The 71694-nt window shown below is 45.2% G+C and overlaps 2 protein-coding genes and 1 pseudogene across 2 annotated transcripts; 1 reads left to right on the forward strand and 2 right to left on the reverse strand.

Moving 5' to 3' along the window:
- The first annotated feature begins 5270 nt into the window (after positions 1–5270).
- CASP14 (caspase 14) lies at positions 5271–29501 on the forward strand. The gene is made up of 7 exons (XM_034761017.1): positions 5271–5517; positions 7963–8060; positions 10944–11099; positions 16361–16589; positions 18366–18488; positions 24713–24822; positions 27518–29501. Exons 1-7 carry the CDS (start codon positions 5271–5273, stop codon positions 27623–27625), a joined length of 1071 nt encoding a protein of 356 aa, XP_034616908.1. The 3' UTR covers positions 27626–29501.
- Positions 29502–31375: 1874 nt separating this feature from the next.
- LOC117871715 lies at positions 31376–44329 on the reverse strand (annotated as a pseudogene).
- A 5034-nt stretch (positions 44330–49363) lies between these two features.
- Positions 49364–50435, reverse strand: LOC117872514 (C-C chemokine receptor type 8-like). Its single transcript, XM_034761018.1, has one exon. It carries the CDS (start codon positions 50429–50431, stop codon positions 49364–49366), a length of 1068 nt encoding a protein of 355 aa, XP_034616909.1. The 5' UTR covers positions 50432–50435.
- Between the last annotated feature and the right edge of the window lie 21259 nt (positions 50436–71694).

The raw sequence follows: 71694 nt of genomic DNA on the forward strand, positions 1-71694 counted from the left end.
TGACTGGGAGAGCTATGGACATATGCAATAAGATGCCTATTGCTGATGCTTCAAACTATGGTAAATTTAAGGAACTGGTTTTTAAACAGTTCCAGATTACACCTGAAACCTACAAAGTAAAATTCAGGAGTCTTAAGCGGGGATCTGGATTAAGTAATGTGGCTTATGTAAATGAAATGAGAGGTTTGTTAGACAAGTGGATGAGGGGAAAATGCATTACAAGCCTTGAAGAAATGTGTGATTTGGTTACTCAGGAACAGTTCCTGAATATGTGCAGTGATGATGTAAAACAGTATTTGTGGAACAAAAAAGGTGAATGCAGTGTGTGAATTAGCTGGGTTTGCAGACTCTTATGAGCAATCACAAGCTGCAATTAAAGATAAACCACTGGTAGAGGGGTACAGGGTTGGTGGAAAGCAGAATCATCGTTTTACCCCTGGGAAAAAGGAGGCTGGGCGTTCACCTCCCCGTTCCCGTTCCTCATCCCAAGTCTCCTGTACAAGCAGAGAAGCCCAGAAGGTGCTATCATTGTAAGTCCACTGAGCACCTGAGGAATAAATGTCCTTGGCTGAGTGGGAACAGGCACAGGTAACACATGAAGCTGCTGCATCTCAGAGCACAGGGGTATCCCAGACTACTGCCTCTGACCACACAGGATTTGTAAAAGTTGCTTCTACCCAACCAAGCAGTGAGCATATGCATGCTGTTAAGCTTCATGAAAAAGTCCTCCAATGTTGGAGGGATACTGGTGCAGAAATTTCTGTGTTCAAGAGGGACCTGATCCATGAGAAGGATTTGTTACCAGGAAAAATGGAAGAATTAGAATTGGTGGGAGGTTACAAAGCCCTTGCACCTTTAGCTAAGGTACACATGGAAACTGGTGATTTGCAGGCTCAACTAACTTATGCAGCAGTGGCACACAATTTTGCACTGTTTCTACTGGGGAATGATTTTTTTGATGTGGCAGAATCTGTCCCAGGGTTTGTCAGCAGCAAGACAGAATCTTATGCTGAAAGCCTCAGAGGGGAGGGTTAGGTCACATGTGCTGCTAGGGAAATAGGAGAGTGTCTCTTTAATTCCTTGGTAGCAGTGGAAAATTGGCCATTGGGGGCAGGGATGATCTTAACCAGATCCTGTAGCCTAGGACTCAGGGCAGGTCCTTGCTAGAAAGGCTGGATAAAGCCAGCTCCTGTCATGTGATCATCTCCCTGGGGGAGGGGGATGGTCCACCTTGTAACAGGGAGGCCTTCCCAGCTGCTGACTGCCAGGAAGTTGTAATTCAGCAGGGGACAGGCCCGGACCTAGGGTGCACAGAGACATGTATCCTGAAGTGGAAGTTGGGGTCCTGGTGACTGCTGCAGTGGGAACAGACCCCAAGGACTCTGAAGCTGGAAGCAAGCCCAATCTGAGTGAAGGGTCTGTCATAGCTGGTAGCTATGGGTCCACAGCTGGATCAGGGTCACCTTCCCTTTTGGGGAATTCAGGAGTGTCTGCCTCAGAGGGGAGCCCAGAAAGGAAAGTCCAGACGGAAGGTGAGGGGGAACAGGAGGGTCTCCCCAGGAGAAGGGTGAAGGATCTGCATCTGAAATGCAAGACCCCCTCACCTGTCGATCAGGTTTTAAGGGAAGACTGGGGGGTCAGATCTCCTGGAGGCAAGAGTCCACCCAGCTGACCTTTTGGGAACAGAGAGTGGAGTGACCGAAGGGATCTTACCAATCCAAAGCACTCCATTGAAAGATGTTGTTCCTGCTATGTTTGTAAGAGATAAAAACTGTCTCTTCAAGGCAGGAGGAAGAAACTTTGCATTTGGGAAACTTCACAAGCGGGTGGGGTCCAACACAAAGAGCTTCCAGAGGGAGGGGCTGAGGGCAGGCATGGTTACGGTCCACCCTTTCCTTGCCAAATCCTCAAACACGTACCTTAATTGAGAGCCTTCTCCAAAGAGACAGAAGAATCTGTGTCTAAACCCCTACCATGGTACACAAAGGGGTTGGGAAATGCAACAGATGCTGAACAAGCTGAACTGTGTGAACAGAGCCTGTCCACCATAGATTTGCTGCTTATCTCATGTCTTTTGCTACTTCATCTATGGGTCAAGACAAAGGAGTTGATGCTAATAACAAACACTGTGAAAATGTGTGACATACCTGATTTGTGGAAAAAGCTTTTGTACATGCTAGGGATGGTGACAAGACAGTCCCACAAACACGTTGCTTTTCAGCTTATGCCTGTAAACAGGTTGGAAGCTTGGCACAGCAGCAAAAACATAACAGGCCTAAACTACTGTGTGGAAGGGGAAACTGAGGCACACCGCCTCATGGATTGGTGGCTAAATGCCAAGACACCTACACTTTAACAGATATTGCTATCTGCATTCTGCTAGCAATAGTACACCCCAACATTTTTTCAGGCACCCAGGGACCAGGAACCCCAAACCTTGCTAGGACACCTATGAATGACATCAAAGGGTTTAAAGGTACTGGAAGGGGGTGTGACCAGAGACGAACAGGGATTTTACACATACTGCCTCCGCCATGGACAGTGTCCAGGACTCTGGCAGCAAGTTCGGGAGGAGGGTGTTACGTTGCATTCCATATGTTTTATGGAAATATGCTAATGAGTGTGAATATAATGTAACTAGAACATGCTTTATGCAAAAGATCTCTTGTAAGGTATCATTACAAAGCTTATAATCTACTGCATGTGTTCATCCTATTTGTATGAATGTATCATTATTCTATCTGAAACTAGGAATATGAAGTATAACTCTGGAGCCCTGTTGTAATTATGCAAAGTGTGGGCCATTAATGGTGGTTTGGAAGCTGGATGACTTGCATTAACTAGGACAATTGCCTGTAAATAGCTCTGTTTACTTGCAAATCCTCCTGGGTGCCTGTGGGCCAGCCCTGGAAGAATGGAGGCTGGGGTCTCACAGGACATGTGACCATGTACCTGGTAATGAAATCCATCTTACATCTGGTATCTTTCCATTTAGAAGGAGGGGTGGGGACCCAGAGAGACAAAAATTTCCCATCTTGTGCCAAAGCTATAAAAGGGGTGGAACAGAACACAGGGGATGCCAGTCATGAGAAAACCCCTAGTTACCACCTGAGCTGGAACTAACAAGGACTGTACGAGGGGCAAGGATTGGGCCCAGACTAGGAAGGAGTCTAGTCTGTGAAAGAAGCTTATTGGAACATCTCTGAGGGTGAGATATTACCTGTATCAGTTTCTTAATGTATTAGGCTTGGACTTGCATGTTTGTGCTTTATTTTGCTTGGTGACTTTCTTCTGTCGGTTATTACTTGAAACCACTTAAATCCTACTTTTTATGCTTAATAAAATCACTTTGGTTTATTAATTAACCCAGAGTAAGTGATTAATACCTGGGGGAGCAAACAGCTGTGCATCTCTCTCTATCAGTGTTATAGAGGGCAGACAATTTATGAGTTTACCCTGCATAAGCTTTATACAGAGGAAAACAGATTTTTTGGGGGGGTTGGATCCCATTGGGAACTGGGTGCTGGAGATAGGTGACCTGCTGAGCAGTTTTTGGTTAAAATCTGCAGCTTTGGAGGCATGAACCAGACCTGGGTCTGTGTTGCAGCAGGCTAGTGTGTCTGTCTCAACAAGGTAGGATTCTGGAAGACCCAAGCTGGCAGGGAAAACGGGCTCAGAGGCAATTCCAGCACATCAGGTAACAGTCCCAAGGGGGAGGTCTCTGTGACTGAACCCATTACAGCTACCTCCAACCCATCTATCAGGTACTGGTCAATGAAATCCATCTTCATTGGCACGCTGCGCGTTCTACCCTGCTTCACCCTCCAACGCGTGCACCGTAGCAGGCTTTGCTGCTAGATTGGTATAGTGAAAGTTACCTAAAACCATAAAAAATGGCCATAGAAGTCAGACCAATAGTCTATCTAGCTCAGTACCCTGTCTTGTGCCAGATGCGTCAGAGGGAATGACCAGAACAGGGCAATTTTCCAGAGATCCATCCACTGTCATCCAATCCTAGCTTCTGGCAGCCATAGGCAGAGACGCTGAAACTTGGGAAGCCAAGGGGCCATAGCCCTCCCATTTTTGAAAGTGGACGGGCCTGTCCTGTCCCTTTTTGCCCAGGGCCCTCCTCTTCATCCATGAGGTCCTATACCCCGGCCAGGCCAGAAGCTGGAGCCCAGCCTGGGTAAGAGTGGTCCAGGGAGCTGTGGGGAGCCATGGGGAGCTGTGGACCCTCTGTCCACCTAGGGTGAGTGGGGTGCCTGAGAGCGGCCCCTGGTGTTCCCAACCCCCTACCCAGGGCAGATGGAGGATCCCTGGATCCCAACACCTGCCTGCGCAGTTTTCCATGGCCTGGCTGTGGCTCTTTGGTCCCCAAGGCCCCATCCTCAGCCAGAAGCTGGAGTCTGATTGGGGTAAGTGCCAAGTGGGCAACTCATAGCAGAGGAGTAGCCGTGTTAGTCTGAATCTGTAAAAAGCAACAGAGGGTCCTGTGGCACCTTTAAGACTAACAGAAGTATTGGGAGCATAAGCTTTCGTGGGTAAGAACCTCACCTCTTCAGACGCAAGTGGGCAACTGTGGGGAGCCACAGACCCTCCATCTGCCCTGGGCGGGGGACCCATGGACACAAGCCAGGGGCTGCTTGCAGGCCACCCCCACCCTGGGGGGATGGAGGGGCCCAGGCTGCCCAGTCCAGCTCCGCCAGGGGGTAAAGCCTCGGGGGAAGAGAAGGGACAGGGGGCCCTCAGACCCCCCTCACTTTTAGGAAGAATTGGTGGCTCCTGCTCAGAGATTTAAGGACACTCAGGGTATGCATCCCTGACCATCTTGGCTAATAGCCACGGAGGGACCTCTCCTCCAGGACCGTCTCTCATTTTTTTTTTTTTTTTTTTAAGCCTGTTTTCGCTTTTGTCCTCTACACCACTCTTACACCGAAGGTTTGGCTGCATGAGCATCTCACGCGGTACCCACAGCGCCCATTGATTTCGATGGGACTTCTAAGCACACAGAGAAGCCAGGGTCCGACTCGCACCAAAAAGGGGACGTTGGAAACCAGCGAGGAAGCCGCCAGGCCGGAAGGGAGACGCGTGCATGGCGTGCCTGGAAAAAGCTGGTCAGGGTTTCGCTAGGGTGGGTGGATGGGTGGGGTGCGGTTGGGGCGCGGCTCTCGCCGGCTCTCCCGTGCCCACAAATACCTGCTTCGACACCCCGGCTTTTCACGCTGCTTGCCAGAGAGGCGCGGCAGAGCGGATCCCGGACCGAGCCAGGGATGGAGCGGCTCGTCCACGCCGCCTTGGCGCGGCTGAGCCAGGAGGAGCTGGCGCGCTGCGCGCTCTACCTGCGGAGCTCGGAGCCGGCGCGCGGCGCCCGGGCCGAGCTCCAAGGCGCAGCTGGGAGCCCGGCGCAGCTGGCGCAGCGCTACGCGGGCCGGGCCGCCGAGGTGCTGAGAGAGGCGCTCCGCGACACCAGCGAGGCGCTGGCCAGGCAGGAAACAGCGGGAGCAGCGGCAGCGCCAGGTAAAGGCAGCTGGCGAGGGCGGAGCGTGAAGGGGGTCGGGCTGCAACCGGAGCAGCGCCCCCGAGTGCGAGCGAGGCGCTGATCCGGGCTAGCTGGCACCCGCCACAGCCCCCTCCTCGGCTCACCTGCCGCAAGCCCCGATCCACGCCGCGGCGAAGGGCCTCTCGGAGCTAGAACGGAGCCGGGAATCCGCCCCCCTGCCCAGACAGCCCCCAACCTCGGGCTAGTGCGGGGGGCTGAAGGATTCCAGCCCACTGCCTATCAGCTCAGTGAGCAACCCCCCCTTTCAGTCCATGTCTGTCTCGGGGGGGGATAATATTAAATACCGAACAACAGCTTTCACCCCCCAGCCACAAAACAGGGGTCTGTGTTTAAACAGCCAGGGGAGCCATCCAGCTCCCCCTGCCCTGTCTGTTGGAGTGGGCAGCTCTCTAGTTTTGCTGAAGAATTAGACTAGACAGAGGGAAGCACGGGCAGGGCCGGCTTTAGGAAGTGCGGGGCCCAATTCGAACAGTTTCGACGGGGCCCCGACAGGGATGACTAAAAAAAAAAAAAACTACATAAAAAAACACGCGGGGCTTGTACTAACCCGGCCACGCTCCTAGTCTTTGGCGGCGGGTCCTTCACTCACTCCGGGTCTTCGACGGCACTGAAGGACCCGCCGCCAAAGTGCCGCCAAAGACCCGGAGTGCCTCCAGGTGAGTAAAAATTAAAAAGGTGCCTCTAGCCAGGGAAGGGATTCTCTGTCACTTGCCCCCCACTCTGGGCGGCCCTGCCACTGGTTGCGGGGCCCTCTTAGGCGCGGGGCCCGATTCGGGGAAATTGGTGGAATTGGCCTAAAGCCAGCCCTGAGCACGGGCCTGTGTTTCAAAGCACGAGAGAGGTGAGTGAAAACCCAAGAGATTTGTTAAAATAGGAAATCCAGGGGTGCGTGAGTAGGTACTGACAGTGCTGGAGATAAAGCTCCAATAGTACGTGGTCCCATTCTCACAGTCGCAACAGAATTATATTGTTCTGGCAAGCTAGCCCGCCGGGACTCTATTTCTTTCCTGTAGGCACAGCCCCGGTGCATTATCTCTGGATCACCGATTCAAAGCCAGTTCATACCTGCAGGCACTATCAACCATTCACACTGAAAACTAGGACATCTAACCAAGTGAATTATGTAATCCACAGGTTGAATCGGCTGCTAGTGAAAATGATGGCAAAACTCCCACTGACTCCAATAGGAGCAGGATTTCACACCACACCTGCAAAACTAAGCAAGGCTCATGAACAGACATTTGTTAATAAGAAATAAGAAAGACTGTGCCCAGGCTGGAGATTTACATGGCCAATCCCAGTATTATAGCTTTCCTTTTGTGTTTGAGAAAACAAACTGAAAACTTAAAAAGAGGATCCCAGAAATAGACTGTAAAGATGCACTTCAGGTGATTAAGACAGTAATTTAGAGAGACAGGGTGGGTGAGGTAATATTTCTTATTGGACCAATTTCTGTTGGTGAGAGAGTCAAGCTTACACAGAACTCTTCTTCAGGATATTACCTCACCTACCTTGTCTCTCTAATGTCCTGGGGCCAACACAGCTACAGGACCACTGCAAACTACAGCAATGACAGAAAATAGACACCAACCCAGGAGCTGGAATCAAAATGTTTTTCCAGTTTTGTTTATATAATCAAAGTTAATATCCTATAACTTGGCAGGTTGAGAGCTGATAGCCAATAAAAATAATTAATGTAAACAGGACATAAGCCTGCCATCCTCAATTTTTATATGTCTGACCCAAACAAAATCACTATTTCCTTCAATGAGAATTTTACATAAGTAAAGCTCATAAGCCACCAGATAAAGATTTAGAAGTTAGTTTCCAGTTGAGGTAAAGTTTAGCACAGCAAGTTTACAGTGTATGGGCCAGGGTGAGGCTCTATTTTGGGCTTCTCTCCCCAAGGCCTTTTTGGCCAGAGATTTTGTATTGGTGCCGCCTGCCACTGTTTCAATTTAAATGGTAGTAGCAACAGTAGGAGAGCTAGTGTAGATAAGGCACTGGCAGTATTTTAACCATGGTGTCAAGTAAAGTTTATCTGAGTAGTCTTAGATAACACTGTGTTTAATATACTGACAGCTGCCTTAACTCCTAGTCACTGTTGCCATGAGCGGTGGAGTTGGAGCAACACGGAGAACTTGACAAAAAAAGCTAGTTCAGACAGGCTTAACTCACCTGGTCAAACTGCAGAGCAGGAGAAGCTTATGCCTAGGCCTGCAGTGATGTGTGCGTTTAGCATCGGGGGAGAAGATTCTGAATCTGGTTTGTCTCTATAGCAATGTGTCAATTGTGACTTACAAAAAATTAGGAAAGAAAGATATTAAGAAGTCATACAAAAACAGCTTTACCTGTCATTTGAGCTGCACTTATAAATTACTTGTTTTTAAATATCCACACAGCTGCTGTACCGAGAACTGGTGAACAACAAACCGGGAATCAGACAAGTGATACAAGTTTTAAAGGAAGAAGAACTGAGCAAAGTGACTATGACGAATTGGTAATTGTACTTATTTTTCAGTTTTCTCAGAACAGTTCAATACCCATGAAGCCTCTGGGCCAAGTTCTCCTCCCAGTGCAACTTCCCTGGACTTTAGTGGAAGCTGCCCTTGTGTGACAGAAAGCAGAATTGGCCTGATATTTGTAAATAATTGAATTTTGCTGAATTATGCAGTTCTCTCAGGTTAATAAAGAGGACATTGAATAGTTTGCTTAATCCTGCTATACTGTGGGCTGGAGCCTGAGTACAGCCAGGTTAAGCAAAATTTCCAAAAGGGGATCTCCCTTGGGATTGAGGGATGGAAAGCTCCCCTTGGTATGCAGGTCATGGCCCATCCTATAAACATGGCCAGTTGTAGGGCTTACTACCATGTAACCCCATCAAAATTAATGGGCTTATTCACAGCAGTAATCCATATGTGAAGATATGTTTGCAGAATTAGGCCATTAGCTATTTCATGGCTGTAACTATAGCCCCTGGACGATAGTAGTAATTGCTTCCCCTACACTCCGTCTACAAGAGGGATTATGGGTAGTGAATTTGCATGATTATGGATCAAGTGGCCACTCTCCTCTCCTTCAACCCAGGATCAGGCATTGTCATGGAGAGTTGGCATGGAGCATTGCTCCTGGAGCAGGATAATATCCTGAGAGAATTTTGAAAAACAGGAAAAGCTTGGAAGCAAATCAGCATCATGTACAAAATTAAAGGAAGCTATACTTACACCTAAGATATGAATGCTGGAAATATGCCTGTCAACTTTAATAAATTCCCAAATAAAAATAATGAGAGAGGATACAATCCTGGAGCTCTCAGGCTCTGATCCATAAAGGTATTTAGGCTTCTAACCTCTTGACTTCAATGGAAGTTAGGAGCCTAGATATCTTTGTGGAACTGGGCCGTAGAGCTCAGGTATAGCTAGGGTGACCAGATGTCCCGATTTTATAGGGACAGTCCCGATACTGCAATTAAGAGCAATTTTTTTTTTTTTAATGGCACTGTTAAATAATAGAATACCAATTGAAATTTATTAAATATTTTGGATTTTTTCCCCCTACATTTTCATATATAGTGTTTGTGTTGTAATTGAAATCAAAGTATATATTTTTGTTTACAAATATTTGTACTGTAAAAATGACAAAGAAATAGTATTTTTCAATTCACCTCATAAAAGTACCGTAGTGCAATCTCCATCATGAAAGTTGAATTTACAGATGTAGAATTATGTAAAATAAACTTGCATCAAAAATAAAATGTAAAACTTCAGAGCCTACAAGTCCACTCAGTCCTACTTCTTGTTCAGCCAGTCGCTAAGGCAAACAAGTTTGTTTACATTGAAGGGAGATAATGCTGCCCTCTTCTTATTTACAATGTCACTAGAAAGTAGGGTGACCAGACAGCAAGTGTGAAAAATCGGGATGGGGGTGGGGGGATATATAAGGAAGAGACCCAAAAATCAGGACTGTCCCTATAAAAATCAGGACATCTGGTCACCCTACCAGAAAGTGAGAACAGGCATTTGCATGGCACTTTTGTAGCCAGCACTGCAAGGTATTTACGTGCCAGATATGCTAAAACATTCGTATGCCCCTTCATGCTTTGGCCACCATTCCAGAGGACATACTTCCATGCTGATGATGCTTATTTAAAAAAAAAAAAAAAAAAAAGCATTAATTAAATTTCTGACTGAACACCTTGGGGGAGAATTGTATGTCCCCTGCTCGGTTTTACCCGCATTCTGCCATATATTTCCTGTTATAGCAGTCTTGGATGTTGGCCCAGCACGTGTTGTTCATTTTAAGAACACTTTCACTGCAGATTTCACAAAACACAAAGAAGGTACCAATGTGAGATTTCTAAAGATAGCTACAGCACTCCAACCAAGGTTTAAGAATCTAAAGTGCCTTCCAAAATCTGAGGTACACAAGGTGTGGAGCTTGCTTTCAGAAGTCTTAAAAGAGCAACACTCCGATGTGGAAACTACAGAACCCAAACCACCAAAAAAGAAAGTCAACCTTCTGCTGTTGGGGTCTGAGTCAGATAATGCAAATGAATATGCATCAGTCTACCCTGCTTTGGATTGTTATTGAGCAGAACCCATCATCAGCATGGACGTATGTCCCCTGGAATGGTGGTTGAAGCATGAAGGGACATGTGAATCTTTAGTGCATCTGGCATGTAAATATCTTGCGACACCGGCTACAACAGTGCCATGAGAACACCTGTTCTCACTTTCAGGTGACATTGTAAACAAGAGTGCAGCATTATCTCCTGCAAATGAAAACAAACTTGTTTGAGCGATTGGCTGAACAAGAAGTAGAACTGAGTGGACTTGCAGTCTCTAAAATTTTAGATTTGAATGAAAAAACAAACCAGTTTTTTGTACATAATTCTACATTTGTAAGTTCAACTTTCATGATAAAGAGACTGCACTACAGTACTTGTATTAGGTGAATTGAAATAGTATTTCTTCTGGTTTTTTACAATGCAAATACTTGTAATCAAAAATAAATATTAAGTGAGCACTGTACACTTTGAATTCTGTGTTGTAATTGAAATCAGTATATTTGAAAATGTAGAAAACATCCAAAAATATTTAAATAAATGGAACTCTATTACTGTTTAACAGTGCGATTAATTGCAACTAATTTTTTTAATCGCTTGACAGCCCTATTTGCAACACATCAGTTTGATGTTCTAGACAAGGCTATAGAAGCCCAATCCTACAGAGGCTCCCCCAGTCAGTGGGATTTCTCTTAGTAGAGTAGTTGCAGGATTGGGCCCTCAATCGTGTGTTACGTGTAGAAAAACCATACTGTGTTAGAATGCTGTTGTTCAGTTAAACTACAGATCATTCATCAAACAAACATTTTGAATTAACAGGATACGTATGACATGAGCAAAACCCGTGTGGCTTTTATGATGTGTGTGACAACAGGCAGGCACGGTGCAGAAAAGGATATTGAAGTAATGAATAAGTGGTTTGACAAGTACCAGTTTGAAACGCCTTCTGGACAGTGCATAGATCCTAATGGGCAGGTAAGTCTTAAAAAATTATACCATACCAGGCAGATAGCTTCAAATGGAATGCCTTCCACACCCCTCGTAAGGGCTCACTTGGTGCTATTTGAAGTTGTACTGAAGCAGAAATCAGTACTGTAAAATGTTTAGAAAATATTTCCCCACCAGAGCCCAGAGGTATTGATTATCTTTTATAGACAGGGCTTGGGTTAATTGAAGTCCTGAAGCTATGGATGTGGATCCCTTGAAAGCTGATCTTCCTAGGGAAAGGGACAGCCTAATGCAGAAAATGTTTAAAACTTTAGCTCCCTGGGTGGCAATAGAACTTTGCAAATGAGCTCCCCTCCTCCAATACCCCACAAATCCAAATGCTTGGGACACTCAGTTGCCTTATCTGCAGCTGTGTGGCTATAGGCTGGCTCGAGTAACCTCTCTGAATGATTGATTCCAGGCTTGACTTGAGACTATCTGAGCCAAAAAAAATAGTAGTTAATTATTTAGAAGGTTTTTTCTTCCTTCCCCTTTTACCTCTTAATTGCCAATCTGCTGTACATTATTAGGCTATTGGGCTTTTTCCCTACCTTTGATTGCCCTTTTGTGGAAGGGCTAATCTTTAGGCCTCATGATCTTTGTAAGGGACTGAGGCATAGGCAGTGTGGCCTAGCAGTCACAGCTAGGCTGGTATCTATCAGGCAAGGGTGACCAAGAGGTGGTAATCAGTGAGCAGGGATCGGAGTAATTGCCAGAGTGAAGATCAGTAAGGAAGAGTCAGTCAAGGAGATCTTGATAATGCGGTCATTACAGCATTGCTGAAACTGGCCCTTTTTCTTCCATAATTCCTTTGTGTGTTTCCTAAGATTATAAAAATCAAGTACAATATTTGGGTCGGATTCTACCTTTGCTTACACTTGTGCAACACTATTGATTTAATGGCAGTTGTATCTGTGTAACGGAGTGCAAAATTTGGCCCAACAATGTTATTTCTGTGTGCCTGAGGTAATGTGAATAATTTCTAAAATACTGTTGCACCAACTTCCTGCAAAGTTTTTGTACCATATCATGTTGAAAAATCTATGAATTTAAGAAAACATGAATGTATTTGAATTTTAAAGGTGCCAGTATAGACTGCATTGAACACCCAAAATGTAGTACAGTATATGAAGTAAAGCGCTTGACAGCTTTCATATTTGCATTTACATGCTAAAGTTATCATTTCTCAGGTCGGTTTCCTTTGTGCTCAGATCCAGTGGTACAGCACCACAAAATCTGTATCTGCAAAAGGAAATGCTTGCATTTTAGAATTCAGGCTCATTCCTGGTATTAAAATGCAAGGCTGAAAAAGCTAATCTGTAACCCCTATTTACAAATGAACCCACCCAATCTTGGTCCCATTCCAGTCAATCTGAATTTTGCAATTGATTTCAGAGGGAATAGGATAAGACCTTAGGGATTTCAGTGGGAATTCTGGGGGCACAGCTGCAGAACTGACTTCTAAATACTCTCATGACTCTTCTTTTAAGGAGTTGAGTAAAGTTAGACTTTCCATCACCACATCCTCATTCTGGAGCATTTTTAAATTAAACAAAATACATGTTTTGAGGAATCAATTACCCTTCAAAACTCTTCCTTTGCCATTGCTCCCATCATTTCTTCAGTTGAGATAAATTAACTGGAACTTGAGAATATTTACCAGGAAAAAAAATACACATGCCCAGATCTTTGCCTTGTATCAAAACCTGTAATTCCTGGATATATTTTTGTAGCACAGCGGGCACTCACCGCCGTGACACCTCCTGCTGGTCATCCAGGAATTAGCTCAGTTCCAGTCTCAGAGCACTTCCTGCTGGCTGGTGTCTTCCTACCAGTGCCTGCTTCCTCCTGATCTCCACCACTTATAGCACTTCAGGTGCCGCATCCCTCCTAGACCCCAGTGTCCCTTACCTTTGGGTGCTGCCGCACAGCAGTGCTCCCATACTCTGGGTCTTCCCTCCTCGGGGAACCCCAATCCCCTAAATCCACCTCACCTCAGTAACCCTCTGCTAGTCCTCATCTAGTCCCTTCCCTCAGGAGCAAACTGCAGTCTGAAGTGGTCACTCATCATCGGCTAGGGGGTTTGGACCTGTTGCCTTTCAAGCCCCAGCTGCCTCCCTGCAACCCTAGTACCTACCCTGGCCTTTAGCAAGGCCTCAGCCTGGGGACTCACCAAGCCAGAGCTCCTCAGCTCTGCCTGCCTTTCCCCTGCCTTGCTCTGTCTCAGGTACCCCGCTTGCTTGTCCTAGCAGCCTGGTCCTCTCTGATCCTCAGCTGGAGCATGAGTCTTCTCTCATTCCCTCATCCTGCCCTTTTATCAGGGTCAGCTGGGCCCTAATTGGGTGTGGCTACACCTGTGGCTGTTTATCCAACCAGCCTCCCTTGGCTGCTTTTAACCCCTTCTTAACCGGAGCGGGGTGACCGCTGTGCTACAATTTTAGATGAATAATATCAAGTGTATTGCTCAACTACAGCAGTTTAAATCACAAATCCTTACAGGTCTGATTATGATCTCACTTTGCAAGCGTAAATGAGGATCAATTTTTATGAATTTGCTGAGGTGCCAATTAGATTTTAAAGATGAAATCTAACAAACTAAATTTGTCAATTTGATAAGTTTTATAGCTAATATAGGAATGGAATCTAGTTAGGATAACTCCTTTTTATTGAGTCCAGGGAGCGTAACTTACTAATTTTAATGCAAGGTTCTATTCACACCAGCTTTTATTTTGGACAGTATTTCTCAAATCAAGACACGTGATGCTCTTAACCAATCAAGATTTTGATAATTCACCTAGAACCACATATGTGTACAATCAACAGTTCATCAATCAAGTGTAGACCTAGCCAATGTTCTAGGCATGTACTGAACACAAAAATAAAGTCTTGCAAGCAACTGTCCTAGACGAAGATTGAGATTCTGCACTTATCTCATATACCAGTACAAATCATCAACATTCCTAATTACACTTACTTATGATCATCTGTCATCAATTTTTCAGTACCTCCAACACATTTACCGCTCTTCCCATATTTCTCCAAGTAGTAAGGATGCACTTGTCTTAAAGATACTTTTAAGAATCCCTGTTGTTTGAATGGGGTGGCATGGAGGGGACAAATTTAAATTTTAAGAACAATTATATAAATTATAGTTTTAAATCTCTTAGGCCAGTTTGCATGGGCTTACAAAGACGAGCATGCTTATAGCAATAGTTAGTTAATATGCAACATTATGCAAGACTTGAGGTCTCACTAAAGAGTGTAGGCTCAAGATAACTTTCAGTTATTTATATTCAAGATCAGAAAGAGACATACAAGCTGAGGTGAAATCTCACCATTTCTTTGTCCTGTAACCCAAGAGGAAGTGAGAGCTGTTCACCATGCTGCTCAGTGTCCAATAGCACATCTGGGTTCTGCAGCTAATCAGTAAGCTCTTCTTCCTGTAACCCTGGATGAAGGGAGAGGCTGTTTGAAGGGGATAAGCAAAACTCCATGGTCCCATAAGGTGACCCAGTTTATGTATCCTGTTGGAGAAGGGCAATCCTCTGATTTTCTATCTGATGTTGTCCAACTGAGGGCTCAGATTTCAGCTATTTCTCTTTTGTTTCCATTGGTATCCAGTAGATGGCATAAGCATATAACAAATTTCTTCAATCCTTTTCTTATCGGAAGCTTTTTATGTTGGATTGATTTCAAGGATTTTTATTTCAATTCTCCTCAGACTAACCTGTTTGCCCTGCAGCATGGGGTCACAGCGCTACTCAGGTTTGGCAGAGCCACCGGTTTCATGACAGAGGGGTGGCCGGACAAAATTTGAGTGAGTAGCGTTTTGACCTGGTGCACAGGGTCACACCACCATTCAAATTTGGCCAGTCCCCTGTCTGTCATGATGGAAGGGTGGCCAGACCAAATCTGCCATCCTAGTCAGCTGCCTAGTTTCCCTGTAGCTAGTGCAGCCGATGATGGGCATATATTGATTCTCATTATCTTTAGCTCCAAGAGGAATCTAAAGGTTTGGAATATGCATAAGGGCAATTGGTGTCAGTCTTAGGCTATGTCTACACTGCGCAGCTTACAGTGGCAGAGCCGTGCCGCTACAGCAGTGCTGCCGTAAGGTACGCAGTGTAGCCACTCTTTGTCGGCAGGAGAGAGCTCTCCTGCCGACAAAATAAAACCACCCCCAACGAGGGGCGGTAGCTTTGTTGATGGGAGAATGTGTCCCGCCAACAAAGTGCTGTCCAGCGCATTTTGTCGGTAAATTTTTGTTGGGCAAGGGTGTGGTTTTTTTCACACCGCTGACCGACAAAAGTTTTACCGACAAAAGTGTAGTGTAGACATAGCCTTAGTTGCTGCAGACAGAAGGGCAGAGTGAGAATTGTAGCTGTTAACAATGTTTTTCAGGGCATGTTTGATACCTCTGGCTTCTTACAACGTATAGTAGCTTTATATTAATATAACTCTAATGACCTTAGTGGGGTTACTCCTCATTTACAATTATGTGAGTAGTATCTGAAGCAGTCTCTAAGGCCCCAATTCAGCAAGGTACTACCTGGGACCTCACTGTCTACTTATTGGTTGGTTAGCACAGGCAGGCAGAGTCCCTGGAGTAATGACAGAGGCACACAGAACATCTCTTTATTAGTGGATGAGGGCACAGAGGCAGCTCCCCTCCTACCAGTAATGCTGCTGACCAAACACAGTTTTGTTTTCTCCCTACAGCAGGAAGCACATTCGCCCCTGAACTACCTCTCAGAGTTACTTTCTGTGTCAGGGGCCTTTCCCTGCTGGGAGGAACCACTCACTTAGGAGCAATCTGTTGGTGTGCTCAGAAACACCCACTCACCCACCAATACAATAACTGTTACTATGTTTAAGAAGAAAGTGACAGACTTTATGCATGTGATTAGTACCATTGATTTCAATAAGACTTTTTCACATGCCTAATTTTAGGCATATGCTTAGGTACCTTGCTGGTTTGGGCTCTAGATCAAGAAGGGAAGAAATCTAAATCACATAATACAGCTTTTTGTTAGCTATTATTATTTATTTGTATTATAGTAGCATCTAGGAGCCCAAGTCATGGACCCACTATGTACAGTTAATGATACTGCAAGGTGTAGTATGGCTTTAAAACTTTTTATGGCTAATTAAATTGATCTTTTAGCCTTATTATTTCATTTGTTAATAAATAATTTCTTTTGAGAATTAATTGTTTTGATCAGCGTATCTAACACAGCTGTTTGTGACAGGAAATATTGCCAGCACTGGAAGAGTTCCGGGATCAAATCAATCAATCTGAGGATGAAATTAGCTGCTGCCTCATTACTCTTATGAGTCATGGGAGGAGTCACGGCCTCATTCAGGGGAAAGATGGTGACACAGTTGACCTTGATGATATATTTGCGTTATTCAACAATATACAATGCCCAAAGCTCCAAGAAAAACCTAAAATCTTTATCATTCAGGCATGCAGAGGAGGTGAGCAGGACATTAAGTAGTGTTTGCAGGAGTAGTATTGAATTTCAGACTCTTTTTATGAAGGTTTCATTTCAGGTCTCTATAAAGGGCTTACAGTATGTATTATTAAATCTAGCCCAGTGACCTCAGCAGTTCTCTGTACTCTGGTGTTGGACAGCTGTATTCAGGCCCAGTTCTGGTCTCTCAATCTCGAAGCAGCCAGCACTGAAAATAACACAGAGAACACGTGTTCCACCCAGAGAGGGTGGCAATGCCTTGTGTTACTGCACAGTGACACCCTGGCCTGTAAAGAACACCCCATTACAAAACGCCAAAATGAATCTAACCTATCCTCCTAACCCAGCAGAATGGTGGAGGTGACAAGGGCCTCAAAGTTAGCAAAACTTATGTAATGGAAAATGGGATAGTCCTCAGGGCTCTGATGGGAAACTGAAGACAAACCCCTTCCTCACAAGAAAAGGTACATAAGGCCTGACTTCAATTAGTGCCTGCTCTTATTGGGCAACCTCCTGGCTTAACAGTTTGCCCCCACAGTATCTTCTTAGAAAGGCCAGCTTTGCCAAGCAACAGACTTTTTTCAGTCCATTGAATAGTCCCATAAGACTGATTTCACTGATGAAATGCTTGTGGGGATTTGCTATATATAAGATGCAATATTTCACAAGTTTTATCAAAATTGATACACAGAGTCAGAAATAATACACTGCCATTTTTTACCAGGAGATTGTGTTTCCTAATTATTAAAAGAAAGGGCTGGGAGCCAAAGAGGAATCAGGGTTCCAACAGGCAGACAGGCTCATGGGGTCCTAATAGATTCAGAGAGGCACCTAAAAGAATCTTATTCTAATCATTTGAACCTCATAGATCTGCAAAATGGATATAGAAAGCTCCCAAGAACAGTCTCTTTCATGATATTTTGTGGGGCTCTGGGAAAGATGTAACCAAAACCTGAATCCACCCCGGTTCAGAGCAAACTTTCGGTTTTAACGCAAGTCAAACATCAACCGAGATCAATGGTTCTTTGCAGACTTGAGCTGTTGCTATTTGCACAACTTTAGACATTATTGTCCCCCATAAGCCACTTCCCCCCACAGCCAGGCCGCACCTTCCTCCCAGACATTGAGACCGTCTAGTAGAGTTGGTTGATAAAATTATTTTCTTTATCATTACAATATTTGAAATTAAAGTGTTGTTTTAGTTCTTCAGGTTACTGAGATACGTGATATTTGTTTTCAAAATTTTAGTGAAATTTTCATCAGTTTTTGGTTTCAAAATGTTTTTCAATATTTTTGATTTTTGTTTTTTCTCTTTTACCCCCTTTTCTTCTTCTTTTCCAATTTTTTCCAATTTGCAGTGGATAGAGGGAGGGGCAATGGAAAAAAAGAAGGGGAAAAAAAGGAAAAATGACAAACCAGAAAATTGAATTAAAAAAAAAAGGAAGAAAAATCCTGTTATTCATTTTCTAATTTTGAGTTTAAAAAAAAAGTAAGAATTTCTGATTTTGATAAAAATAATATATTTAAACAAAATGTATTTTACTCAAAAAGTTTCCTCAACTCTGCTATCTAATAATCCAGCTAGCTAGCTAACCCCATTACCACCATATCTCAGTCCCTGCATTCCTTCAGTAGCTATAGGTGGGAGTGCCAGGATGGGAAAATATTCTGATACCTTGTAGCTTTTGTACAAGAGAAACAAGTGTATAAACAGCGCATGTATGGCAACAGGCAGTCATTTTACAGTGTGTTTAAACATATTTCCTTGTCATAAAAACAGGAAAAGAAGACCATGGAGTTGAAGAGCATGAATCCAAGGAAGCTAATTGTACTTATAACTTGATAGCTATCAGGAGGCTGCCAACAGCTAGTGATTACTATGTCGTGTATTCCACTCAAAAGGGTAAGAGAGAGGAGGCCAAGTTAGGCCCCAGTTACATACATGAATTGTGGTTGATTCCAGTGGGGGTTTGTGTGTGTGTGAGTAGAATTTGGCCCTTTATAAATGCAATTTCTGACTAATATTTTTTTGGGTCCAGTTCCAATTTAGTACAGTAGTTGTTATCCCCATTCTACAGAGAGGTTAAATGACTTGCCCAAGGTTACACAGTAAAGCCTGTGGCAGAGCTAGAATCTCTTAACTCTAAGCCCTGTTCTTTAAATACAAAAGTATTTCTGACATAGGCTTTGGGGTCTCTCAATAACTTGTATTTCATAGTAAGGGGAAAAGGGTAAGAGATTTATACTGAGGAAAATACAGTTTTTCTCTATTGGGGCCAATATCCATACAGGATACAGAAGGAGAATGTGAATTCACGCCAGTAGTCGTATGGGGAACAGAGACTTTTCAGTTCCCCAAATGGGGAAACTGGGCCTAGTGGAAATGCTGATGTAACCTCACCCTGATATGATAATGAACTCTAACAGCTGGGAGGTGGCCCAGAACAATGGCCTGATGGGCAGGCCCTAGACCAGTGGTTCCCAAACTTTAACAACCTGTGAACCCCTTTCACTAAAATGTCAAGTCTCGCGAATCCCCTCCTAAAAATGAATGTTTCCAGGGATTTTCTCCTTTACCTGAGTATGAAATATAAAAGTAGTGATCTGGGAAATATAAAATTAGTTTTTATTACATGCTTATTACACACTATTTATTATTAATTATTATTGATAATTACAGTATTTTTATTACATTATGAAAACAGCAATACTCTTCCAAGTTCTCACTTTTGCAGCTTGTATTACTTTGAATAAGCCTGTTCTAGGACAAGGCTCCTATGTTTCATCAAGGAGTATCAGATGTGAAACAGCATGAAGGTATTTAAGAAGCCAACTCAAAGAGTTCCTCCTACACAGTCATTCAGGTGTTGAGCAGTCCAGGCAAACAACACATGTTACAACAAAGCTTAAACTTGTTCTTCATAATAATTTTAAAAACAATACTAGCTGCCTATTTAATTTTAAAAACAGCAAAAAATATCCACCTCCTTTTCCATTTCTTTTAAGGAGTCTTGAAGTTTAAATTTCCTCAGTGTGATAGATATGCTTGTTTTGATCTGCTTAACTCTTGGAAGTCCAGGGCTCCGGGCTGCTGGCCCCCTGCTGTCTGGGGTCCCTAGGGACAGCTCTGTCCGCCATTAGGGAATTTTTTCCTGAGAACCCCCTGTAACATTTCGCAAACCCCAGTTTGGGAACCACGGCCCTAGACGGATAGAGAGATCTCTGGCACACAGTAGGGAGAGGCGGTCTCAGGTTGTCCTGACAGAAAGGGGGTCAGTAAATGGACATTGATTTCAAAAGATGTAAGATTTTCTTTTTCTTTTCTCTACGTTTAAAGGCTTTTCTATATGGGAAAGTTATACTGGTCTAAGCCATGAATTTAAACCAATATCGTACTGCTGGTGTAGCACCCCATGTGGACACTCTGATTCGCCTATGAGTGCCTTTTTCAGTTTAGTTTATGTCACTTGGAAAAACTAAAGCAAAAAAAGCTTTTCTTTACTAGAATATATGTATCCACACAGGGGGAAGGGTGTCTATGTAGTGCTGGTAAAGCTATACTGGGAGTTAGGTGCCTAGGCGCATTTAAAAAATCCCACTAAGTTCTCATCTGCTTCTTTAGGAATCTAAATATCTTTAAAAATTTGGCCCATGGTTAGGAAACCAAGTAAGTGGCTGTTTTTTCAGAGATGCTGAACCGCTGCATCCTCCAAAGAAATTAGCTGCTGCTGCAGTGAAGACTGACATGGGGCTATTAATAGCAGTGTTCACCACTCAGAAAACGGAAACCTATCACACCTCCAGTTTACTGAAACCAGGCAAAAGAATTGTCAAACACAGCTTCTGATGGAGAATTTTACTTTACATTAGTAACAAGATGGGGGAAAATCCACTAAAATTTGGTGTCACGTGCGTGGACTAAGGCACTTGTGCTATATCATGATGGAATGAAAAAAAAATGCGTCAAATTCTTCATTGGATTTTGAGCTAGCATTGTTCAGTTTCATCTGTGACTAGTATATTCTGATCTACTGAGCGGCTGGCGGGGGGAGCAGAAGTGTGTGTTTGCATTTCTTTGTCCTGATTTCAGTAATGATAATTGCATTAATTTTAATGAATTGCATATTTTTTTAAAGAAATACGACAGTGGGAACTGGAGGTGTGTGAGGGAAAACAGGCCTTGAACTGGAGCTTCCTTTCTCTGGATCTTTTCTTGTCCTTCTACCTTTCTTTTCCAAATTAGCTCTCCCCGCCCTTCCCCCCAGAAAGACTATATTGTTCAACATGTATAAAAACAATAAAGATTTGAACAGGGCTTTCTTTTGTGGGAAGGGTTAGAGGTGGCCTATGTATGGAGTTCAGTAGAGAACATTTCTTGTAGTTGCAGGTACAAAAGTCCCTTACGTCGCAAAGAAGCATTTCCACTAATGCAGTCAAAATTACATATAAGTCTCAGATATTATTTGACCTTAGCAAGTTTGAACTAACTTGAAACCACAAAAACCAAGGCATTCAGAAAAAAAGCCACACAACTACATACATCCCTTCACACTCATCTACATCCGCTTTCAAATACACATCATCCCTAACAACTGAGTAAATCAACCACAGTCATCAAGGCAGTGGCAGTTTAGAGTTAGTGGGCAGCTTCATTTTCGGCACACACACACACCCCGGGACCCAGCCAAGAAAAAGAACATTCTTTCTTATCCTCCCCGCCCCATTTTTCATTCTTTTTTTCTTCATCCTCCTCTTATATTATAAGTAATAGGAAGTAAATGAAAATAAAGTGAGGTACCTTGATTGGGGTAGGGGGTTGAGGTGCAGGAGGGGGTATGGGGGTCAGGTTCCGGGACGGAGTTTGGCTGCGGGCTCTGGGCTGGGGCAGGGGGTTGGGGTGCAGGAGGGGGTGCGGGAGTGAGGCTCTGGGCTGAAGTTTGGGTGCTGGGTGCAGGCTCCGGGTTGGGGCAGGGGGTTGGGGTGTGTGGGGAGGAGGGGTGCGGATTCTGGTAGGAAGTTCAGGTGTGGGCTTTGGGCTGGGGCGGGGGTTGGGTGCGGGAGAGGTCAGGGGGGCGTCGCTTACTTGGGCAGCACGGCTCCCAACGTGACAGACACACCTCTCTGGCAGCAGCTCCTAGGTGGGAGGGGCCGGGGGGTCTCTGCGTGCCGCTCCCGCAGTTCCCGGCCAATGGGAGCTCCAGAGACGGCGCTCGGGGCAAGGGCAACATGTGGGGCCTCTCCCTCTTCCTCCTCTCTCTCCCCCCCCAGGCCGCAGGGACATGTCAGCCGCTTCCGGGAGCAGCACAGAGGGAGGGAGGCAGTGCAGGCAGGGAGCCACCTTAGCCCTGCTGCAGGCACGTCTCTGCGTGCCCCTTGGGAGGAGTGGGGCAGCGGGTCTCCGTGCACTGCCCCTGCCAGCACACGGAGCTGCCTCCCCCCCCACCAGGGGCACACAGAGACGTACCAGCAGCCAGCCACTTCTGGGAGCAGCATGGGGCCACCAGCCACGGAATGCAGGCAGCCTGCCTGCCTGAGCCCTGCTGCGCTGCCGGCCGGGACTCGGGAGAGGTTGTCAGATGAGATTTGTCCTGCATTTTAGCGGGCCCCCCTGTCATTGGGGGCCCCGTGCCACCACACTGTTTGTTTCATGGTAAATCCACCTCTGCATCAAGGGATGCCCGACAGCTTTCACTGTCCCCGTGGCATGACAGAATTCCTGGGGGCGGGGGGAGAATTTCTTAGTTTGTATTTGTATTGCAGACCTCCCAACAGTCCTGGGTTTTGTGGGGCTGTCCTGCTTTCACCCACAAAATCCCCTGTCCCTGTTGAAGCAGCTTCTGTCCTGCACAACTGGCTGGGCTTGTCTCCCCACTCGGGGCATTTCAACCTGGCCCTGGCAAGAGGGGTTGCAGTGCCACACAGGTTTGACCTGGCCACCTGACAGGGGGTGGCTGGGCCACATTTGACTGAGTGGCATTGCAATTCTGTGCACTGGGAGCCAGGTCACAATGCCTGGAGCAGAGTCAAGCCCAGCCAGCCCTGCAGGACAGGAGGCACAGGAGCTGCTACTGCTGTGGGGTGAGCATGGGGGGGCTAGCTCTTCCACTTTCTTCTCCCTCCCCGCCACTTTAGCTACTGGAAATGTTGGCAGATATGGTATTGGCTTTAGGAGCTATAATACCTTGCTATTTGTGAGCAGCATTCAGTTGTTGGGTGGTTTGTAAAGTGTTACAGTTTGTTAGGTCAGGAAGAGCCCCATTAAACTGGTAGTGTTGTCTGGCTTGCCACGAGGGTGTGCAGCCTACTTTCCTCCTTCACCTCCACCCACCTCAGTTTAGGGTGACCAGATGTCCCGATTTTATAGGAACAGTCCTGATATTTGAGGCTTTTTCTTATATAGAAGCCTATTACCCCCAGCCCCCACCCCAGTCCCGATTTTTCACACTTGCTGTCTGGTCACCCTACCTATGCATTTGTTATGCAGACAAAACTACACAGGATCATTTCAGGGGGCAAGACAAAGATGCCACATTTATTATGATAACACAATTTGATTTATGACCAATAACTAATATCTAACACCTATGTATATACACACACACACACATACACACAGACATCAAATGTTCTGCAGCTGCTAGATAGTTACCAGTTCTGAATGTAGCTTGAGTTTGTGGCTTGGGTTCATAGATTGTGGCGGCTAACTGGCCAGGAAAGCCGGGCACAAGGAAGGGCTGAGTCTCTGTTGGGCATGCACTGATGCCCTTCCATGTTGGCAGCAGAATGTACCCTCCAAAGTCTTCCATCTCACCCATCCTTTTTGTAGGCTTTAGTTTGAATCCAGACTCTATAGGTCTTGCTGTGTCACGCTGCCTCTGGGTTTGGTGTGATTGATCACCCGTCAATTGCAGACTTGACTTTCAGCCTAGGACCTGGCTTTGATCTTCCTTCTATTATACCTTTGTTCTTTTCTTTTTAGGGTGGACTCTTCTTACTTTGGTCTGGTCCCCACTAAGCCCCCACTTCGAACTAAGGTACGCAAATTCAGCTAATGTTAATAACGTAGCTGAATTCGAAGTACCTTAGTCCGAACTTACCGCGGGTCCAGACGCGGCAGGGAGGCTCCCCCGTCGATGCCGCGTACTCCTCTCGCCGAGCTGGAGTACCGGAGTCGACGGCGAGCACTTACGGGATCGATCCCAGAACATCGATTACCTGCCGCCGGACCCTCCGGTAAGTGTAGACGTACCCTTTGTTAGGGCTCTTGTCTGCATCTTCAGCCGTTGGTGTTTGAACTCTATTTCATCAGAACAGGCTGGGGCTGGAGGTTGATTCCATCATCCATACATACCTCATTCACACATTTAAACTAAACTAATAAGATTACAGCAGGGTTTGCAAAAATGAAGGTTGCAGCAAGCTCACAAAATGGAGTAAGGTTGTAAAATGGAGTTTGAATTACAATATGGCAAACAGCGAACAGAAGTAGACAAGTGTAATGAATGGCAAACAGTGAACAGAAGTTACAATGTAGGCAAGTGTAATGAATGGTGAACAGAAGTTACAATACTGAAACAGTGCAAGTCTCAGTGATTTAAGCAGGAATTGGATTGATAGTGAAACTTACAAAGGCAGCTGGCTGAGCAGCTATGGCTCTTAACAAGCATCTTAACGGTTAATTAGCCAGTTATTGGGGTAACCGGTTTTATGAATGAATATTGTTTCATTCATAAAACTTTACTTATGAAGTTACATTAATAAAGTGAACAATTAAAAACAATTTCATTTATCAGTTTTACACATTGGGAGGCTGGGTAGCACCATGGTTCTGCCAACTCGCTGCCCTTTTTCTGTTCACTTGTTCATGGTGGTGAGCAGTGGCAATGCAGGGACTGCACTCCACAGGAAACTCAGAACCACAATCGATTCTAGCTGATCCTAACATGGCTGCACAGGAAGGAGGACGAGAACCATTATTTCTCCCTTTTCCTCTAGGTGCCCATGTTAGGACTAATGATCACCTGGTGTTAATATGTCTTTAAAAGTTCTTAAGTTGCATTTTGACAATCAACTTTTATTAGGAAAAATCTAAACTGACAAGCTGTTCCTGCTTTTTTCCATCTGTAGGTTATGTTTCTTTGCGTAACACGGAAAAAGGCTCTCGGATGATTGAAGCAATGGATGAGGTCTTTTCAGAGCAAGGCATGAAGTGGCATATAGGGGATTTGTTTACTAAAGTAAGTATGCAACAAAACTGCATAAAGAGTATGTTCAAGGTGACTTGCAAAGGAAAACTAATTGGGTGTCTGCTCTTTATTGCGTCTTTGCAATGTGTGAAGATAGGCTATACGGTAGGTATTTGGGGTGTTTTAAAGTTTTTTCTCCTTTTTCACTTCAGAAATTTGGATTTTGTTTACACTGAAGGGCAAAATTCACTCTTGTTCTGAGGACCAGCATAAGTTCTGTGCAGTACTCACATCTTTAAAATAGTGCTCCAGTGGTATTTAAGGTTTCAGAGTAGCAGCCATGTTAGTTTGTAGCCGCAAAAAGAACAGGAGTACTTGTGGCACCTTAGAGACTAACAAATTTATTAGAGCATAAGCTTTCGTGGACTACAGCCCACTTCTTCGGATGCATAGAATGGAACACACAGAAAGAAGATATTTATACATACAGAGAACATGAAAAGGTGGAAGTAACCATGCCAACTGTAAGAGGCCAATCAATTGAGATGAGCTATCATCAGCAGGAGAAAAAAAAACGTTTGAAGTGATAATCGAGATGACCCATAGAAGGTGTAAGGAGAACTTAACATGGGGAAATAGATTCAATTAGTGTAATGACCCAACCATTCCCAGTCTCTGTTTAAACCGAAGTTAATTGTATCTAATTTGCATATTAATTCAAGTTCAGCAGTCTCTCTTTGGAGTCTGTTTTTGAAGTTTTTTTGTTGCAAAATTGCCTCCTTCAAGTCTGTCACTGAGTGGTTAGAGAGGTTGAAGTGTTCTCCCACTGGTTTTTGAATGTTATGATTTCTGATGTCAGTTTTGTGTCCATTTATTCTTTTGCGTAGAGATTGTCCGGTTTGGCCAATGTATATGGCAGAGGGACATTGCTGGCACAATGGTATTTAAGTGATACATACACCTTGTGCTGTCATTCTGCACAGGGGTGAATTTCACCCATATGCAGCTGATAAAATAGTTGAATTGTAATATCTCAAGAAACAAGAGATTGACAACCAAGCAGCTGGAGAGGAGAGGAGATTTTTAATCCGATTGTTTTAAAACTCTTTGAGTAACAGCTTATTTACCATCAACACCTGAGACATACTTGGAAGAAAGGATGGTATGATTAGAGTCACCACAACTGCCCAGTTTGAGAAAGCTCCCAATATGGGCCTGATACCTCCAGCAAAATCAGGGAAAACTAAACTTAGCATTCCTGATATTTACAAGGCAAAAGCCCCAAATGTTAAAAAAATAAAACACGTTCAGGTTTTCTTTATATAAATAAGCAACTATAACAACAACAAAATGGAACAACCTCAGTATTTTAAATTTCCTTTAGTGGTCACCCTTAATTACTGTGTATGTTGGGCCAGATCCTCAGAGCTACACCAGTTTACAAGAGCTGAAAATTTGGTACATTAAATACATCTAAAGTAACAAAGTTAATAGAGAACATATACTCTACATGCACATGTGATATTATTACTGAGTTGATGCAAGTGGCTTTCAAACAAAAAAATAACATCATTTTCACTGTACACAAATCAATGAAAAAATATTTCCATTGATGATCATCAAAATGTAGAGGTAGGCAAAGTAAGAAAAATGCTCCTTGAGAAGTCAGAAATCCAGTGATTTAGACTTTTGAATCTGGCTTGTTACAAATGGACTAGCAAATGAATAGTATAAACAGGTCTGATTTGTTGATCTAAAGATATTTACCTTTTGATATTGACAATTTGTGTTTTTATATACTGTTAAAGTTTAACTTTTTCAATTTCAACATCTGTTTTCATTAAATAATTGTCTGATTGCTCCCGATAATTTCACACCACTGTGAAAATTTAAATTGATAAAATCTTTTAAAAATAAACATTTGATATTAGCCATTGAAATGATAAAAAAAAAAATTGAATTCTGACAAGGCTAGCAATAAGATACTAAGAAAAGGTCTGCAAAATAAAAAACAATAAAATAATGTACAGGACTGAAAACAAGCTGATTAAAATCATAGGATGCAGGATGGGAGTGGAATACATGGGGGTGGGGGATGCCCAGCCAAGGGCTGGGGTGAGTTGATTTTCATGCACACTCACTAGGGAAATAGTTGACATTAGGTCAGAGCCCAATACTTTTCACTGTGGAGGCTTGTGTTCAGTTAGGTGACAAGTGGGCAGAAGCCAATTCATTCCTCCCTGTGGTTAAAAAGGGCTCAGTGAACACTGCAGAGTTCACCTCAGAGAGTTTCCATTTAATGCTCCCTTAAGGAGGAAGGGATTCGATGAGTCTCTGGCAGAGGATACAGCTTTTAACCCCTCACCAATCCAAAGGGAAAGGAACCATTAAACCTTCGGAGGGGCCTCTCCATGGTGTTATTGAGTCTTGCCAACTCGCTAGACAGGAAGAAGCCACACTGTCATTGGCTGCTCCTTCCATGCAGTTCCCCCTCCCCCAGATGGGAGTGCAGTAACAGGTGCTTTGCCTCAAGTAGAGCTTTTGCTTCTTGTTCAGTTGTAGATGAAGATTTAGACAAGACACAAATGCTCCAGGACCCAAAGATGCATGGTCTGCCTTAGGGCTCAGCCTACATTCTTCCGCCCACCCCCCTCAGCCCTCAGATTATGTGTGTAGTAGCATCATTCACCAGTGAAGGTTTGGATTATGTTTTTATTTATTTTTTGATTAAGGTTTTATTTTTCAGATCAATAACAACCTGGTGCAGGAAACCTTTAGTATCCATGGATGCCCTGTGAAAGAGACAATAGTCGTGGAATCAACTCTGACCAAAGCCGTATACCTTGCACCGTAACTGGTTGATCAGTGGAAGACTCACTGCCTTTTGAATTGCGCAAAATACAGACAGTGAATAAAAATAAAATAAATACAGATAATAAAGTTTAGTCACCTTCTTCCAAATTATGGTGAAATTCTTAGGATGTTCCTTTTAACTAACCAGCTTTATTACTGCATTTTAACAGCTATTTTCAACAGCATGTTTTTTTCAACAAATAGTCCCATTTTTAGAGAGCACTTCTTTACAGGATCTTTGAAAAAACCCACTTTAGGTTCTTCTATTTGCCTACATTTATAAATAAAGTCAACCAGTACAAAAAGTTTTATGTTAAGAAATCACTGGCTTCTTTTCCAGTTCTCTAGAGGGCATTTTCTCTTTCCCTGTACTACTTCTTAAAACTCCACCATAAAATCTACCCTAACATCCAACAAATCTCTTACAACAGCTTAGTCCTAAGTATTAGCCTGGGGAGTCTGTTCTACTAGCAGCAGTGTGACAGAGTTGTTTGAATGTTACCAATAATATGTCCAGTAATCTCAAGTGTGTGGTGATGCACATCATGCATCTGAAGAGAATAATGGGCCCAACCACTCTATTTCCAAGGCAAAATAAGCCTGCTCTTCAAGTCCATGGGAGTCTTTCCATTGGTTTCAGTGGATTTTGGATGAAGTGCTTAAAGAGGGGTACTGTTCATAACATTGGAAGGCAGGGGGAAGAGTCTTCCTATGTTGCATAGGATTTACTGTATTGGCTCAGACCAGGTACCCACTTATTCCACAGATTATTTGTTAATATACTTTGCTTTATCTTTACCCTGTTTAAATTTAATCTGTTCCCACGGCACCCAGGCCCACAACGTGTTTGGTTATCCTGAATTTTGCACTGTCAGTAAGTTTTATACCGAAATATATTAGTATTAAGAAGTTGAGATAATTATAAAGCCATTACATTATATAATGGCATAGTCTCATCATAAGGAAATGTGTTCAAATTTGGTCACTTAATCTTTTTTTTTAAAAAGGGGAGGCATAGCAGTAGTATATTATCATATTGAACTTTACTTTTTAAACTTTTTATCTGTATTTATTTTATTTTTATTCTCTGTTTGCATTTTGTGCAATTCACATAAAAATTGTAAAGGAAATAGATACCTTGATGCTGAAGAAAATACCCAAATGTTAAAATGTTTTAGTCTTTCCCCGAGGCTGACTGTTCCAATGATCTTATATGTATATGGTTTCCTGTTTGCATCCCTTCTCTGTTTTTCTCTGTCACGGGAAGAAATGCAAGCATATTTTAAAATGAAAAATATGGCTTCTAATTTTGAATTATTAAACCTAATTAATCCTTGTATAACACTGGGGAGAGGGGAGTTATTTTGGAGACAAATTTGATCCATGGTTTGTTTTCTCTGCAAGGTATTGCTGATTTTAGTAAACCAAAGAGCCACTAATATATGTTCCACCAACCTGAGGAGCCTGGTACCTTGTGATCTATGGGGCTTGAGAAGCAAAAAATGAGGAAAAAATAGAAAGGCATTAAAACACCCAGTCTGTTTTTTTTAATCAACTGGGAAAGGAAAGAGAATAGAAAGAAAGTAGAGGAGATGACAGAGATGAACCAAAACAGAAACATAAATAAAGTGGCCCTACCTTTTTTAAAGGTTTAGTACCACTGAAATACAGTGTGTACTGACTGTTCAGTATGCCATTGAAATGCTGATTCTACCAGCCATAAGTACCATCTTTAAGGCTTTAGAGCCTTAGGATATGTCCACACAACAATAGACACTTGCAGCTGGCCCACGCTATTCAACTCAGACTCGAGAGCTAGGGCTATAGGGCAGTTTTATTGCTGTGTAGACTTCCAGGCTTGGGCTGGAGCCTGGGCTCTAGGATCCTGGTGGGGGGGCAAAGCGGGGGGAGAAGGGAAGGGTCCCACAGCGTGGGCTCCAGCCCAAGCCTAGAAATTTATACAGCCCCATAGCCTGAGTCTTGTGAGTCCTAGTCAGCTAGCATGAGCTAGCCATGGATTTTTTTCATTGCTGTGTAGACATACCCTTAGATATGCTCCTTCTTGTCATCTTATTTAGAGCAATTTCTTGAAAACCTTTACTTATACAAGTTGCCTCAATGATGTAAATTAAACTATTAACAAGTAAAAATGATTCTTAGGAGTAGGCATACTTGCATTACCCTAGTGCAGGGGTAGACAACCTATGGCACGTGTGCCAAAGGTGGCACGCGAGCTGATTTTCAGTGGCACTCACACTGCCTGGATCCTGGCCACCGGCCCGGGGGGCTCTGCATTTTAATTTAATTTTAAATAAAGCTTCTTAAACATTTTAAAAACCTTATTTGCTTTACATACAACGATAGTTTAGTTATAGACTTAGAGAAAGAGACCTTCTAAAAACGTTAAAGTGTATTACAGGAACGCAAAACCTTAAATTAGAGTGAATAAATGAAGAGTTGGCACACCACTCTGAAAGGTTGCCGACCCCTGCCCTAGTGTTTGTAGCAAGTATATAACATCAAATACATGTTCAAGAAGAGGGCCTATTTAACTCAACTGGAAAAAAGCAGGATACTTCAGGAAACTTTTTGTTTTAAGCCATCAGTGACTACATACATTAGTGTTAAATATCTGTGGTTTGGGGAACATCTGAAACTTCTGACTAACCAGGTGTACGGATTAATGGAAGTGCTATTCTGAGGTGCAGTTTCACTGATATAGAAATATAAGGAACAGAGGGAGTAATGCTGATGTTAGCTTAATACTTTTTTTTTATTAAAAAAAGTAAAAACAAAAAAACTTTCTTGAGAACTGCTATACAAATACAAAGCTGTTGATTAGAGCTTACCGCAGGGGTTGGCAATCTTTCAGAAGTGGTATGCCGAGTCTTCATTTATTCACTCTAATTTAAGGTTGCACGTGCCAGTAATACATTAACGTTTTTAGAAGATTTTTCTATAAGTCTATAATATATAACTAAACTATTGTTGTAAGTAAAGTAAATAAGGTTTTTAAAATGTTTAAGAAGCTTCATTTAAAATTAAATTAAAATGCAGAGCCCCCTGGATCGGTGGCCAGGACCCAGGCAGTGTGAGTGCCACTGAAAATCAGCTCGCGTGCCGCCTTTGGCACACATGCCATAGGTTGCCTACCCCTGGCTTACAGGTTCAAAGAGGCAAACTGAGAAGTTAAGTGTGTGATGAACTAACATAAGACCACAGGATGGACACACTGTAGATTAGGGTAGTTAGGATTTTTGGATAAAGGGAATTTGGATAACTGGAATTATACTGTATTACAAAACCTAGATAATAAATTAAATTGATAGTTACATGTCCATAGGTTTCTGAGGACTTGAGTGAGATGTAGGATTAAAAATAATATTGATAACAGCCTTCCTTTTAAGGAAGTGTATTATATATATGAAGCTCAAATTAATAAATTTAAGGACACAAATTATAACATTGTATAAGCTTTTATACCAGAGTCACTACTATGATAACTGAGAACTTTAATTGAAAGCTAAGTCCTCCCAACTACAATGTGAAGTAATGTATTTACTGAGCTGCCTGGAGTATTTTCTTTCAAAGTCGCTGATACTATATCACATCAAATGCACCCCTGAATGGTTGTATTTGGCCCACTCTATTTTACAGGACAGGGTCAATAACAGAAGAACGCAAGGACTGGGTTCTCATGGAAGAGGTGCTTATAGTGACTCTGACTGTGGTCTTTGCAAGTCAATAAAAATCATGCATGTTTTCTGAATATTTCATGAAGGTATTTCTTGAACTTTTCACCCACAAAAGCATAGATCACTGGGTTCAGGCAGCAGTGGATGAAGGAGATGGTTTCAGTCACCTGCAGGGACAGGTCTAGGTTTTTACTACAGTCATCTATGATGCACAGGCTTTGCAAAGAAGCCAGAAAAAGTGCAATGTTGAAGGGCGCCCAGAAGAGGAAAGACACAACTACAACAACAAAAAACAGCTTTATACTTGTTTCGGTTCACGCATCTCTGCAGGTTTTACAAGATGTGGGAGTAGCAGAAAATGAGAGTGCCAAACAGGATCAAGAAACCCAATATATTGACTTCAAAATTGGTTAAAAGTTTCCAATGGTCCTATTATCCTGGTAATAAGAAGCACACTTCACAATGCCATCTTCATTAAATTCTTGGATAAAGAAGATATTTGGAATTGAAGATATTTCTCAAACTTTTTGATACCAGGGACCAAGCTAAAATGGCCACTGACCAAATGGCGAGGCTTATAACAATGCTGAGCAGGGTTGTTCGAACTTTCCGAGCGTACACAGCGTGGACGATGGCTAAGTACCTGTCTATGCTCCTGAGGGTTATGAAGAATATGCTGCTGTAGAAACCAATGTAGTAAATTCCACATATTAATTTACATATTGTGTTTCCAAAAGTCCATTGGCCTGAAGCATAATGAGCCAGGAAGGGGATGGAGAAAACATAAAACAGGCCAGCAATGGCGAGGTTCAGCAAATAGACATCACTCAGGCTGGTCAATTTCTTGCAAACTACCAGAACACAGATGACTAAGCTGTTTCCCACCAAGCAGAACACGAACACCACACAGTAAAAGCACACCACACAGGAAAAAATACTGATCCAAAGATCTTGATATTCCGTGTGCTGCAGGTGGAGCCCCACTTGGAATAATAATCATAAAAAGTAGAAGACTTGTCTCAATTGAATAATTCATCATGAGGTGACTTGTTCAAGAGCACAGAATTTAATACAACCCAACAATCCTATTGTTTAGTTAGTAATCTAGGCACAATTGTGCCCTGACACATCACACTAGTTAACAAGATTGCACAGGCTGTAAAGGGGTAGAAATTGGCCATGAGGACAGGCTAGCCTGTTCAGGTAAAAGAACATTTTGTCCTCAAGCCTCACACAAGACCTGAACCAAATCAAAGCTTTTTTTGAAGTTTGAAGATATTTGGCTAACTTTGGGGTTTCATTAGATTTATTTTTTGTGAGCATCTCCGCTTTCAGTTATTATTGTCAAAATCCCACGAGAAAGGTTGTTCCCCAGTGCTTAATTTGTGCCAAGGCTTGCCAGGGCTGAGCTTCAGCACTTGTGGGCTTGGCAGTTCGTAGCCTCAGCATCTCTGGGCTTCCTCTTTCAGTTATGAAAGTAAAAAAATGCTTGCACCCCAGCACCTCTTTCATTGCAAATTAAGCACTGCTCTCCTCAAACCATTTCCATGAAAATAAAAACAGGAAATACTGGGAAGCCCATGAGAGAACAGGCTAGCATTGGGGAGGCAATGGATTTGTGACTTTCTTGGGTGGTGTGTCAGGGACGTGGTGTGTTTCCATGAGAAGCGGAACAACAAATAGTATATTAGCGAGCAGAAGAATTTTGAGAGTCTGATTAACTAGATAACTATACTCAGGCCCAAATCCTGTCCCCAGTGCTCAGCTTGAATGACTGGTACTCATGGGGATTCCCATTCACTGTGCATCCTGTTCAGCAGGTTAAGGAACCAGACTGACTTCATGGTGCATAATTAAAGCACCAATAAAACTGAGGTAGTGAACATGCTGAGCACCCTATTGTTTATCATTTCCTTGTCTCTATGTTTTCTTCAGAAAGGGCAGACAGCCGTGCTCACAGAGGACTGCACACATCCAGCCTGAGATTTCACACAAAGTCCATTTAGAATTATGAGTGCAAAAGAAAAAAAAGCATCTGAATTTTTTTCTTAGTAGGTGACAACCACTTTTCCCCAGGACTTCAGCCTTGCTAGTGCCACGCTATAATATGCACCTTTCTAATTTACTAGAGACAAACAGTTAACTTGACAAATATATTTTGTAAATTACAAGCTCTGCTTATCATCACTGCATGCTGGGTGCAATTATCTTTTGAATCTATAGTACGTGTGGTGTTCCTACAGAGTCAAGGTGTTAATTTGAATGCATTCGCTCGCTCTCTCACTCGTTTAGGCAGAAACAAACATTAAATCCGCAGCTGCCAATTCTTGTCAAGAATGTTTTTTAAACATGCAGGGCCAAAATTTTTGTCCGTGGGTGCCCAACCCTCGTTTGTATTTAGGTACCTAAATAAAAGTAGCCGTTTTTCAAAAGAGATGATCATTGCTCACTGTTCTGGAAGTCAATAAGAATTGTGAGTGCTCAGCAGCACTGCAAACCTGGCCATTTTTATTTAAAAATAGCTAAATAAAGATGTAGATGCCTAACTTAAGGCAAGTTTGACCTATCTAGCTTGTTTATTATACTGTAATCCCCCAGATGACCCAGTCATGAAGGAGGTTCAATATAAACACATCTGAGTCTGAATTTCCAAGGTCTCCTGAAGTTACTTCATGCACCTAGCCCCAATCTGACTACAGAGCAGCAACGTATCCGCTTGGCAAATAAAAATAAAGGTAAAGGCTTCGATTCTAGATCACGTCCCACCTATGTTTGTAGTAGAGAGTGGCAGCCTCAGGGAAGGTGTTGCAGCTCCCTGGCCAACCAGCCTGCATGAATGTTAGAACAGCAGGGGGCCAACTCTAACTTCTGCCACTGGTGTAAGTTACATCACTGACAGCTCAGGAGTAACAGAGGCTCTGCTCTATCATGCCTCCTGCAAACCAAATGCCGCTTTCCTGCCCTTATATCAAGAATGGGAGGGGAAGGGGAAACACAGTTGATGAAGAAGGCAGCAGACTCTCCTCTGACAGTTTTCCATCCACTTGAAGAGTTCCTCTGTACAAGGGGGGATGTTGTTCCAGCTCTCTCTCTGGCCATTTTAAAGCCATTTTGTATCAGGCTACACAAAGCGGCCCTACTAGAGCAGAGAATCCAGGTCAAAGTGTCAAGAGAGGTGCACTATATTGTGTTTCTCAAACTTTTTGATACCAGGGACCAGTCTGCTGTCTTCATAAACTTCATAAACATGAAGGAGATCGCAGGGACTAGCACTGGTCCACGGACCAATTGTTGAGAAACACTGCACTATAATATCAATGTAGATCAAATGTTAAGGGCCTCACCTACAGAGGGGTCACTTTTCCTTTTATGGGGGCATGCTCTAGAATTCCTGCCCTTTTGCCTCATTAGGGTTACAATTTCAGGGAGCTGAACTCAGGAAGACTATTAGGGCCTGATTGTCAGATTAGCTGAGAACCTGTCAGGCCCAGCGGTGAGGATCACCGTTGAGGATCAGGTTTGAGTGACCTTGAACTTGGGTGTGGGACAGAATGCTGAGAACCAGCCCTGGTCACTGCAAGCTGATATACAGCAGCAGCTACTCCCAGGTGTGATGAATCCTGTGGCAGGGAACAGCAGCTGGGCAGAGGCGCTAGGGCTCTGTAAGATGAGCCTGCAGATGACTCCAATGCATGTTTGGTCACTTCTGAAAGAGTAGCTATGAGCGCAGATTGGGAGAAGAGAACCTGGGCCCTATGGCTACACCCTATTTGACAGGGGATGCTCAGGTGACCAACCTGGCTCTAAATGACGAGCAGGCACAGGATTATGATGTGGTTAAGGTGGCCATCCTAGATCAGGTGGGCTTATCCCCTCAAAAGTGTCAGCAAAAAATTTTGGGCCACTAGATGGACTGGCAGGCAGGCGGGAGGGGGGATTTACAGCCCAGGGCATTTGCCCAGAAACTGATGGACTAGGCTACCTGCTGACTGAGGCCAGATGCTCCGACGGTGGGTGAGATTATGGATGCAATGATTTTAGAACAGCTCCTGCAGAACACTCGGGAATGGGTCAGGAGGCATCAGACAGTGACCCTAAATGACTGCAGTCAAGCTCCCAGAATTCATTGAGGCGGACATCGCCAGCAAAGAGGGGTCATAGTTCAAGGGACTGACTCTGGGGTGGAGAGTCAGAGAACTGTGGCTGGAAAGGTGGCAGAGAAGAAGAGGGTGGAACCTAGGGTGACTCCAGCTGGCTGTCAGGATACCATGTGTTATTAGTATGGGTGACAAGGACACATAAAAAGGGGCTGCCCACCTATGGAATGTGGGTTTGCAGAGTTCTGCAACTGGGCCAGGAGTTTTGGACATGGAAGGGGAAAGAAACTACCCACGGTTTCTGTAAGGCTGTGAAGGTGGATGCCTCTGAACAAGGCCCAAACTGTGACTGGGATGTGTGAAAGAGAAAAACCAATATTACTTAGGGTTACCATATTTAAAAAATAAAAAAGGAGGACACTCCACGGGGCCCTGGCCCCGCCCCTTTCCCCACCCCGCCCCCGCCCCAACTCCGCCCCTTCCCCATCCCAAATCCGCCCCTTCCCCAAAGTCCCCGCCCTAACTCCCCCTCCTCCCTCCCAGCCACGCGAAAAGGGCTGCCCAAGCGCTACCGGCTTCACGGTTTGCCAGGCAGCCTCCAGACCCTGCGCCCCCGGCCGGTGCTTCCCCAGCGCAGCTGGAGCCCAGGAGGGGAAGCGCCCAGCCGGGGGCGCAGGCTCTGGAGGCTGCCCAGCAAACCATGAAGGCAGTAGCGCTCGGGCTCCGGGCAGCCCCTATGCCTCCGGACCCTGCGCCCCCAGCCGGGCACTTCCCCTCCCAGGCTCCAGCTGCTGTGCTCCTCCCCTGACTCTTCAGCTCTGTTTAAGAGCCAAGCTGCCCAAGCCAGTGCTACCGGCTTCGGGCAGCCCCCTTGCCTCCGGACCCTGCGCCGCCGGAGCAGAGCAGCTGGAGCCAGGGAGGAGAAGTGCCCGGCCGGTGGCTGGGGTCCGGAGGCAAGGGAGGGTGCCCGAAGCCAGTAGTGATGGCTCGGGCAGCTTGGCTCTTAAACAGAACCGAAGTCTGAGAGGGGAGGAGTAGAGCAGCCGCGGGAGAGGAAGCGCCCGTCCGGTATTTTTCCCGGACATGTTCGGCTTTTTGGCAATTCCCCCCGGACGGGGGTTTGATTGCCGAAAAGCCGGACATGTCCGGGAAAAAACGGACGTATGGTAACCCTAATATTACTGCCATTTGCCCTGGCCCTCGGTGGACATGATGGGTAATTATGTCTGTTGCTATGAAAAGGAACTTATGGGTTAGCAAAAGCTCTGGTTCCAGTAACTGGAGGCGGCTGAGGCTCGGATCTCCAGCAGCCCATAATTTTGAGAAAAGCCCAAAACAAACATTCCAGCCTCATGATCATTTCACACTTTCTATCTAAATACTCACGCACCCCCTCTCACCAGGGTATGAGTAACTAACAGAAGTTATCAGCACAACATAAAGGCCCACAAATGATCCATTTTGAAGGACCTTTTCTCAAGAAACACTGATAGAAATTCTTTTTATAAAATCAGTACAGCTCAATTGCATACAGCCATGAGGATCGGATAGCAGAGGCTTCAGCTAGTAGGAACCAAGCAAATTTTCTCAAGACATTTTCTTTTCTGTAACTTTTTCTGAGTCTCCTGTTTATTGTGAGGTGGTGGTGAGGAATACCATTCCTGTGCACATTTGAGAGCCTCCTCGGACAATTTTCTCAGAGTGAATAACAATTCTTTAGTATTTGAAATCCCACAAAAGAACATTTAAGAGACATTATCAGATGCAATGTAGGCATGAACTCCAGTGACACTACATAAAAACTTCCAATAACTCCAACAACATAAGCCAACACCACAACAAAATAAGGCAGCTTTTATCCATTAGTATATTCCAGATAGATGAAAAACAGAGATCAGAAAACATTATTTACAATAGATATTACAAATAACAATTAGCATCAAAGTACAGTTGTCTGAAAAACCTTAATTATGAATTTCCTCTTTTTCATTTTTCCCCCATAATTACAGCATTCTAATAAAGTTGTTTTGACTTAATGGATTTGGGACCATATTCTTTGCTGATGTAATCAATGGAGTGATGCCAGTTTGCACCAGGGAGAATTTGGCACTTTAATGTTTTGTTATTTTTGTCTGGAATTGTGTTTGCTTTTTTGGGTGGTTGGTTGTTTTAAGAGAGGCCACATGGAAACTGAAAACTGTACTGATCATGTCAGTGGATTTGTTAACCAAGTGAGTCCTATGTTGGATAAAATGACTACGACTTGGGAGCCTATAGTTAGCTAGCTTGATATTACTTGTTTGTGGTGTAAATGTTTGCTTTAAATATTGTGATCTATAACTGCATGACAGGAGGTGTTCCACAATGCCCCATCTTGACCGCTCCGGCCACTGTTTTGAACTCTGCTGCCATTGGCCAGGAACACAAGAAACTGTCCCTCCCCTTTAAAGCCCCCTGAATTTTTGAAATTCCATTTCCTGGTTGTCCAGCTCACCTAGGAGAGCTCACCTAGCAACTCTCAAGCACACCTAGCAACTGCCCAGCTGACCATGCCTGCTCCACACTGCAGATACACTCCTGCCTGGTGTACAGAGGAGGTGTTGGATCTCCTGGGTCTGTGGGGAGAAGAGGCTGTGCAGGCACAGCTCCAATCCAGACACAGAAACATCAACATCTACGAGCAGATTGCCTGGGACATGGAGGAGAAGAACTACAAGACAGACCTGCAGCAGTGCCACATGGAAGCCAAGGAGCTGCGGCAAGTGTACCAGAGGGCAACAGAGGACAACAATCACTCTTGTGTGGAGCCGCAGATGTGCCGCTTTTACAAAGAGCTACATGTCATTCTTAGTAGAGACCCCACACCATCCCCAAGAGGCCTGTGGATACTTTGCAGGAGCCAGTGTCACAGGCCACCACTGTGAACAGCAAGAATGTGGACAAGGAAGAGGAGCAGGATTATGGGGGACAGGCAACTGGGGTATCCAGCAGCACAGCAAGCCAGAACATGTTTTTGAGTCCTGCACAATCCAGCCAGCCCTTCAGTTGAGCATGGAGGAGCCTGATGCAGGGGAAGGAACCTCTGGTAAGTATGCAGTTTGTTTTGAAATTACAGGGATGGAACCCCCAAAGTAGCAGGACACATCTGTTCATGTACTCTTTAACTGGTGCTAGAAGAGGTGGTTAAATAACCAATACAGGTTGAGGACCTATTTGCTTTTCATTCCCCTGTAGAGTTAAGCAGAGGTGGCCCCTGTTTGTTTGTAAACTGTTTGTTTACATGCACTGGGATGTCCCATGAATCCTCCATAGATATCCTGATGAAACTTTCCTGCAGGTAGCCTGCAATTCTCTGCTGAAGGTTTATGGGGGAAGGGAGCTGTCTTAGTTCTTCCACTGCCATAGGACACTTTCTCACACTACTCAGCAATTACTTCAGCAAGCACCACTGCAGCACACACAGGCAAGTATCATACGGTCCTGGTGGCACCTTGACACCTGCAGGAGCTGTTCCCTTTCAGCCTCTATTACCCTCAGGAGTGAGATATCATCTAAAAACACCACCGACTGTGGAAAACAGTGCCAGTATTCAGTTCAGTTGCCCTATACACATGAACTCATGCCCGTGAGCTATCCCTCCTCATATCACCAATCCCCCCAATGTCCTGGGCGGTACTCACCATGGCTGGGACTGCCGCCATGCTGTAGAAATCCCAAGGAGCTTACCTAGATTCCTGGGGCTCTGTGTGCTGGTAGCTCAGGGAGAAGCACACTGTCCCTGGAGGAAGTGGGACCCAAGGGCAGACTCAGAGTCTGCTCAGCAGCCAAAAGGGAGAGAGGAGAGACACTAGTTAGAACAACACGGGTCCCTGTTGGTTTGGGGAAAGATGGCTGGTGTGCCTGCTCAGAGGAAGGGACAGACTCAAATGATTGACAAGTGAAAGCCCAAGAAGAAGAGCCAGCCTGACCAATAGGGAGTGAGAAGCCCTTCCCTGGGAGCTCAGGGGTGGGAGAAGCCAGTTTGGAGCAGTCTGGAGCCAGCCAGGGCAAGGGCAGGATTTGCTGTGTGGGGAGCTGGTGAGTTCCAGGCCTGCATGCAGGGCTCCCCCGGAGAACTGGCCTCTGGGGACTTGACAGCAAGATCCCTCAGCTTGAGCCTTTCCGGCTCCAAGGTGACTCTCAGTTTGTAGAGCTTTGTTGGGAAATTTCCCCCCCGCCAGACTGAGTTAAGCTTCCAGCTCTCTAGGTGAGATCAGTCACCACTGCTCTGGGTGCTACTCCAGGGCTGCCCACCTGCTGTGAGTGTGTCTGAGCACTTGGGCGGGAGATTAGGCGCTTAGTGTAGTTTTGTAAGCCGCACCTTGAGCCCTGCACCCATTGGTGGTGAGGAGAAATCCTGGCACCAGAAGCAGCCTGACTCCTGCATGAAGAGGATGCCTGCCAGCAGCGATGGTCAGCCCTCTGCAGTGACCGAGGAGCCCAGAGCCATCTCTGAATCTGAAGATCCATTACAGAGTTGTGAGTCACCATTTTTTAGTTAGTTGGTCAGGAAAAATGTTTGGGAGACCCCTCACACCCTGAACTGTGTGCTCAAGCCAGGGGATAAGGGTTTGGGGATTTTATTACCTGGTGCCCTACTAAATTTGCGGAAGGACTTAGCACCTTATCCCACCTGTGAGTCTACTGCTGTACAGATGATATCGTGGTCACAGGTCATCCAGGGACCCTACAAAGTACACATACCAATGGGACACTAATTTTACGTTTGCTATATTAGGTCACGTGACTGGAGAAATTCACGGGTATTATAAGTAGAGTCACTGGTGATCCTGAGAATAGTGTTTTACCCTGTTATGTTATATTTATCTTCTCTTTAATATAATTTCTATGTTAAATATACTGTACAGTAACTCCTCACTTAACATCCTCCTGGTTAATGTTGTTGCATTGTTTCGTTGTTACATCACTGATCTATTAGAGAACATGCTTGTTTAAAGTTGCACAATGCTCCCTTATAACATTATTTGGCAGCTGCCTGCTTTGTCCATTGCTTGCAGGAAGAGCAGCCCGTTGGAGCAAGCTGGTGGGAGCTTAGAACCAGGGTGGACTGGCAGCCCCCCTATTAGCTCCCCTAAGTTCCCTGTGCGGCAGCCGCCCAGCAGGCTATCAATTGCCAGGCAGTTCAGCTGTCTCTTCCCCCACTGCTGTGTGCTGCTTCTGCCCTCTGCCTTGAAGCTGCTCCCGGGAGCCTTCTGCTTGCTGTGCAAGGGGTGGGGGAGAAGAGGGGTGCTGATGTCAGGCTGTCCCTCTCACCCCGCTTAGGATGAAGGGAGTTTGCTGGCAGCAGCTGCTGTCTCAACTTGCTGATCTACTTAAAAAGGCAATGTACTTAGAGTGGCGTCAGTGTACTTAAAGGGGCAATGTGCGTGTCTCTCTCACACACACACACGGTGTGTCTCTCTCTCTCTGTCTCCCATTCACACACATGCACCACCCGACACTTTGAAAGTGGAGGGAGTGGTGCACTCCAATGGGATAGCGTGGGTTCATCATCACGTTCAGTTTCCGCAGGGACTGTTTGCAGCCACTGCCATGAGTCTATTGTGTCTCCTCCCTCCATTCGTGCTGCCTTGTAGAGTGTGAGGCTACATTAACAACAATGGGTTAACCCTTGAGGGCTCAGCCAATTGCTAGTTCATCATTTAGCAGCGAGACATTCCCTGGGAAATATCCCACCCTCTAACACCTCAACCAAGCTTCACAATCATCATTGCTGTGTACGGTATTAAATTGTTTGTTTAAAACTTATGCTGTGTGTATAGATATGTCTTTTGTCTGGCAAAAAAAATTCCCTGGAACCTAACCCCCTCTATTTATATTAATTCTTATGGGGAAATTGGATTCACTTAACATCGTTTAGCTTAAAGTAGCATTTTTCAGGAACATAACTACAACATTAAGGAGTTACTGTATATGTTTGTGTTATTTCTTGGAAGCTTCCCACTATCTGGCAAATAAGGGGGGTTACTCTGTGATTTGTATTTTCCTCCCACGCTGCCAAGGTGACCCTGCCAGGAAGGAGCATAGGGGGGTGGAGGCACTGCTAAATAAATTAATAAGGGAAGAAAAAGAAGTTACACCCTGCTGAGTGGTGGCAGGATCCAGAAGAAGCCAGGTCTGTCCACCAAAATCTGTAAGGAGATTGGCACTAAAGGAGGTAACCGGGTGGATAGGGGATGCTACATTGGAGGCATCGCTGGGATCCCGTCTTTTAAACTCAGATCTTAAATACACCTCTGCTGACTTCGCAGGGAAATTGAGTAAATTCCCAGTATGGATTACCAGAAGAGGCTTTTAATTTGGTATAAGCTGGAGGGAGCTGACCCTGAATGCCGCTTCATGTTCATTAATATACTTACTGAATGGGAAGTTAGACAAATTGAAGATGAGATTGCCCATGTCAGAAAATGGGAAACCTGTGTGGTTCGGAGTCAGATGCAAGTGAAAGGGGAAACTACTTTTTCTCTCCTTGTAGAGAGCAAGATTACAGGGGCGGCAGGTTTGTAGAAATTTTGGTGGTGCCCAGAGCCCAGACTCCGCCCCCCCCACCTCCCTAAAGCTCCCCCAAACTCTGCCCCCCACCTCCCTAAAGCTCTGGGAGTTTGGGTGGGGGAAGGAGGTCTGGGGTGTGGGCCCTGGGCTGAGGCAGGGGATTGGGGTGCAGGAGGGGTACAGGCTCTGGGAGGGAGTTTGGGTGCAGAAGGGATGAGAGGTTGGGCTCTGGGAGGGAGTTTGGGTGGCGGAGGGGGTCTGGGGTGCAGGCTCTGGGATGGAGTTTGGGTGTAGGTTCTGGGCTGCGGCAAGGGGTGGGGGTGCAGGTTCTGGGAGGGAGTTTGGGTGTAGGCTCTGGGCTGGGGCAAGGGGTGGGGGTACAGGCTCTGGGAGGGAGTGTGGAGGGCTGGGGTGCAGGCTCTTGGACCAAGTTTGGGTGCTGGGTGCAGGCTCTGGCCTGGGAGTGGGGGTGTAGGCTCTGGGAGGGAGTTTGGGGGTGGGAGAGGTGTGTGGAAAGGGGTTGGGGAGCAGGCTCTGGGAGGGGGTAGGAGGGGTGCAGTGCTTACCTGGGGCTCCTAGGCAGGGCGGGCCAGGGGGCCTCTGTGCACTGCTACCCCCAGGACTGCCCCTGCAGCTTCCTATTGGCCGCAGGAACGCTTGGGGCGGGAACAGCATGTGTAGACACAGACACAGTCCCACCCCGCCCAGGGGCTGCAGGCAGGAAGCCAGTTGGTAGGGCCCCAGGCCATTTTAAATCGCCCAGGGGACACGCATAGGGGAGCACCCAGGGGCAGAAGGCAGGGCTGAGGGAGAGACCCAGCCTCAAACACTGCTGGAGCTGGGGAACATTAAGTTTTTCACTTGCTGTGGCCCATGCAGTACAAGGAAGTCCCTCAGGCTACTGCTCAAGTGGGTCCACAGTCCTGGATCATCTAGACTTAAGGAACTAAACTCAGCAGCAGCTGTTTCTTGCACCTCCACCACTCTTCTCTGATCTACACTTTTCTTCAGGAATGTGCATGGTTACATCCATTTGGGATGGAGATATGGATGCTGCAGTAGCTGCCAGGTCACCTGCACTCTGACTAACTGGAAGATCAGGCATCTCCTCACCACTCACATCCTCACTAGGACCGGAAGGCTCACTGTGAACATTTGTGTCTATGTATCTCAGGAGAGCTCCTTCCTGCTAAGATAGAAAAGCTTCCTTTGCCTTCTTTCTTTTTCTGAATGCTGCCCCAGAGGGGCGTTTTCTTCTTTCACTCATGACTGCTGTTCTGTGCCAGCAATAGTGGCTCTCAACACTCAATTGAAGGGGACAAAGAAGCAGGCTGGTAGCAGGGCCTGAGTGAGGGAAGATATCAGCGTCTTAAGGGCCTAACTGGCTCCTATTACTTCAGTTGACTGCCTGTTCTCCTCAAGTGGGTTCAGGGAAGCAACAGGAAACAGGAAGCTCCCTGAGAAGCTGGTGTTAATCAGTCCAGGCTCCTAGGGGTGCTAGAGAGGTACATAAGAGGCTCCTCCTCCTCTCTCTCTCTCCCTGCAGCTCCTGCTGCTTTCTGTTATTCCCTCTCACCTTTTCTCCTGTCTGCCTGTTATGTCTCTTGTGCCCTCCTTCCTCCAGCACAGCACTCCTCCATCTCTGTGCATCTAGAGCAGAGAGAATACACATGCACCAGCAGCAGACACAATTTTCTACACTCTGGGTCCTAGTGACACTCCCCACCCCCCACAGTCTGGCACCTGAGGCAGGTGCCTCAGTTCACCTCACCTGTGGGTAGCCCTACCGACAGCATAGCCTCATGGGGGGTGCTGCCTGCCTCTTGCCCTGTGGTTGCGGGCTGGGGGCAGGATCACAGGGTCAGACACTCAAGGAAGCCCCAGCAGCTGCTCAGGTGAGTGAGGTCCAGAGGTCTCTTCCAGCGTCTCCTGCCGGTGGGTGCTGCCAATTATGTCTGCACCTCCTTCCCCTCTTCCAGTGCAGTAGCAGCCAGCTGCCTAGGCCTGTTCTTGTGCTGTACCCTAGCCGTAGGTGGCAGCACAGGCAAAGGAGAGCAGTGCGGAGCGACAGGGAAGCCGCCCGCTTTTAATCAGCCAGGGACACTCTGAGGCCCAGGGGAGGCGCACAGGGGAGCAACAGGTGGAAGCCGGGGACACTCCAGGCAGGGCCAGGGGAGAGACCCGGCTCCAAACATTGGTGGAGCTGGGCCCCCGGCCCTGAATATTGCTGGAGACCGGACACCACAGGCCCATGTAACTCACCGCCTCTGTCAGCGGGAGAGCTTCTCCCACTGATCCAGGTACCACTGCTCGTGGAGGTGGTTTCATGATGTCAATGCGAGAGCTCTCTCCCATTGCCATGGAGTGGCTACACAAGTAATAATCTTAGAGCAGTGGTACAGCTGTGCCGCTGTAAGCTCCCTAGTGTAGACCCGGCCTGAGTGAATGCACTGATGTTTACTTGCTCCAATTTACTGCCGTGCATTGTAGTACTAGGCATGAACTAAACATGTTGCAGTGGAAGGAAGAAATTATGGCTGAGAAAATTTTAGCCCAAGCCAGAATGTACCATGTTGGCCTGAACCTGAAGACGATCATTTATAAAATAAGAATGGTTTCTAAAAACATTTTCAAGGAATTTTTGCACCTTGGATAAAAGGGTAACTAACATGTCACACCCATGATTTCTGAGGTCTGGTCTACACTACAGACCTATATTGGTACAACTATGTCACTCAGGGGTGTGAAAAATCCACACACCCCCTGAGTGACATAGTTACACTGACATACGCCCGTGTATAGACGGTGCTATGTCGGTGGGAGAGCTTCTCCCATTGACAAAGGCAATGTCTATACTACATAGTTAAGTTGACTTAAGTTACCTTGACGTACAGCCACTGCTGTAATTAAACCGCTGTTGCATGTCCACACTAGCTCCTTCTGTTGGCGGAGCCAGCGCATCCACAGTAGCAGCTCTTGCATTGACACAGAGCAGTGCACCGTGGGTAGCTATCCCACTGTGCAGCTAGCCGCAGGTTGTTTTGGGAAGGGTTTGCAATGCCTCATGGGGGCAGGTTCAGCATCACAGGATGCAGGTTTCTCAATTCCATCATTCCATGGGCATCATACTAGGTTTCCAGCTGATTTTCAACTTCCCCGGATAACCTGCGAACCAGCCATCCAGAGGTGAAAGTAAGCCGAGCCAGTACGCCGTGCCAGACTGTACCGGCTTCCGCAGCAGTGATTTAAAGGGCCCAGGGCTCCAGCCGCTGCGGGAAGCCCCAGGCCCTTTAAAGCACCGCCGGAGCTCCAGCAGCCAGGCTCGGGTAGGGAATTAAAGGGCCAGGTGCTCCTGCCGCTGCGGGGAGCCCCGGGCCCTTTAAAGCGCCGCCGGAGCTCCGGCAGCTGGGCTCGGGCAGGGATTTAAAGGGCTCGGTGTTCTGCTACAGAGATCCCCAGGCCCTTTAATTCACCCCTGAACCCCGGGGCTCCCAGCCGCCTCTGACACTGCTAGCTCCAGGGTGATTTAAAGGCCCTAGGGCTCCCAGCCACAGCGGGAGTCCCAGGGCTTTTAAATCTTGAAAAGCCCCCACCTCTTCCGGTTGAGGCCACGCCCCCGCTCTGGACTCCGCTGTAAGGGTAAGTCCTTTAAGTTACTTTCACCCCTGCAGCCATCTCTGCCAGAAAGCATAGATCCTGCACTGCCCTTCTGTATTGTTCTGTGAGTTATGAACACCAGGCTATAAGAGGAGTGCAATGGGGGTGGGGAGGGGCTATTCATCACCACGCTGACCCCAGACCCCTCCTTGTAGAAGTGACATGTCTGCAGCTGTGCACCAGAAAGCAACTACTTGCCTCCCTTGCCTTCTGCTGTGCCTGCCACAGCTCTTTGAGTTTTACACGGCACTGGTGCTTGTGTCCCTACCATAGCCCTTCCCCTCCATTCCCCAAGCAAGTTCCTGCGACTGGAGCAGAGCTGTACCTGCACGGGCCAGGGGACGCATGCAAGGGAAATACTATCTCAGGGCTAAGGTGCTTAATTTTTGCACATCTGGGCTTAGCAGGTCATCTTCCATGCCCCCTCTGCGGGCTGGAGGCAGAGGAGCAAGGATAGGTGCCCACATGACTCTACGTCAGTTTCCCCACGTGGGTGCAAGAAAGGGGTACAGGATAGGGATACAGGGTGAGGGGCGCAGGTGAGGGTGAGTGCTCTCTAGCCACGCAGCCAGTGCTTAATTTTTGCAGGGACTTGCTTCTTCTATAAGCTGCAGACAGCTGCTTCTCCGCTTTCAAGATCCTATGTTCCGTCTCCCCTCTGTATACAGAGAAAGGGAAGGTGATATAGATCAAGACAGGCAGCAAAATCCCCCGTGCTCCTATCCGTGCAGTTAAAGCAGCCAAACAATTTAGGAAACCTCTCCCGATGGGCAGTTGAAGGGAGAGGTAGCTGCTTCTGCAAACTAAGTCAGGAAGCCACACTGACCTACTGTGCAGAAGTCTTCCAGACGCTTGGTTGCTTAAACAGCAGGGATCACGGATAGGAGCATGGGGGATTTTGCTGCTTGTCTTGATCTGTATCACCTCTCCTTTCTCTGTACACCGGGCGGGAGGTGGGGAGGGAATATTTAGTCTTTCTTTCTACGGGGAGAGGGGTGGACTTTGCTGTGAGTTGGTCTATGTGACACTTCTCTCTCTTTGGGAATGGGGGGGCTTTGTGTCTCTTTGAAGTACACGCAGGAATCTCATTATATCAGCATCTGATCGGCAAACACGGTGGACAATACAATTGCATCCTCCGATATAAAGTGGTTATCCGTGGATTTGCAGGGCTCTAGTTCTCCTGAATTCTGCACAGTCCTCAGTAAGTTTTATATCATAATATATTAGCATTAAGAAGTTGAGATTAGGTAATATGGAAGTAATATATAAATTATATTATATAATGTCACAGTCTCATCATAAGGAAATGTGCTCAATTTTGGTCACTTAATCTTTTTTGAAAAGGGGGGGGACATAGGAGTAGTGTATTATCATATTAAACTTTACTTTTTAAACATTATTATCTGTATTTATTTTATTGGTATTCACTGTTTGCATTTTGTGCAATTCACATAAAAATTATGAAGAAAATAGATAACTTGTTGCTGAAGAAAACACCCAAATGCTAAAATGTTTGAGTCTTTCCCCAAGACTGACTGTTCCAATGATCTGTCTATGGTTTCCTGTTTGCATCCCTACTCTGTTTTCTTCTGTCACGGAGAAAGAAATACAAGCATATTTAAAATGAAAAATATGGCTTCTAATTTTGAATTATTAAACCAAATTAATCTTTGTGTAACCCCGAGTGCCCGTGGGTTATTTCAGAGACAAATTTGATCCATGTTTTGTTTTCTGTACAAGGTATCGCTGATTTTAGTAAACCAAAGAGCCACTAATGTATGTTCCACCAACCGGAGGTGCCTTCTGATCTACTGGGATGGGGGAGCAAAAAATGAGGAAAAAATAGAAAGGCATTAAAAGTACACAATCTACTTTTTCAATAAACTGGGAAAGGAAAGAATAGAAAGACAGTTGAGGAGATGACAGAGATGAACCAAAACAGAAAAAGAAATAAAATGGCCCTTTTTTTTTTTAACGGTTTAGTATCACTGATATACAGTGTGTGATGAATGTTCAGTATGCCATTGACATGCTGATTCTAGTCATATGTACCATCTTTAAGGCTTTAGAGCCTTAGGGTATGGCAACATCGCAATAGACACTTGCAGCTGGCCTGTGCTAGCTGACTCAGGCTCACAGAGCTCCGGTTGAAGGGCTGTTTCATTGCGGTATAGACTTCCAGGCTCAGGCTGGAGCCCAGGCTCTAGGACCCTGCGGAATGGGATGGTCCATGAGCTCAGACTCCACTGCAAGCCCAGAAATCTACTCAGCAGTGACACAGCCCCACAGTCTGAGCTCTGCAAGCCCCAGTCCCAGCCATGAGGTGTTCTTTGTTCTGTAGACATACCCTTAGCTGTAATCCGCCTTGTCTTCTCATTTAGAGTAAATTCTGGAAACCTTTACTCATACAAGTTGTCTCAATGATGTAAATTAAACTATTCACAAGTAATTAATCTCAGGAGTAAGCATACTTCCATTACCCTAATGTTTATAGCAAGTATATACTATCAAAGACAGTAGAACCTCAGAGTTACAAACACCTTGGGAATGGAGGTTGTTCGTAACTCTGAAGTGCTCGGAACGCTGAACAAAACATTATGGTTGTTCTTTCAAAAGGTTACAAGTGAACATTGACTTAATACAGCTTTGAAACTTTACTATGCAGAAGAAAAATTCTGCTATTAACCATCTTAATTTAAATGAAACAAGCACAGAAACATTTTCCTTGCCTTGTCAATTTTTTTTATGAACTTTCCTTTTTGTAGTAGTTTACGTTTAATACAGTACTGTGCTGTATTTGCTTTTTATTTATTTATTTTTGTCTCTTCTTCTGCCTTATTGTGCACTTCTGGTTCCAAATGAGGTATATGGTTGACCAGTCAGTTCATAACCTTGTTGTTTGTAATTCTCAATTTCTATTGTACATGTTTAAGAATGGGGGCTATTAAACTCAACCAGAAAAAAAACAGTATACAGCAGGAAACTTTTTTTTTTAAACCATCAGTGACAACGTACGTTACTGTTAAATCCCATTTGGTTTGGGGAACACCTCAATCTTTTGACTAACCAGGTGTTCGGATAAATGAAAGTGCTATTTTGAGGTGCAGTATCACTGTTATAGAAATACAGGGAACAGCGGGAGTAATGGTGATGTTAGCTTAATACTTTGTACTTTATTAAAAAGAGTAAAAAAATAACTTTCTTGAGATCTGCTATACAAAATACAAAGCTGTTGATTAGAGCTTACATGTGCAAAGAGGCTAATTGAGAAGTTGTGTGTGTGATGAACTAACATAAGGCTGGACACACTGTAGATTTGGGTAATTAGGATTTCTGGATAAAGGGAATTTGGATAATTGGAATTATACTATAAAACCAAGCTTATAAATAGTTACATGTCTTATACATGTCCATAGGTCCCTGAGTACTTGAGTGACGTATAGGCTTACAAATAATAATTTTGATAACAGCCTGGTTCTCCTTGTAAGGTAGCATATTATATATATGAAGCTCAAATTAATACAATTAAGGACACTGAAATTATAACATTGTCTGAGCTTTTATACCATAGTCATTACTAGTGTAACAGAGAGCTTTAATTGAAAGCTAAGTCCTCCCAACTACAACTTGAAGTAATGTATTTACTGAGCTGCCTGGAGTATTTTCTTTCAAAGTCACTCATACTTATATCACACCAAATGCATCCTTGAATGGTTGAATTTGGCCCATTCTATTTTACAGGACAGGGTCAATAACAGAAGAACGCGAGGACTGGGTGCGCATAGAAGAGATACTATAGTGACTCGGAAAGACATTGTGGTCTTTGCAAATCAATAAGAATCTTGCATGTTTTCTGAATATTTCATGAAGGTATTTCTTGAACTTTTCACCCACAAAAGCGTAGATCACTGGGTTCAGGCAGCAGTGGATGAAGGAGATGGTTTCAGTCACCTGCAGGGCCAGGTCTAGGCTTTTGCTCGTCTCGCAGTCATCTATGATGAGCAGGCTTCGCAAAGAGTCCAGAAAAAGCGCAATGTTGAAGGGTGTCCAGAAGAGGAAAAACACAACTACAACAACGAAAACCAGCTTCATTGCTTTATACTTGTTTCGGTTCACGCATCTCTGCAGATTTTTCATGATGCGGGAGTAGCAGAAAATGAGAGTGCCAAGTGGGATCAAGAGGCCCAAAACATTGACGTTGGAATTGGTGAAAAGTTTCCAAGTAGCCTTATTATCCTGGTAATAAGGAGCACACTTCACACTGTCATCTTCATTAAGTTCTTGGATAAAGAAGATATTTGGTATTGAAGCTAAAATGGCCACTGACCAAATGGCGAGGCTTATAACAATGCTGAGCAGGGTTGTTCGAACTTTCCGAGCGTACACAGCGTGGACGATGGCTAAGTACCTGTCTATGCTCATGAGGGTTATGAAGAATATGCTGCTGTAGAAGCCAATGTAGTAAACTCCACATATTGTTTTACACATTGCATTTCCAAAAGTCCATTGGTCTGAAGCATAATGAGCCAGGAAGGGGAGGGAGAAAACAAAAAGCAGGTCAGCGATGGCGAGGTTCAGCAAATACACATCAGTCATGCTGGTCAGTTTCTTGCAAACTATCAGAACGCAAATGACCAAGCTGTTTCCCACCAAGCCGAACACGAACACCACACAGTAAAGGACTGGAAAAAATACTGATCCAAAGATCTTGATATTCTCTGTGCTGCAGACGGAGCCCAACTCAGGATAATAATCATCATCAAAAGTAGAGAGAAGATTGGACTCAGTTGAAGTATTCATCATGAGGTGACCTGTTTAAGAGCACAGAATTTAATACAATCCAACAATCCTATTTTTTAGTAAGTATCTAGGCACAATTCTGCCCTGATACCCCACACAACCCCACTGAAGTCAACAGGGTTGCACAGGCTGTAAAGGAGTAGAATTTGGTTCTGAGGACAGGCTAGCCTGTTCAGGTAAAGGAACACTTTGGCCTGTGACATTATCTAATTAAAATATAATCATGCAAATCATTATTTCTACCACAGTTATATACTTGCAACAAATCTTGTAGTGTAAGATGGCCTGTATGCTCAAAAGGTCAGTTATACTTTCCTCCCCTCTCTTCCCCCCTTTTGTCTCCTCTCCCTCTTTGAATACCTGTGAAGTGGCTTTCTCCAACCCGCTCCCTCCTGGAATGCTTGTGGAATGAATGGGCTGCTTGAACAGCTGGAAGATCAGAAGAGCTGTGAATGGCAAGCCAACTACAGAAGCAGTTTCTCCTCCCTTGGTGTTCACACTTCAACTGCTAGCAGAGGACCTCACCCTCCCTGATTGAATTAACCTCCAGACTGATTCTTGCCAGCATATTTATATCTGCCCCTGGAAATTTCCATTACATGCATCCGAAGAAGTGGGCATTCACCCACAAAAGCTTATGCTCCAATACATCTGTTAGTCTTAAAGGTGCCACAGAACTCTCTGTTGCTTTTTACAGATCCAGACTAACACGGCTACCCCTCTGATACCAAGTAGACAAGGTGTCTGGAACTCTAATTAGGCAGCGATCACACACCCAATGCATGGACGCTGCCTGAGGTGGAGTGTGACCAACCAGACGGGGCCAAGTCATCTCTAGTTGCAGGTCATGAGGAGCAGGTCCTTAAAAGGGGAAGAGGCCATGTGCTCAGGAGTGCACTCACAAGCTTGTACCTCCTGTAAAGGCTCTTCGCCCAGACCGCCTGGCCAGTGGTTTGCTGCGTTGCATTTCACTGTGCCTCGAGAAGACTTATCTTCATTGCACCGTCCATCGCTGCGCTGTGGGACACTTACCTTGAAGGATCCTGACATCTCCAGTGCGTGCCTGTCCTGGGAGCGTGAGTATGCGAGTGTGAATGTGACACCCCCCCACACACACACTTCTTTTGAGCTTAGCTATCAGTATAATAAACATGCTGCTTTCTGCCAAACTCTGGTGGGTCATTAGTTCTCCCTAAGTTTACTAGCTGGCCCAATTTCGGGTAACACTACTGGTGGAGAATGCAGGCAACTTAGTGGAGGATTTGACTCAAGAGTAGAGGTTCTCTGATGCCCCCCAGTAGTCTCTTGAGTGGATCTGCCTCGAGCCTGCATAAAAAAGTGGTAGGTTAGCAACCCACTGCAGGGAGAAAATGACGCCATTGTTGAGTGCCGGTGTAGGGCAAGGGAGAAAATTAGGTGTAAATCCCCTAGTGCCCCCTAATAGCTCCTTGAGCGGATCCAGCTCGAGCCTGTTTAAAAGGTGGTAGGCTAGCAACCCCCTGCAGGGAGAAAAGGACACCACTGCTAAGTATGCCACTGTGGGGCAAGGGGAAAGAAAAGGCGAAGCAGCCCGAGTGAGAAGACACTCCCGCTTGAGGTGTTGTTAGAATGGCTCCAAAAGACAGGGGCAGACCCCTGGATGCCAGGTTCCACCTGGGAGTACAATTCATGCGTTGGAGAAGGAACGGGATATGTGGAAGGTGCAGTCTTTGACCTCTAGCGTCCAGGCATCTTCCCTCGCTGTAGCTGCAGTACAGGTGGCGGCAGCAGAGGAGGAGCGGGAACGGGTGGAAGTAGAGAATGCCGCTCTGAGCCAGGCAGTTACCTGCCTGAAGGATCTGGTCCTGGAGGGGTCCGCCTGGGAGAACAGGGGCCGGGGGGCTTATTCAGCCCGGGTCACTGCCGTTGGGGTGAAAGCCCAGGGGGGTGTGGGACCGTATGATGATTGGGATGGGGATATCTGGTATGATCTGGATCCCCCGGATCCTGACCCTGGATGGCCGGACCCCAGACACTGTGTTGCGGCAGTCCGAAGGGTGGTCCAAAACTATGGGCCTGCGCCCGCAGGGGGCGGGGCAGCCCCAAGTACCGGACACACTGTGGCAGAGACCGAGTTGACTCCCGTGCAAGAAATAGAGTTAGAAAAAACCCTGGGTGGAATAGATAAAACCCCGGAGGGAAATGGGTACACCGCGGACAACTCAAACGAGCAGGGTCTGCCGTGGTGGGAGCACTGTGCTAATTTGTTTCTAAGCTTCTATCTTTCAGTCTCCGACCTGGAACATCAGGACAGCTGGTACCAGCTGAAGAGTTGCAGAAATATCATGGTTATAGTGTCGCGACAAAGTTTGTGTTCAGTGTTCTGTGCTGCATGTTCTGTGTTCCATGTTCTATGTCTGTCTCTGGTGGATGTCCTGTGCTAGCATTGGGTCCAGAGAAAGAGGGGATACTACACTAGACAGGGTAAATGCCTTTTCCTCTCTCAACTTCCCCCATCTCCAACCAAATTATCAATCACATCCACCGCTATCCAAAAGCCTTTGGTCCCCAATGTATCAGATTTATTTTTTGTTAGTGTCATAACTATAAAGGGAAGGGTAACAACCCTCCTGTATACAATACTATAAAATCCTTTTACCTGTAAAGGGTTAAAAAGCTCAGGTAACGTGGCTGACACCTGACCCAAAGGACCAATAAGGGGACAAGCTACTTTCAAATCTTGGGGAGAGGGATCGGAGGGGGGGAAGAAGGCTTTTGTTTGTGCTCTTTGTTTTGGTGGGTGTTCGCTCTTGGGACTAAGAGGGACCGGACATCAATCCATGCTCTCCAAATCTTTCTGAACAAGTTTCTCATATTTCAAACTTGTAAGTAATAGCCAGGCAAGGCGTATTAGTTTATCTTTGTTTTTCTCAACTTGCGAATGTTCCCTTTGCTAAAGGGAGATATCCCTGTTTTGCTGTAACTTTGAAACTAAGGCTAGAGGGGGTTCCTCTGGGCTCTTTGAATCTGATTACCCTGTACAGTTATTTTCCATCCTGATTTTACAGAGATGATTTTTACCTTTTCTTTTTAATAAAATCCTTCTTTTAAGAACCTGACTGATTTTTCCATTGTCCAAAGACCCAGGGGTTTGGGTCTTTGACCACTTTGTAACCAATTGGTTAGGATATTATTCTCAAACCTCCCCAGAAAAGGGGGTGTAAGGGTTTGGGGGATATTTTGGGGGAAGAGGAACTCCAAGTGGTCCTTTCCCTGTTTCTTGTTAAATCACTTGGTGGTGGCAGCGTACCAGGTTTTAACCTAAGCTGGTAGAAATAAGCTTAGGGGGCTTTTATGCGGGTCCTCACATCTGTACCCTAGAGTTCAGAGTGGGGAAGGAACCCTGACAGTTAGGTTCTCTAATAATCATTTTGTCCAGGATCCACCCTCATGTTTTATCTGTATCCACATCTGCACTGCACCTGTACCAGCACGCTATCACACAGTCTCTCAGGAGGAGCATCTGTGTGCGTGCATTTACTGTATAAGAAAGCTACATGGCTTAATAAATGCACACACTATTATTATTGTTGGTATTATTATTTTAAATATCAATCATATTATACAACAGGCATCAGATAGTCTTTTACATAAAAATAATAAACATCTCAAGTCAATAACGCTCAAAACCACAAACTGAACTATAAAATAAAAAAGTTGCCCATCTAGTTGTGACATAATGTTATCACACTTACAGCTCAGCAATCCCAGTTTCTCTGCACTACCCACCAGCTCTTTGCTGTAGGGCTGATTTCCCCCCTGCAACGGTTTGTGTGTTTAGGAAATTAGAGGTGTGTTTTCATCCAGACTCCTGCCCTTATCTCTTGGGGTTTGCAGTCTTCTCCCAACAGTGGGAATGTCAGGGGCTGAGAAGGGAGCCTTCACCTCCTTGTCCTGTAACTGTCACTTCTTGCTGTGGTCTGCAATATTCCGTTGATTTAAAGCCCTGCTGAGGTCTCAATCAATAAAGCTGTTTGCTGCAATGTGTTACTGGTGATGTTGAAAAAAAATGCCATAAGTACTAGTTCCTCTGCTGAGCTGGAAAAGTTTACGATTACCCCTATCGATTGAGGTACAGAGATCCTAAAATGTTTGATTACATCACCCATGTTGAATATGTGTAATTTTATGAGACAAATGGATAATGGGGGTAGGGGCTGAAGGTGATAATGAAAAACTGTTTGATCTGATGGCCCAGGAGCAATTGCTATGGATAGATACAGATGAGGTACAAGCAGCCATCTGTGACAAAAAAACCTTCCACCCTTTTGGAGGCTGCAGAAATTGCTGATGAATATGTTAAATCAAGGATTGATGGAGGGCATAAATCCCAGGGGAAGGGAAGTCTCCCTGTTCCCCAGGTTAAGAGGGAAGAGAGGTCTGGGCATAAACTTAATCCCAACTTTGATTTAACAAAACAAAAAACAAAAAACAAAAAAACAAAAAACAAAAAACCAAGGGAGCCCAGGTTTTAAAACCTCCTACCTTGAGGGAAGGCAGGTAGTCTGCTGTCTCTATAGGGCTCCTGGCCACATAAAACCAAATTGCCCAAAACTTAAAGGAACCCCACGATCCACCCCCCCCCCCCCCCATGTGAGTGTTGCTACCATAGCTACAAATGTACCAGCAGAGAAGGCGGAAGACCCAGTGAACTATATTAAGACTGAGTCTTGGGAAGGTGGTGAAGAATTTATTAAGGCTACTAAAGTAAATGGCATAGATTGTAAGGAGGGACACTGTGTCCCAAGTCATTAAGCTCAAGGAAAGGTTGGTAAAGAAGGAAGATAAACTCCTTAGTAAGAGTTCAAATATTTTAGCTTTGGCTGAATTTGGTGTAACTGTACTTCTGGGTAAGGTTCACCTCAAGAGGGAGGATTTTAAGGGAGATGTAGACATCAGAAATCTGCTTCCTGTGGATATTTTAATAGGCAATAATATTTTAGCCATGTGCAAGCAGGCTAACGTCATAACTCATAGCCAGAAAGAGTCTAGATCTGCCGCACCTGCTTTATCTGTGGACAGCAGGGAGGGCTGTGAGGGGGAGGGAAATACCCTCAGTCCTCTGTCAGCTGAAGGTAGCAGCCTGTCCTCAGAGGAGAGGTTTGAAAATTCCACTGTCTTACCAGAGTCTGCTCTGAACTTAAGTGAAACTTAAAAGGAGTTTCAGGCTCAACAAGCTGACCCTTCCTTGCACCAGGAGAGGGTTGCTGCTCCGAATACTACCTGGCTGGGGAAGGGAAGGGTAGATTTTTTTCTTGGAGGTTTGTTGTACTCAGTGGCTCCCAGAGGTAAAAAGAGGCATCCTGGTGAGATTAGCAAGTGCTTGTGCCTGATAAATATGGAACAGAGTTGCTGCAGTTAGCCCATGAGTGCCCATTTACTGGACATTTAGGAGTAGAAATAACCTATAACAGGCTTAAATAGAATTTCTATTGGCCTCACATGTTTAAGACAGTAAAAAATTACTGTCAGAGTTGTGACTTATGTCAGAAGCATGAGAGGTTAAAAGGACCCTGCAAATCACCTTTGCAGCTATTGCGCATCATTAAGGCAGTGTTTGCCAGAGTGTCTTTAGCTATGGTAGGGTGCCTCTCCAAACCTTCCAGGATTAGAAAGAAATATATACTTCTTGTGGATTCTGCCACCAGGTACCCTAAAGCCACAGCGCTATCTAATGTAAAAGCTGAGACTGTGGCTACTGCCCTATCCATCATTTTTAGCAGAGTAGGTTTCCCAGAGAAATCTTGTCAGACCCCGGTGCACATTTCATGTCGGTAGTTTTCAAAAGTTATTAGAGTTGTGCAGAGTAAGGCATATAAAGGCTGCTCCATATATTTTAAGGTTGCAGGTGCAAAGTTAATTCAAAATAAATATTTGAAATTAGACAGTCATCAATTAGTGTTATAAAATCTGCACGACAATCAGTCTATAGAAATCAATGTCACATTGGTGCTACTTTCTGCATCAAGCCTGGGGAAATCCTGAAGCAAATTTGGTAAATTCTGTGACATTTAAGCAGCAGCGACTAAAGATATATTGACTTATTTTTAGTATGCCCGTAACCAACCAGAAGAAGGTCCTAGATCACTGCTGTAACATAATGCCATCAGATGCCTGAAATCTCATCTTTTCCAAAACTTCTTTGTGTGTTTTATACAATAACATTGGGAATGACCAGAAGATTTATTATTATTATGAATTTGTATTGCAGTAGCCTCTAGGAGCTCCAGTCATTAACCAGACTCAGTTGTTCTCAGCACTGAATAAACAGAACAAAATAACAGTCCCTGCCTAAAAGAGATTTCAATTATGCTTTGGCTGTTTTCTTCTTTTTTACTTGATATTTAATGCCAAGATCTTCAAAAGCAGTTGCCTAAACTTAGGTTTCCAAATCCATATTTAGGCCCAATATAAAAGCCCCAATTTTCAGAACTGCTGACCGTCCAGCACTTCCACTGAATTCAGTGGGAGCTTCTGAGTGCTCAGCACTTTTGAAAAATCAGCCCATTTATTTAGGTACCTAAATATAGACTTAGGCCCTTTGGAAAATACAAAGCTAGACGTCTCAATTTTGGAAAATCTTTGGCCTGGCAAGCTTAAGCATGCACTTTAATCATTGTGCTTTTTAAAAAGCAAACGACATTAGCCGACTCTGCATTCACTGGGCCCAAGTCCTGACCTCAATATGCAGACGTGCAGCTCTACTGACTTCACTGCAGTTGTTTGGGTCATATTGCAAGCTTTTGCTGATGCTCCACTACACCAGTGACATAGGGCTTTAGTTCTCGTTGGCTGTGCACGTCTGTACATTCTAGAATAAATGTACATTTCTCTTCACCGCTGCTACGTCACAAAATGTACTGAGACGTGCAGCAGAAATCCCCAACTTTTTACTCAGAAGTCAGCATTGACGTGATGCTGATGCCACCTCCTCTGCTGATTATAGATTAGAGGCCACTCCTGGCCCAGAAGTTTCCTTGGTGGCTGGTGACAGAATCTGGCATCTTGGTTCACCGCTTCTCTCAGAGTCAATGACGTCAATGGAATAAAACAGGTGTGAAAGGACACTCTGTTCTATTGACCTTAACGTATAATACAACACAATATGGAAAAGAATGATACTGCTGAATACCATGCAGTGTTCTCTTGGCACAAGCTGTATTTCATGACTATGGTCTTATGCTGTTCTTATTAATCGGGCAAACTCCCGTTGAAGCTCTGGTCTCCACTACAGAATTATTTTGTTATAACTACATCGCTCAGGAATGATCCACAGCCCTGAGCGATGTAGTCATGCCAACCTAATCCCCCCACCCCAGCCCGCATGTAGACAGTGCTATGTCAATGGAAGAGCTTCTCCTGCCTATATAGCTATCGCCTCTCAGGGAGGTGGATTAACTATGCTGATGGAAAAGCTCTCTCCCATTGGCATAGAGTGTCTTCACTGAAGCGCTACAGTGGCTTAAAACATTTTAAGTGTAGACCTGCCTTGAGAAAAGCCTCAGTTGCTAAATTTGTTTGACAAAGTGTTGACCGTTTTGTCACCCTGTCACTCCCAAGCATCATTTCAACATTAATTAGTACCACCATAGCTCTCCATAGGCCCAATCAATGAATGTGACATGAATGGGAATCTTTGCACACTCCTCTGCTACTGTTTCTTGCCACAAGGCCAAATCCCCCAATCCTTTTGAATGTCTTTAGAGTTGCAGTGCATGTCTGCTTCCTCCCCCTCCTGCCCCCCAGTCTCACTCCTCCTCCTCATCCCACCCAAACACACACAACGCTCAGCCACATGGGACGCAGTGGTGCTGCAGTCTTCTTAGCATATTGGCAACGTGCCTTAGGTGGCAAGTGACCAGAATTAATCACCAAATTTGGTCCACTGGTTGGATCATTAGCTTCCCCGGGCCAGGCCGGGTACTGATGGGGAGTGTGATGTGAACGCTGACCCATGCCCCACATGTGCAGCAGTGAAGGTAGGGTGTGGATCAGAGGATCCAATATTGAGCTGGGAAAGCAGCAGCACAGAGGAAGGGAGCTTCTACTTCTCTCATTCCTACTGGGTCCTACCACTTTTAGGTTTTGCTGAGGTTATTTGGTTCTCAACCAGTGGGATGTGACCCAGTGACCATTCCCTCTTGAGCCACCTTTATGTGACATCCCACTTGTGGGGAAATAACCGGTACCAAGCAAGGCCACAGTCTAGTGTTAGTAGAGGTTTTTCCTGTCATATAAAAGATACAAAACCAAGATCCTAGCCATTAACATTGGTCCTTTTCTCCAGAGCAGAGATATCAGCCCTGGAGTTCTGTCCAGGTTCTCTTCTGGGTAACCACATTTTGCCTCTCTAAAGTTCTCCAGGATGTTGTAATTAGATACAGAATATAATGCTTCATTTTCTGTTCTAAACTACTGCTAAACTACTGTGGGCTGTTAAACCCTGAGCAAGTCACTTACTCTCTCTGTACCTCAGTTCCCATCTGTAAAAATGGGACTATTATAATGCTACCTTTCTCGCTTTATTTTATTTCTCTTCTCCCATCTTTTGTCTGCCTTGTGTAGGGCAGGGACAGTCTCTTCCTTGTGCAGTACCTAGCACAATGGAGCCCCAATCTCACTGAGGACCCAGAGGCCCTGTTGTAATAATAATCATAAACAACTGCCATGTTCCATACCAGAAGTGACTGCATTTCAGAAGTGGGTGAAATGAATCACTCATGTATATTTATATGACCCTTTTTCAAGCATAGAAGCCTTAAAGGACATCAAGACTCTGCCACTGCTATTCAAAATTGACTCTGTAGGCATGTAAAATAGACATTTAAGCTCTTGCTAAGTGTTGATCAGTCCAAGTGCAGAATCTGGAAATCCTATTGAGAAGTTCCCATTGAAAACTGAGCTAATGGTTTTTAAAACACCTTTTGGAATTCTTCATGATTAAAGGCAACATAAGACATTAAGATGGGGGTGAAAAGAATTGGTTTATACTGATGAGAGCTCCTGAAGAAAAGGCATTACCATTCCAAAGATTTTAATCAATCTGAAGAACAGAGAAATTGACACTGAGAAAGAAATAGTGTGAGATTTATTAATAATAAACACCAGCAGGAAATCAGGCAGCAGACAACAATGGTTTTTCTTTGCCGCTTATCTACCGTTACATCTTTCACTGCAGCTATCATCAGGAAAACCTCATAATGAAGACCTTTTTGCAGAAGAAACTCAGGTTTAATTTCAGCACACAAGGCTAACTTAAAAGGTTCAAGGGCTGACCAAAGAAAATCTATCTTCTAGACTTCTTAGTTTTGGCAGAATGGGAAAACATACATATCCTGGAATGGCACTAGTTGGTGTTATTTTCCCCATCTTCCACTTGTTCTATTGGGTCTGTTGTATTACAAAGGTGAACTATAGCATTTGCTGAACTATAGCAGGGAATAAAATAATCAAATATGGCTAACATTTTGGTTGAATATAGTGCCTGATTTCTAGCGATGCTTTGTAAACTATACTACAGATAATCACACCCAGAAAGAGCAATATGCAGAAGGACAACATTACTGAAATCTGCAAAGAAATAGTTCACCAAGAACACCCAATAAATAAAGTAACTAACTAAATAAAACCAAACAGTAGCTTCAGAAAATAGAGCAGTATAAGAGAGGCACGTAGTTAACTAATCAGAACTATTACCTAGGTCACTGTGAGAACATGAGCTGGTAAGATCACACTGTTCTCAATAAAAAAAATCTGAACCAAACTAACTAAAATCCCTTGACAAGCAGGTGTGATGTTGCCTCTCAAAAAATCAAAGGTAGTTGTCATCCTGAACAGAGACTTCACTTGGACCACAGCTCAGAGAGCCAGGAAGCTAAAGGGATTGGTATTCTAAGCAGAGGCCATTTCAATGACTATAAAAGAGCCTGTAGTAGAAAGAGAGCCTGAGACATAAGCCCTTGTATCAGAGGCCTGGTATGAGGCCTGAGGCCTGGGCTAAAGTAGTAGTTGAAGCTTCACTGATATAAAGAAAAGACAAGCTGTGAGTAAGAGGCAGAACCTACTCACAGAATCTGGCAAGAATAAGGCTGATATACACATTCCTAAGAAGTACTAAGCACAGAATAATCATGCAAACACATCCCGATATCAAGTGGTTCCAGAAAGTCCTGATATCAAGGATGGTACAAAAACATTCTCCAAGGATAACAGGAACACTCTGACCCTTCCTAAAAGATAAGGATGACAGTACGTAATAGAGATGTTTTGATCAAACCAACATGTACAAGGAGATGAGTGATAATAGCCACTTCAGGTGGCAGTAACTAACTATGTCTGAGGGTAGTATGTAACTTGTTTGTATCAGGGTAAAAGATGTATCTCAGAGGGAGTGTCTTTGTCTAGCCTAGAGAGGAACGGAAAGTCCTGCCATTTAAAGAGCTGGTCCATTGTTACATGTATTAGTGGTCTGGTAGAGTTTGCAGGATACTAGTACCGTGCTTCGTCGACAATGAACCTGGCCTTGTGCCTTCGTACCTTTATGAATCTTGTGGTCATTGGGTGGTTTGCTTGACGTCTGCTCTGCTGTGCTGTCTGTCTGTGCAGACCTGAGGCAGCACAGAGGGAGAGAACAGAGAGAATACACACATGCAGCCGAATATCTATCAACAGAGTCCTCTCCCTTTTTCAGATATTAGGTCTACTTCAGCCCAAGAACTTCCATGGAGTTGTACCTGCCTACACATTTACTGAATTTGACCTGTTCTTTGCAGTTTACTGAGTAAACAAGTACGTTAATGGAAATAACTGCAAGTGGATAGATGAGAAGTGGGGAGGAAAAAACTACCTACTAATTATCGGAGGAATTTTCAGTTTTTATTTAAGGAAACAAGTGTAGGAGCTTGGTGCAAAGCAGAAAAGAAAGCTGTTATCAAGTAACTAGGCAGCCCTATGGAGATTTTAAATATATTTCACAGTTGGCAACTTCAAGCTACCATCATGCAACTCAACATTACACCGCAGTATTCCTAACTCTGACCTGACATAGTATTGCATTCAAATGTACTGAATAATGTGTATTATTATGCATTAATTATTATTTGATTAGAAGGAAATGGAGACAAATAAGATCATTTGGGGATTTGGTTGTTACTCAATTTGCCAGCATGGCCTACTTATCATTAGCACATGTATCACCAGCACCTGTTCTTAAATAAGGTTTCTGCTTCTGGATTTCTGGCAACATGCAGCCTAAACATGTCTAGTGTTGCTGTGTGCTCTTAAATACAGTGTGCCTTATTCCACAAGAGACCGGAGTCAGTTCTTGGTGAAGTGATTTCTGCATATAGTTTGGGGTCTTTCTGGATGAAAGGTGCTACCTAAATGTGAGATATTATCTTCAGGAATTATTAAAGCACACTTCAGTCCTGCATAGGGTAGTAGTGTAGCAATAGGAAGAGACCTGGATCAGCAGCTTGTGATCTCCATGGTCCTGGAGAATTCAAGAGGGGACAATAGGCAGGGAGTAAGTACATGGATTAGCAAAGCAAATTTAAGGCTTGAGCCAAAGCCTATCAAAATTGATGGGAGTCTTTCCATTAACTTCAGTGGGCTTTGGATCAGACCCGGAGAGATCATAATCCTGCTTCAAAATAACTTCCAATTGGTCTGATCTCTAACTTCAGCTCATGATGTGACAAAGTTAAGATATTTTTTTCTAGTGCTCACCGGATAACATAGCTAGCCCCTCATTTCTGACACCTTAAATGTTTGATGAGAGTTGCGGTTATCAGTCAGGAAGTCTGGTAAGTGGTAGGAAATAAGTATGTTAGTGCATTGGTAGTATACGCACATGGGTGATAAAAGTGTTAAATCCATTTGCTATATTGTGATTCAAGAGGGGTGCCAACTGGAACCTCAACTCTGAACCCATTTTCCACCTGTGAAGTTCAGGAGAGAAGCGTGAACGGTTTAAAGTTCTGGTTTTGAAATCTGTATTCAAATCAACATTTTCTCACTTCTGTTTTTAACTGCAAATATGTGTTAAAATGGAAACAGGCTTGATATGCTGGTACTGTCTGGTTCCTATGGAGAGGCTTCATAACAGGACAAATTTTGCTTGAAGGTGCATCAGTGAAACTCTGGTGAAGGTTATACTGATACAAACCGGGAACAGAATTGTACTTAATGACCAGCCACGTTATAAGGTATCTTTCCCCTCAGGCATCAGTAATAACTATCTATATATTTATGGAGCAGTGCCTTTCTCCTAAGGAGTTCAAACAGTTTACCAATATCAATTAACCCTTACAATACTCCTATAGAGGTAGAGATTGTTATCCTCATTTTACAATAGGGAAGTTGAGGCACAGAGAGGTAAAGTGACTTGCTCAAGGAGATCAGTGAGTTCATCGTAAACTTGAAACAGAACTCTGGATTCCCAATTCTTCATCTCCTGCTCATACCATTAGACCACAGAAGGAAAGGCTTGAAGACATTGTTCAAGCTAACTCTGTCCTTTATATACATCAGCAGGTAGAGAAGGAAAGTTCATCACTTGTACCTGTCTGTTATGTGCCTCTCTCTGCCTGATGTGCAAATGACCAGCAACTTGAGTAGAGAAAGGAGCAATGTCAGAGAAAAATATGGCTGTAGCATCGCCAAGGAAATCTAATGAGAGGACAGAGTTAAGTAGAGCTTGTGAAGATGTAAAGTGCTAAGTATTATTTATGGTCCATTTACCGCATAGTCTGGGGAATCTAGTGGAGTAGATTGGGGGAAAGAGAGATCCAAGTGGATGGACCCTGAAGGAAACTTGGGCCAGTGAATGTTATAAATTTCTATAAAGTCCAAAATGGCCTAAGATCCAGCAGTCTCAGAGACCATCTTTCTCCGCCTATGGCCCCTGACAGCTGCAGGACTCTGGCTGTTAGTCCCCTTGATTTAGTTTGTGTTCTTATAGATTGGATTAAATCTCACTTCAACTGGTGAGGATAATAGCTGCTCTTCACTTGGGATAAATGTGAAAAAAAATTTAGAGGCCTCAAACCATGGCAGATGTGAGTCTGCTCAGGATTTAGAACTATGGGGGTGGAGGATTTTTTGCTGGGTATTTTTTGGCGCAGGTGTCTGCGTGGGGGAAGAGAATCACCAGAGAAATGGCAAGGAAACTCCAGACAGCCTGAACAAGCACCAGTGGTGTGGCTCTGAGAAAACCCTAGAGAGAACCATTTTGGACTGAGTGCTGGCTGAAAGGCCCTTGGAACTGTGAGCAAAGAAACTGTCAGCTGCTGTTTGGTTCCTGCTTTGTTCAGGGAAACAGCACTTTGGACAGTCTTTGTAAACAGGATTGCACCAAAGACACCTGACTGCATCATCAGTTTCTCTTCCTAATGGAAACAACCTGCAGGGCCCCAAACTTTGACTAACAACTTGGGTCAAAAAGGGGTTAAAGGATATTCTTGGTGTGAGGTCTTTTTTCCTGCTCTGTAACTTGTTTCCTATCTGTGCCTCAGCGCTCATACAAGGGCAATTTTAGGGGTTGGCAAGATACATCTTTTTCAATGGTTTCCTCTTGGATTGTTGTTTTCAGCTGGATGAGTATAGTCTGTCCATGACATTCACCCTGTGTGGAGGGCCAATACAAGGTCTTGGTGCCACTTTAAGACCTTTGGATTTGCTGAAAATTATGTGGAATTTGTTACATTTCCCCCCAGCTGCATCTCTGTGCTTTAGCCTCCTTATCTGTAAAATGCAGCTAACGCTATTTACCTGTATCACAGTGTTGTTTTGTGATTTAATTCGTTCATGTTTGGGAAGCTCATTGGTATTCTCAGATCAGAAGGAAGGTGTTATACTTTGTGAGTGAACTGAACATAATGTAGCACGAAGCAGGATCCAGGGAGAGGGAAATGCACTCTTGGCCCATGCGGCTCCACTCTTAATGACATGACCCAAGTGAAATGCATTAATGGCGGAAAGCAGCAGCTGGAAGTCGTGTAACTCCAACTACTGCATGCAGCACATACAGTGCTTAATTTGTGCCCGGGCTGAGCCCTGGAAACTCTGGCTGGCCACGTCAGTTATGGAAGTAAAACAATTGCTTGAGCCCCAGCACCTTTTTCTTTACAAATGAAGCACTGAGCACATACTGGAAGCTAACCCATGGTGCAGAGAGAGTTTGGGGGAGGTGGGGAGAGCAGAGTTGTATTAGAAATGGGCCTACTAAGTTCTAAGCTGAGCTGTGGTGCTGGGAGGCATTGTGGCCCAGTCGATAAGGCATTTGCTTAGAACACAAGAGACCTGGTTTTAGTCCCAGTTCTGCCCATGGCCTTCTGGGCAGTTGAGACCTTGAGCAAGTCACCTCACTTCGCTGTAGCTCCATCTGTAAAATAGGGATAATGATACTTACCTCCTTATAAAATGCTTTGAGATAAACAGGTTCCAAAAGCACTGCACAGGAGCTAAGCATGGGTTTGGAGGGGGTTTAAAATGTGAATGCTTTGAAGATACAAAAGTTTTGTGGACCTGGCCCTTATATATATTTAACCCTTTGAGCATTTTTACTGTGGATTCTCTCTTGAGAGAGAGGGCATTAAGAGTTGTACCCTACAAGCTTCTGCTCTTTATTCCACAGGCATCAGGCTGAAAAATGCTTTCTCACCATTTAATGTTATAAGATAAGAAAATGAGAGGAGCCGGAAGGCTGCTTTCCATTTTTACGAGGCACAAAGACAGATCAGTATCGATAGCACTCTGCTTCCATCCATGCAGGAAGTGACGACTCAGACTCATTCTCGTTAACATTTTTAAATATTCTGGGCCAATTTCAGCCATCACTGTGGTGTAGATCTGGAGTACCTCCATTGACACCCCTCTGGAGTTACTCCAGATGTACAGAGGTGGAAGTGATAGGAGAATCTGGCCCTGTGTCTTTGGTTCTGACTTGGAGGTGATATTAATGGCACTGTAGCAGTGGAAATAACCTTTCCCCTTGATATACTTTGTCTATCACCCACTGGTGCTTCTATCATATCGACATCTAGACTTATGGGGACATTTTCCTACCACAGTAGAATTAGTGACACATTGCCGTAGGTTGGTATCTAACATGGATACCTCATTTAGATTAACTGGATCCCTGTGGCATAGTGCCAGCATAGTGGGTGGCTTTAACATAGGGATGAATTTGACCTATTAGCATAGAAATTCTATGATACTTAAAGAACAATTGATTATTATAAACTAGAGGCGGGCCTGAACCCAACAGATATAAACATCCCCGGATTGGGCCAATGAGCTGAACCAAACCCTCCATCGGATTACTCCCTAAATTTGGAGTGTTTGCAATCCATGCTGGGATTTAATCTTTCTGTTGTGATCTGTCAGCAATTTCTTTGACTCTAGTGGCATGACAACTATCTACTGTAGACCAGATGCTTAGGGCGCTTTTGAAAATCCCTCTAGGTGCCTATCTGCATCTTTAGGAACCTAAATACCTTTTAAAAACTTTTTTCAGAGGCATTGAGCGGATATAATTCTAATGGAAGCCAATGGGAACTGTAGGTGCTCAGCACCTCTAAAAATTAGGTCCAAGATGCATCAGTTCAGGCACTCCAATGTTGGGGTACATAAAATTAGAGTAATTAGGAAGAAAGGACGATATTCTTTGATTATCCCAGCATTTCAAATAACATCCTCCAGATGCCTTCAAAGTTACTATCAGCCTATGAATGCTTTTGTCATATTTGAATGATTCTGAGAGGAAATAAAAGCTATTTTTGAACTATTAGCCGTCTGATCATTTTCTCATGTTTTATTATTTCTTTCTTAGCAATCAACATGATGAGAACCACCCAGGTAATGCTGTCTTTTGTTCCCATTGAATTTTAGTTAGATTCTGAAACAGGCAGACCTGAGCAATTCCAAAATAGATTCATAGACTCTAGGACTAGAAGGGACCTTGAGAAGTCCGAGTCCAGTCCCCTGCCCTCATGGCAGGACCAAATACTATCTAGACCATCCCTGATAGCATTTATCTAACCTACTCTTAAATATCTCCAGAGATGGAGATTCCACAACCTCCCTAGGCAGTTTATTCCAATTTTAACCACCCTGACAGTTAGGAACTTTTTCCTAATGCCCAACCTAGATCTCCCTTGCTGCAGTTTAAGCCCATTGCTTCTTGTTCTATCCTTAGGGGCTAAGATGAACAAGTTTTCTCCCATCCATGTAAATATCCACGTAAACTTTGCATTTCTATAGTCCCATCCGAGGACTCTGGGCACTTTACAAAGAGTAATGACTAAGCCTCACAACTCCTCCCCCAACCCCCGAGGTAAAAAAATTATCCCCATTTTTTCATATGGGGAAACTGAGGCACCCACAGTCACACACAGAGTCTGTTAATGAGCCAAAACGAGAGCCCAGGTCTCACCTCTCCTAGTCCTTTGCCCCAACCTATCACTACCCCAGGATCTTCCATCACCCAGGCATTCCCAGATTTTGGTTGATTTTTCAGGTGACTTCTGGATTTCTGCATGAGAGTCACTATTCAGACAGTCCCTGACTGTGCTTGAGCTCAGCCACTAGGGGCAGGGAAATCAACAGCTAAAGGCACCTTCCAAGCTCTCAGATCCCCGCTGTTGTCCCTCTCTCCCCCAAGGTGGTGCTGAAACACTGTGCTTTGACCCTAACATCATGAGTGAGGCCCTAAGACTCAGCAATTCATTTCCTGTCAGCACAGCGTGACAGAGTCAGAGAAGACATGCATATGAGCCCCAAACAAAAAAGCAAGAGGAAGGCATGAACCAAACAATACTGTGGTAAAATGAAAAGCCTGAAGGGGTTTTTCTTAAGAACAATGCCAAAGAAAAACAAGCACCTTAAAAGAAACACATTCCAGCACACAAACTCCCATAGCCCGAGCATACACATGTCTATAAAAGGCAACTGTTCAGCTCATTTTCAATTTCTGTCAATATCTGCTTTTGCTCGGGTTTACAGAGTTTCTTACAGGCTTACAACAAAATTATCAGACTGTTGCAGACTGTTGCATGAAAGAAATAAGGCCCCAATTCAACCACAGGTCACTGGAATGACTGGAACAACAATAGTCGTTTACACTGGTGGTCAGCTGAGAGAAATAAAGGCCCAATAACATTAGGGTCACACAATGTAGGGCTTCCTAGGCTAGTATTAAAGTTCCAGCTGGTAGGAGTCCTCAGGCAAGGGTGAGGGTTACAGAAGGTAGGACTAGCTTGGCCTGGTATTGCTCACTGGGTTAGGATTAAAAAAGGTGGGGTGCCCTGGACTTAGGTTAGGATGAAACAGGGTGGGATCCCAGTCTGGGGTTAGGGTTAGAGACCAAGCTCTCCCGAACAAATTCATTGCTGTTGAATGCATGTACAGATACATCTACACTTTGAACGGGAAAGGCCATTGCCAGCTTGGGTAGACACGCACGCGTTAGCCTTGATCAAGCTAGTGTGCTAAAAATAGAATTGTAGCCAGTGGCATGAGGGGCTAGCTACCCCCCACACCAATTCAATCCTGTCCAAAACCCTAGGTATGAATTTGGGTAGCAGGCCCCCTGCTGCTGCAGCTACGCTTCTATTCCTAGCAAGCTAACTTGAGCAAGTTAGCATGTGTATGGCTCCCCAAGCTGGAAATGGCACTTCCAGCTCAAAGAGTAGACATCCCCTGAAACAAAATGCACCTTGGGCAGGGCCGGTGCTACCATTAAGGCAAACTAGGCGGTTGCCTAGGGTGCCAAGTTTTGGGAGCACCAAAAAGCGGTGACCCCCATTTTTTTTTTTACAGCGTTCCTGGGCTGGACTGCTGGCGGCGTGCTGACACATGCGGCTCAGACTCCCTCTTCCAGCACAGCGGCCACCCCATGCAATTATTGTCATTGCCGGCGGGGCGGCGTGCTCGGGGAGGGGGCGTAGCAGAGGTGAGCTGGGGTGGGGAGCCCTGCAGCAGCTCCTCCCCCTGCCTTGAGGCACCCCCCCTCTGCCGCAGCACCTCACCCCCCCCAGCCCGGGGAGCTGTGCGGCAGCTGATTGGCGCTGCAAGCCTGGGAGGCGGGAGAATTAGAGCGAGGGCGGCATGCTTGAGGAGAGGGCGTAGCAGAGGTGAGCTGGGGTGGGGAGCTGCCGCACAGCTCCCTGCGGGGGGAGAGCTGCCGCGGGGGGGGGGGGGGGGCCTTGGGGCCGGGGGGGGGGGGGGACGGGCGCAGGGGTCGGGGGGGGGGGGGCGCAAGGTGGAAGTTTCGCCTAGGGCGCAAAACTTCCTTGCACTGGCCCTGACCTTGGGTCTGACCTACAGTCCCTCAAAGTAAATGGAAAAGATCCTATGGACTTCAGTGCTATCCCACGCACCATGTACAATACAGGCACATCCCCTGGGCTCATATAGCCTAGTGGGGTTGTCAGTCTATTCCTGGTGCCCAGAAGTCTGAAAAACCCTTTCTTCGCTCCCAAGTCTGTCAGGGGGTTAGCATGGAAACCCAGGCCCACGCACTCCACTGGATTCCAGCTCAGGGCCTCGAGCTAGATAAGCATGATCATGGTTCTTCGACTCTGACAGTGCCCTGTGCTTCTTCCTACCCTCCCCTGGGTCTTTGCAGGCTCTCCAGCCTATCAGGCAATTCATCCCTTCCCAGGCTGTTGTCTCTGGGCAGCTCTTTAGTAGCTTGCTGGCAGGAGCTCCTTTCTCCAGACTGCTCATTCCTCTGGGGGCCATCCCACCCCTCTGCTTCCCAGCCCTTTTATCCTCCCAACTGTTGTGAGGCTTCCAATCAGCAGTGGCTAGCAGTGCCTGTATTAACCCTTTGGTCACTGGGCCAGCATGGGGTACATGCAGCCCAGGACAATCCCCTTTGAAGTTCTGGACATTCCAAAGGGCCATCTCAGAATTCCACAGACAGCCCGCAACACAGTCCAGCACTAAATGGGTTAATTGTAGTGTAGACCTTTTCTCTCTCAGATTGCTCTAAATGGGAGAGAATCATAAATTGGACAAATCAGAGAATCTGGCCTGATGAGCATTTGACCCATGAGTAGTGGGTCTATTCCAACTATTAATATTTCATGATTTTCAAAAACGGTAAGAATGAAAATAGAGATCGTTATATGTAAGAGCTAACCTTGAACAAAGGCATGTTAATGAAGTAGTCATATATCAGAGGCCAGAATAATGTTTGAAGAACAAGTCTGTTTCAGTATGCATCAGAAAAAGGGGCCCGATCAACCCTTCCAGCAGGAAAGCCTACAGTAGATGGTTTGAAGGGGAAGGAAGACTTGTCAAAGTTTCCTTTCACAGAATTAACTTCTGATTGTTCTGCCAGGGGTCAGGGTTTCTACCCCTTTTCCCTAGCTGAATAAGCTGAGTTTGGATACTAAATCCCATGGATTCCCCAAGATGGGATAAATCCTGGGGGATCCATAGGGGACTAGAGCCACTTGTATGGATGCTCTGTGCCTCTGCACTGGCTCTGTCCACACCCTGACAGTGAGCGCTAATGGTTCAGCACTGTTAGGCGCTCCTTTAGCTGTAGCTGTGCAGAGACCCCCAGAGGCAACAGGGCTGAAGAGTGTCTCAATCTGTACTGCTTTGTGCTGGAGGGGAGGGGAATGTGATGTGTGTGTCCCCTGCCCCTGCTCTTTTTCCTCTCTGCAGATTCCATGTGAAAAGCCCTCTAAGAGGTCATGGCAAGGGAGAAACAGTGACAGCTAATTCCACTTTCCTTCCCTCTGTGCTCCTGTATATGCATAGATTCAGAGACTTTACGGCCAAAAAGGATCATTATGATCATCTAGTCTGACCTCTTACATAACACAGGCCAAAGAACTACTAAGCAACTTGGTGAGACAACACGGGTGTAAGGGTGTTGACTCACCCCTGTGGCGCCTCCTGCTGGTTGTCTGTGAATTAGCTCGTCCCAGCTCCGGAGCGCCCTCTGCAGGCCAGTGATCCGCCTTACCTCACTCTGGCCCCCATGTCCCTCCCAGGATCTGGTGCCCCTTCACTGGGTTTCGGCCCCCCTTGCAGAACTCCTCAGTCCCAGGGTCTCCCCCTCCCAGGGGAACCCCCACCCACTATCCCCACTTTGCCTCAGTCTTGGCTACTGCCCAGTCTCCTTCTAGCCCCCGTTCACTGGGGCAGACTGCAGTATAAGCCACTCATCACAGGCAAAGGGGTTTGGACCTGCTGCCTCTGCCTACCCCTGGGCTACCCCTTTGCAACCCCAGTACCCAGTTGGCCTTACCCTAGGCCTGCAGCCTGGTGGGTTTCCAGGCCAGAGCTCCCCAGCTCCTCTTGCCTTCCCCCAGCCCTGCTCCACCTTAGGTACCAAGGTACGCTCCCTAGCAGCCAGGCCCTTCTTCTTCTAAAGGCAGAGAGAGAGTGTTTGCTTGAGTGCCAGCTGGGCCCTGATTGGGGCGTGGCCCAGGTGAGCCTGCTTCCCACTCAGCCTGGGCTGTTCCCCCTACCACAGCCCTCTCAAAGGGCTGTTTTAAGCCCTTCCGGGCAGGAGCAGGTAACCACCCTGCTACAACGGGCTTCAATGTCAATAGCACGCAGACAACACCCAACTCTATCTGTCCTTCCCAATTAATGATACCACCACTGTCTGCCAGCTGGCAAAGGCTCCTACTCTGTCTGTACAGTGCCTTGCACAGTGGGCATACCAGATTGGCTGTCCCTTAGGTACTACCGTAATAAACATGACCAATAATAAGATCAACGCAGGGATGAAGAGGAACTGGCTGAAGCGAAACTCTACCAAGACTGAGGTTATGTTTGTTGGCAGAGGAAAACACTTCAACGTTCCCACAACTAGTCAAGTCAGTGGGCAGTATAAGAGTCCCAGCTCACTCCTCGGTCATGCTGCATTTCCACATAGTTGCATCCATAATTAATATGTTCTACCGTCTGTGACTGGCCAGGATACTGCAGGCCATCCTTGTGGATGATGGCTCAGCTTTGATGATGCACCTTACTTCTCAAGCAGATTGTAGCAAGGGCTCTGCATGGGCACCAGCTCTGAAAAAGGCACCTCTGGTACAGAACGCAGAAGTGCTCTTCCTCAGTAACCCAGGCTAGTGCAAGCCTATCAGCTCTGTCCTCTGCTCACTGTACTGGCTCGCCATAGGCTACAGCTTCAGAGCCAAAGCCTTGGTCCTTATTTTCAAGGCACTTAGTGGTTTGGGACCAGGATTAGTCCC

Source organism: Trachemys scripta, chromosome 2, assembly GCF_013100865.1.
Source record: "Trachemys scripta elegans isolate TJP31775 chromosome 2, CAS_Tse_1.0, whole genome shotgun sequence".
NCBI classification, from domain to species: domain Eukaryota; kingdom Metazoa; phylum Chordata; order Testudines; family Emydidae; genus Trachemys; species Trachemys scripta.

What these genes read in the sequence shown, in the direction of transcription:
- CASP14 (XM_034761017.1), top strand. Translation starts at nt 5,271, where the DNA reads ATGGAGCGGCTCGTCCACGCCGCCTTGGCGCGGCTGAGCCAGGAGGAG. An exon ending in GCATAGATCCTAATGGGCAG is followed by an intron (nt 11,100 to 16,360) that starts GTAAGTCTTAAA and finishes TGTTTGTGACAG; the next exon opens with GAAATATTGCCAGCACTGGA. An exon ending in CATTCAGGCATGCAGAGGAG is followed by an intron (nt 16,590 to 18,365) that starts GTGAGCAGGACA and finishes TCATAAAAACAG; the next exon opens with GAAAAGAAGACCATGGAGTT.
- LOC117872514 (XM_034761018.1), bottom strand. Translation starts at nt 50,431, where the DNA reads ATGATGAATACTTCAACTGAGTCCAATCTTCTCTCTACTTTTGATGAT.